Below are 72,089 nucleotides of genomic sequence, written 5' to 3'. Positions count from 1 at the left end.
TATTGCTACATATGAAGCAAGCTATTTATGAGAAGGAAATGTTGGCAATACTACATGCACTTAAAAAATGGCGACCTTACCGAATGGGAAGACTCTTCAAGGATGAGGATGTGGAAGCATTGTTTTGTGTTATTTCTATTATCCAACCAGATTGGATAAACGAAGCAAGGGATGAATGGAAGAAGGATGAAGAAGTATGGCCACTTATTCAAAAGTTGCAAAAGATCCCAATTCAAACAATATTGCCAGAAATTTAAGAGGAAGGAAAAATCATATTGGAACCTGGAGCAGTCACAGAAACAAGAACCTGATAGCTACGAAATCAATTTCAGAGTATCTCATCAAGTGGAAGAACTTACCCGCTGAAGATTCCACATGGGAGGACAAGAATTTTATACAGAAGCATCAAGAAATACTCAAGCATTGAGGACAATGCTTTTTGAAGGAGAGGGGCATGTTAGGCCCCTATACTACTAGTGTAAACCCTTATTGTTATTAGTACAACCCACTTATTATATTGATGTACCCATTAGTGCCCATATTGTTACTATTGTGCCCCATAGAAGCCCACTATTGTTATTATTGTGCCCTTACATTGTTATTGTTATGTTGGCTCTGATTATGTTATGACCCCTTGGACTCCTATATATAGAAAGGAGGTCTTTTCATTTGTATCATCCAAGAATTGTTCATTTATGTAATGTAAAGAAGGTTTCCCCCTCGAAGAGGCTGAATTTTAAGGCGTTGATCTATCTTTTCTATCTTTTTCTTGAGCTGGTTTCATAACATGGTAGCAAGGGTGTGACAGCTGCAACAAGCCAAGGAAGGTGCATGAGAGGTTCAAAAACATGGGGTTGAGATGAGTACGCCCCTTTGAAACCTATGATATCATGAAGTTAAGAAGGGAACACATAGGAAAAGATGCATCACAAAATGGAAGGCTAGTTAGCTAGAAATCCAAAGTGATGGTTAAACCAAAAACATGTTTTAGAAAGATTCATACATACGTACACAAAAAAGTCCATACATGCATGCGTAAGAAAAAAATACATATATCATTTAGAGTAAAGTAGATAGCACAGAATACAATACAACATATGCATGGAACCTGTTGGCTCTGTTATATTAAGAATTGTAAGTTCCAGTTATACAATACATCCGTGTCCAACCACTAGTTCTGATAATGGAACATTCCAGCCACAACCACCTGCTCCTCCAAACAGATATAGTAGCTTTGCACAGTGGAGAAGCCAAGGCTCGTTACAATTATCCAAGCTCTCTCTAAGATAGTCATATCGAGAGCTTAGTTCCAAAAGCCTTTACACTGAGTTATGAGGTTCTATTTATAGCAAAGGGTGGGTTAACCCTTGAGATTCCCCTTTGTGACAGTTCATCTACCCTCATGACTCTTCATCTACTCTATGATTGTTACATCCAACTATCAACACTTGAACTTCAACTTGACAAGACATTGCATTTCAATGCACATGTGCCCATGTGAGACAAAATGGCTTGACCAAGCCATGCAAGACATCACTGAAACCTGGACCATTGTGCTAAGACCGACTCTTTGACATGCTTGTGATGGTGAAGGTGGTGAACTGATGCCAAGCTTGGTCATCTATGATGGTGTGCATGCACTCCATGGTGACATCTTGCTGAAGCGAACTCTTGACTTCGTTGCATCTGAGTGAATTGGTATGGCTCCTCCATCCAACTCTTCTGCTAGCATGTGCATGGTCATCTTGTGTGCAGCCAAAATGACAACACACTGATGGATAGTGTTTGTGATGATCTTCTAGTGTGTGTTGGTGGTCATGCATATCAACTGTCAACTACATGTTCAACTCTAGTTGGACTTCTTGTCATTTCCTCGATGAGTGTGAAAAATGGGTTAGATCGCATGCGCATGCACAATGACATGCATGTTGTTGAATTCCCTTACATGTGATCAACAACGCCACTCACCATGTCTGATCCATGGCAGCTGCTAGGATGAATCAATCACTTGTACGAGTGCAATTTAAATTGTTTGTGCATGTCGTGCCCCCTATTGTACATGTTCTTGCTGCAACTCATTCTCTCATCTGTGAAGCTCTTGTTCTTCCTTGAGTCGTTGCTTGAGCACATGCAACTCCTTCTTTGTTATATTCTTTCTCTTTGCATGATCTTCATGTTGTGTCGTCACCTTGTAGCCAAAGTCTCGAAAGTTGCGTTCACCACAAGTAGATCTTCTTGAGCTTGCAACTTTGTTCCACCTCTGAGTTGTCAACAACCTTCCTCTTGTGTTCCTTGCATCTAGTATGTTGCCTTCAGCTATTGTTCATGGTGCTGCTTGCTATGATGTTGTTGCCATGATATTTTTATTTCCTTGTATAGGAACAACTTGATGTCTTCATTGGTGGGCAAGTTCATAAACACTTGATCAACTGCATCCCCAAGTGTGCTCTGAACGATGTCTTCGACTCTACTCTCATGGAAACCATTGTACCTGTGTTGCTAAGACGTAGATGAACATGTGTGATACCTAGAGATATGGCAACACTCATGGCAAGAAATTTGTTAGTCGAAAACCAAAATGAACTTGAGAACTGACTTGCAACATACCTATGTGATTGATCATGAAGGTTATGCAATTTCCACCAGGAGGTCGAGACACGGACTACCAAGACTACCCAAGGCATAGTCTCGGATGTCAGGAGGCTGATTGGCTACTGGAACTATGCAATGCATAATCCAGCATAGTCCAACCCAGTTACTGACTGCTGGAATTGCACAATGCACAATCTTAACTAGCAATGGTTGTAGACCCAGTGACTGCATTGGGCAATTTTCTGGGCCAATGGTCATGGTCCCTCACAATTGCGCAATTTACTGGGCTAGCAGTAATTGTCCCTAAAAAATTTTCAATGAAAGATAGGAGGACATTCACTGGGTAGAAATGCTTATTTACTGAGAGGAAGATAGAGCCTTCCCTTTCAGGATTGCGCAATGTTGTCTTGGTGAGGCAGAGTCTAGGCCAAGGCTGCCCAGACTCGCTGACGGGCAACTGAAAGTGAATGTGAATGTGAATGCATGGAAATACTGAGTGTAAACATAAGTGAATGATTGTGCATGAAAATGGTGAAGGACAGATTTAGAAAACAAAACACCGTGCATGTGGGTTTGGTGAGTCACTGAATCGACGACTGTTCGTGAAAAATAGTTTCATGCATGTGACAACAGTGAGATGTTAACGAAAACTAAAATGGTGCTAGTATAAGATAGTATGTATCAAAATGACAGCAAGTGCTCACTTATATCACGCAGACATCATTCATCTGAAGCGAAACACAGAAAGTGCCAAAAATGCAACACAAGACATGGAAGGGGGGATTACACCAAAACAGCTAAGTTGAATGAGCCGCTGACTTCTAGATGTGATGTGCGATGTTAGGGATGCAAGTTAAATGTGAGGAATGAGCTTTGTAATGTTCGGTTCATGATTTTTGATAAAATCAAAGATGTGATGCACATGCCACAAGTGTAGGAAGAGCAACATTTGGTGGGAGGTTTCCAAAATGATCTTTGCATGCAACTTCCAACTGCTAAAATTAGATCCCTGAATCAAGGGGTTCCTTTTCATGCTACCTTGGGAGAAGTAGCTCATGCATTCAAATCAGTTTTGCTCAGTCCCAGAGGGAACTAGTCAACTCAACTGCACATGGAGGAGGCTTCTCAATTGCTAGGAGAAAATGCACATTTCTAGAAGAGAGTTGGGTTTCCTACGCAGGAGATTTGCACAATTTCTTGGTAAAGTAGCTGACTGAAGCCCAGGATTGTGAAATTCCTAGGTTGAGTAGCCCTGCTAGGAGGAATTGCACAATTTTCTAGATGAAGCCTAACTGGCAAATTTTTGCAATTCTGGAGCCCAGTAGGCTTTCAGACAGAATTGTGCAATTTCTGTAGGGAAGGATGGTTTCCCTCCATAATTTCAGAATTTCTTGAGGGAGATGCTCAGCCTATATCTAGACCAAGTTTGAAGGAACAACCTGTGAGGGGGATGCATCAAGATTTGATAGACAGGCTATCTTTCTGCAAGAAAATCATTGAAGCTTATGTACATGACAAGGAAAGTCATGTTGTTGTGAAAGGTTGGTAGGGAGGCTACAAAATGAAGCTAAGGTAAAATTTTGGAGGGTGGTTTTAGCTACTACAATACTTGGTGACACACTGGTAGAACTCTAGCTCTTTGAATGAACCTTGTTCATGAAAAGAAAGTCTAACACCTCTAGAAGTATTGTTCAGTTCTCAGTTCATCTTGGCTTCCACCCTACTTGATTTTAAGATGTAGCATCTGCCAAACCCTTGGTAGGTTGACACACATTCCAAGCCAAGCCACCACAGTTGATTTGATTGGGGTTGAGGAGTATATGATGCACTAGCTGTATAGTCTTCAAAGCTTTATTTTCATATCTAGTGTCTCTCCACTGCAAGCAGGCCTGGGCAGTACCCTAACAGAGTCACATAGAAACACAAGCATGGCTCTGCTACCTTCGAGCCTGGTCAGTACCCCGGTGGAGTTACTTGTATCACCTCTCTGCGCAAGAAGCCTTTCTCTTTTTTCGCCTTATTCATTTTTCATTTTTTGAACTTTTTCATTTTTCATTTTTTCATTTTTTCATAGCTGTGCATAACACATTCATTTTGGAGGTGGAAGAGGGATCCCGACTTATTGAGAGAAGAAGAGTTTGTTCCTACATATAAGTAGTTTATTATACCTCTGACATGCCTATTAAGGTATTCCCCCTCACCTTACTCTACTTCACTGAGCTGACAAGGGTTAACACAAAAACAACTTACTAGAGTAGGTGACACTAGTTAGCGTGCAAGTGTTGTGTTTTCACCAAGGTTCACTTCAAACAATATGTATTTTCCATCAACGTATCATGGAATAAAAGTAACATGTTCTTCATAGAGAGGTAGGATGGAGGATAACGAAGTAGTGATAGTTGCACAAGGCCTCTTATACTTTACCCAACTTGTTTCAAGAGTCATGCATGGTTTCATGCGAAACTAACCTATGAACAAAAGCAAGAAAACAAACAAAAACGCAAAGAAGAAGCAGAAGTAAATGCAAAAGCAAAGTGAGTAAGCAAAAAAGCAAGAATAAAAACAAACATGCAAAGAAATAAAGAAAAGAAGCATGCAAGCAAGGAGACTGAAAGAAAATTCTAGTCCTACTCCTAATGGTGCATGGGCTTGATCATGTGAAGTGATACTTCCAATGCAGCCACTGATGCATTGTTTGACCCATGTTTGTGAAGGCATGGTCCGCGAGCAACATGGTCATGCAAACCAGTAGTTGTGAAAGATACAATAATGAAGACAAACACACTCTATGTTTACAAGCATCCACAAAACAAAAATGAGTGAATGTGCATGACATGTAGTCTGTGGACATACCATGATGTTGTGTGACACTATGTATAGAGGTTAAGCATATGCACACGCTTGACTGTGATAGGAAAGCATACGTTAGAAAGGTATACCACCTACGTTATGCAAGTGTGCTTGCTGAGTAAGATTCCTCCAATGCATGAGCAATGGGATCATGTAGTTCAAGTGGAGGAAGTGAAATCTGAGTGTTATATTGATCTTCAATGGATAAAAATGAGTGATGAGGAGCCTAGCATGTTTTAAAAATTTCATGATCAGAAGTGAAACTAACCTTAGGATAGTGAGGGCCTGACATAACCATCAACTCAGGCTAAAGTGCCTCAACAATCTGGGGGGTTTCGTGTTTGTTGACATATGGATCATCATAGACCAGTGTATTACATGGATTAACAATGAGTGAATCAACATCATGATCAGATGATGGGGTGAAGAGGTCACAACAACTAAGATAAAAAAATGCAGGATGTTTGTCGGCATCCTCATGATTCGATGAATCGCACAAAAGGGTAGATGAGAAGCAAGAATTTTCATCCTCCACATTTCCAGAAAAGATAGATGAAAAATCAAGTGGATGTTCAAAGAATGATCAGTCCTCTCCTTTGTCAAATGATGGACTAACATCCGGTGTGTCCGGCGAATAATCAACAATGGGTGCTTACGTGGATAGAGATACACATGAAAAATCAGGGATGGCAAGATCACCAAGGAGGTCAAGAAAAAATGGAGGAGGTACGGATAGACAGCGATGGTCCTCTACTATCGGTGGATGTTCAAGCACCTAGTCATGCTCTTCATCAATGTCAGCGCATTTTGGTTGTGCAACACAAACTCCGTCAATATATTGATCCTCATTCAAAGCATGTGTATTGTCTGGAATGAATGAACACAAGACAGTGTCATCGAGAGGATTATCCCAGTTTGAAGATGAAGGTTGAGGTACAAAACACATGTGACAAGGTATGGGACTCATATCTAAGTCTCCACAAAAATTATAAGGAGAAATGTCGGGAAGAAGTGATGGTTGAACAGATCTGTGTGCATGCTCTCCCACATCACTCTGTGAGGGTGGAGCTATTTGATGATGGGACGGCAGATAGTCACTTGTGATAGTGACCATGTCCATCTATGATTGCATAGCTCCATCCCTGAAGTATGTTGAATGGGATTTAAGCTTGAACTTCTTCTTGGGATTGAAAGATTGGACAAGTATTTGAATCTGCCCATGAGATACTTAAATTTCATCTGACTTTTCGGGGCTTCAAACATGAATAGATGAAAGCACTTCGAAAACTCCATAGGTGATTCATGACGGGCCTTCCACTGTTTTAACAATTTTTTATCAAACACTTCAGGATCAAAATGGTGGCAAACAGATCTAATTTAATCACTGAACTGCCTGAATAAGTGCACAAAGTTATAAGGTAGTGTGTCACATCACTGTGATGGGTGGTCGCAAAGTTTGTGTGCGATCAGCAAACAAACCTCTATTTAATTAAAGTATTCCAATCCATGCATGAGCGCATGGAAGTCATCTAAGTGCTCAGGCCAGGCCACTTCACCTTCACCACCACACGTGAGTTGTGACAAGTGAACTCCCTCTCTACATGAAAGATATGTCCGTTGGACAGACATTTCAAAGGGTGAACTATAACAAACTCCATTATAGATGTGAAAAGATTCAAAACATATGATGAGGGCTCAACTTTTCATCTGGCCCTCCTTCTAGTTCCAAAATGTTGATAATACTCGACCTGCCAACATGTAAGTGGATCTCCTCAGTAAGAAGTCCCAATTAGACCTCAGATCGTTTGGTGTAGGAGTCCCAGCAGTGGGTCGTACAGTAATTCCTTGACCACGATTTTTCATAGAGGCAAGTAAGATGTCTCTGTTGGTAGGAAGGGTGTGGCAGGTGCAATAAGCCAAGGAAGGTGCATGAGAGGTTCAATCACACGAGGGTTGAGATGAGTGCACCCCTTAGAAACCTATGATAGCACAGAGTTAAGAAGGGAATAGACGAGCAAAGATCCATCACAAAATGGAAGGAAAGTTATCTAGCAGTCCAAAGTGATGGTTAAACCAACAACATGTTTCAGAAAGATTCATACATACATACACAAAAAAGTCCATACATGCATGCATAAGAAAACAAATACATATATCGTTTAGAGTAAATTGGATAGCATAGAATACAAGACAACATATGCATGGAACGTGCTAGCTCCGTTATATTAAGAAGTGTAAGTTCCAGTCATACAATGCATCCTCAAACCATTAGTTCTGACAATGGAACATTACAACCACAACTGCTTGCTCCTCCAAAGAGATATACTAGCTTTGCACAGTGGAGAAGCCAAGGCCTGTTACAATACTATCTAATATCTCTCTAAGATAGTCCTATCGAAAGCTTCGCTGACCAAAAGCCTTTACAATGTGATATGAGGTTATATTTATAGAAAAGGGTGGGGTGACCCTTAACATTCCCCTTTGTGACATTTCATCTACCCTCATGAATGTTCATCTACTATGTCACTGTTACATCCAACTATCGATACTTGAACTTCCACATGACAATACGTTACATTACAATGCACATGTGCCCATGTGAGACAAAATGGCTTGAGCAAGCCATGCAAGATATAACTGGCACTTGGTTTGTTGTGGTGAGACTCACTCTTTGACATGCTTGTGATGGTGAAGGTGGGGAACTGATGTGAAGCTTGCTCATCTATGATGTTGTGCATGTGCTCCATGGTAACATCTTACTGAAGAAAACTCTTTCCTACGTTACGTCGAGGTGCATTGGCATGGCCCCTCCATCCAATCATCTACTAGCATGCACATGGTCTTCTTGGATGTGGCCAAGACAACAACACACTAATGCATAGTGTCCGTGCTGATATTCTAGTGTGTGTTGGTGGTCATGTCCATCAACTTCCAACTACATGTTCAGCTCCAGTTGGACTTGTTTCCTGTCCTTGCCTCGGTGAGTGTGCCAAATGGGTTAGATAGCATACGTGTGCACATTGACATGAATGCTGCTGAAGTCCCTTGAATGAAATCAACAATAACACTCATCATATCTGCTCCGTGCCCGCTGATGGGATGAATCTATGACTTGTACGAGTGCAATTTCATCCATATGTGCATGTCGCGCCCCCTATTGTACCTGTTCATGCTGCAACTCATTCTCTTATCTGTGCGGCTCTTGTTCTTCCTTGAGTTGTTGCTTGACCACATTCAAATCCTTATCTGTTCCATTCTCTACCTTCACATGAACTTCATGTCGCATCGTCACCTCGTATCCCAAGTCCCCAAATTTTGTTTCACCACAAGTATATCAACTTGAGCTTGCAACTTTGTTCTACCTTTGTGTTGTCAACAACCTTCCTATTGCATTCATTGCATCCGGTACGCTACCTTCAGCTATTGTTCATGGTGCTTCTTATTTTGATGTTGCTTCTGTCATATATTGATTTCCTTGTCTAGGAAAAACTTGATGTATTCATGGGTAGCCAAGTTCATAGAGACTCGATCGACTGCATCCCCAAGTGTTCTTTGAATGGTGTCTTCGACTCTACTCTCATGGAAATTATTGTACCTATGCTGCTGAGTGGTAGATGAACACCTGTGATACCTGGAGACATGGCAACAGTAATGGAAAGCAATCTGTTAGTTCAAAACAAAAATGAACTTGAGAAATGACTTGCAACATACCTGTCTGATTGATCATGAAGGTTGCGCAATTTCTACTGTGCAGTCAGAAAAGTGACTGCCAAGACTACTCAAGGAATAGTCTGGGCTATCAGGAGGTTTACTAGCTATTCGAACTATGAAATGCAAGGTCCAGCCCAGCTGCTCACTACTAGAATTATGCAATGCACAATCTTAGCTAGCAATGGTTGCAGGCCCAATGACTGCATTGTGCAATTTTCTGGGCCAACGGTCACTGTCCCTCATAATTTCACAATGCAAGACTTGAGGAGAGTCACTAGGCAGAAATGCACATTTCCTGAGAGGAAGACAGAGCCTTCCCTTTTAGGATCTCGCAATGTTGTCTTGGTGAGGCAGAGTCTGGGCCAAGGCTACCCAGATCCACCGACGGGAAACTGAAAGTGAATGTAAATGTGGATGCATGGTGATACTTAGTGTAAGCATAAGTGAATGATGATGCATGCAAATGGTGAATGACAGATTCAGAAAATGGAACAACTTGCATGTGGGTGAGGTGAGTCGCCAAATCGGTGATCGTTTGTGAAAAACAATTTCATGCATGTGACAGTAGTGAGATGTTAATGAAAACTGAAATGGTGCTAGTAAAAGATACTATCTATCAAAACGATAGCAAGTGCTCACTAAAATCAAGCGGACAAGATTCATACGAAGCAAAACACAAAAAGCACCATAAATGCAACACAAGACATGGAAGGTGGGCTTACCCCAAAACAGCTCAGCTAAATGTGCCGACTACTCCTAGATGTGATGTGGGATGTCAGAGTTGCAAGGTCGATGTGACGAATGATCTCTGCAACATCCGGTTCATGAGTTTTGATAAAATCAAAGATGTGATGCGCATGCCACAAATCTATTAAGAGCAACACTTGGTGGGACATTTCAGAAATGATCTTTGCATGCAAACTCCAGTTGCTAAAAGTAGATCCCTGAATCAAGGGATTCCTTTGCATGCTGCCTTGGGAGAAGCAGCCAATGCATGAAAAACAGTCTTTCTTAGTCCCAAAGGGAATAAGTCAACTCAAATGCACATGCAAGAGGCTTCTCAACTGCTGGGAGAAAATGCACATTTATGGAAGAGAGCAGGGTTTGATTCCCAGGGGATTTGCGCAATTTCTGGGCAAAGCAGCTGACTATTACCCAGGATTGTGCAACTCCTGGGCTGAGAAGCCTTGTTGGGAGGAATTTCACAATTTTATGGATGAAGCCTGACTAGTAGATTTGTGCAATTCTGGAGCCCAGCAGGCTGCTGAATAGAATTGCATAATTTCTAGAGGGAAGGCTAGTTTCCCTCCATAATTGTGCAATTTCTTGAGGGAGATGCTTAGCCTACAGCTGGACCAAGTCCAGAGGAGCATCCTGTGAGGTGGATGCATCAAGCTTTGATAGACAGGATGTCTCTCTACAATAAAAGCACTGAGGTTTGTGTACTTGACAAAGAAAGTCATGTTGCTATGAAAGGTTGGTAGGGAGGCTCCAAAATGAAGCTAAGGCAAAATTTTGGAGGGTGGTTGTAGTCGCTAGAATAACTTGCTACCTTGAATTGAGAATTATTTTGCTTAGTATTTTGACCCGATGATCTGGATGTGAGTTTGGGTATTTATATTTCCATGATTTCGTAACTGTTAGGAGTTTAAGAGCATCTAAATTCATTTCTGCAATGGCCTCATAATTTTGAAATAAATTAGAATATTTCTTTGAGGGTTCCCGAGGATCCAAATTCAGGGGATGTGAAGAGGTAAGAGGATGAAACTCAGTGGATTATTTGGGGTTATGGTATCATGCATGTCTATCTCTCCGGGGGAGGGGTTTGAAGGAGGATTTAATGATTCAATATTTGCAAGTAGTTCAAATTTGTTGTTGGTAATAGGGATTTTTCTAGAGTTTGTCTATGGGAGTGGAGGCTTTGGTGTATGGAAGTGATTAATCAGTCCAGAGAACCAATTTATCTGTAGCTTCACATTGATCTTGAGTGGACTTAGGAACTATATTTATGAATTTCTTTAAAGATTGTCATATTCATAATATACACCAACCGAACAGAAAGTGTTCATAATCTAAGGCTTTCCTCAATCGTTCATCTTTCTAGTAGATAACAATCAACCCAAGAAGGAACTCTATTATATTCATATATATGCATATGTGAGCATAATATATTCATCTTCATTATTTAGTGGCTCATGATAATCTAACAAAATGACCCAAAACAATTCCAATTCCTGCTAATATTGTTCATGCTAAAATTCTCTAGGTGAGGACTACATGTGGATGCAAAATGGGGCAGCCATAAAATCCTCTTTTTTCTAAAAAAATCTCTCTATTTGAAAGCTAAGATAATGATACTCTTTCAGGGTTGAAGAATTATAGACCATTTCTCAAAAATTCCATGCAATTTCCACATTGGTAAAGATAATGGTGAAAAATTCTTTTTTCCTAGCTCTAATTTGATCGATCCCATTGGTTTCCACTTCTGTTAGATCTAGTAGGTGAGTGATTTTTCCAATGACCAAATTCCAAAGAGATTTCAAATTAAAACATGACCTCTCATGTTAAAATGAGCCTAAAACTTTGGATTTGTTGTTTCTTTTGGAAGGAATCATCTTGGAGGTATCTAGCTTATTAAATCTTACCTTGAGGATACTTGCTACTGATTTTATCTCTAATTTTCTGCAACCACATCATGATGAGGATGAGTTGACTGATTGGGGAAATGGTCCCTTGTGGTAACTTTTCTATAGGAGGCATCTTTTTTCCCTCATACAACACCGACTCTAGTAGCAAGAGAAACAAAGACAATGTGAGTGGTAGCGAGTCGTTGGCAAGGTAGGATAGATTTCTTTTCAAAGACCCATAACTTGTCCACTTGGTTATCTCAAATGATTCATCGATGATTTAACATTAATAATATATTTTATGATTATTAATGTTTGTAAATAAATAATATTAAGATTAATAGCTTTATGTTAATATTAATGTTACTAACATTATTATTATTATTATTATTATTTGCATCATAATTAAATATTAATATTTTTTATGAATAATTTCCTAATGGGGGTGAATCACGTAATTTTTAAGAATTTAATATTTTTCCTATATAGAGTATTGTAGCTAATTATTTTGGTTTGAAAATTCGTACTTATAGAATGAAGACGAATATTCAATAAAAAACATGTATTTTACTATTAAAATTGGTGACTTTTTGGAAAATATCATCCATTTGATCATATATATGTAAAAAAAGGCAATTTTTTAACTAAATTGGTGAATATGGTTTTCAAACAATGTAAAAAAAATAGCCCATTTGCGAAATTTCTCCCCTAAAATTTTCCCAATTGTGAATGAACATTGAGAAGAGGGTCTTGGGTAGGGTGGTCGCTATCCCACCGACTCCCTCAGTGGTTAAGGTCAAGTGGCATGGCACACTTATGACAAACATATCCTTATGTGATGTAAATTAACTTACATTCCAAAGATGGTTATGTTTCCTAGTTGGATGATGGAGGAGATAGAGAGGAAGGTGGGTTTGAATCACACATGGTGGAAGGGACTAAGGCTCTACGTCGCTACAAATGAAACAACCTTCTATTAATTTGTGTGTCTAGCTCAATGGAGTGGGGAGTGAATCTAGTGGACATGGTGCGTCTTGGGAGTCCATGTTTGGGTGTTCACAGGCCATGTTTAGGAGTTTAAAGAGTTTGAGATGAAGTTAACACCTTTCCATTGTACAACATTTGGGATCCTGACATAAAGGTTCCTTTGCATTCATGACTACAATTAGACATCAGAATTATAGAGTTGGTAGTGTTCTCTTATATAATTAATTGCCAATAGAGTTGGCTTCTCGATTCATAGGAAATGAACAAGGTATCATGAAGCTTTTACCCAACTTGAATTCATTACTCAGTTGTTATTGTCTCTAGTCAATGTAATTGGTATTCCTAGCCATTTTTTGTAAAATATCAGAGTTTCATTGTTCTAGGCCTATTCTTAGAAGTCAAGGTCTTTGAGCTCTTTTTTTGGTGTTCAAGGAGTGTTCTCAGAGAGAAGAAACAGACCACTACTTCCCTAGTTCATCCTCCCCACTCTGGTTATAGTCTGGCAGATTCTTTTTCATTCTTCGTGTGGGTACGACATCCATATAGTTATAACTATTGCACGAAATCTAGTTTGAATTGAACTCAGTCAAATTAATTGGGAATTTTGGCTCTCTGTTGGAAATTATGGACGTTTCATTGCTCTGCGCTTACTCTTTGATTTTAGGATCTTTCTATTCTAGTTATGGCTTTGGGTTTATTTCCTAAGTAGGAACTGACATGCCACCTTTTTGTTGGGTCACCATCTATAACCATGCTACTTTTTGGAAAATTTTCATGCTTTATTACTGGTGGGTTATGCTTACCTAGTTACTTATATCTTGTGACCTAGCCCTGTGTCATATTTGTGCTTATTTAGGTGGCCTGTTATTTAGGAGTAGTTCGGTATTTTGGATAGCCTGGTAAGTTTGACCCCTTTGGCACACCTACAACCTGTCTGTCTCTAGGCCTTATTATTCATTAGTGAAAATTGTAATTCCATGCTAATGTGGTAGGGTTAGGAGGGGGTCTATGAGCATGGGTATTATGGGAGACACTGATCACAAGTTTCAGGCAAGGTGAGGTTGTAGATCCCAACCTAGCCTATTAACTTGGCATGCATGATTCTACTGTCGACCAAGAAAATAATGGGAATCACCTCATACACATCACTCGACTTTTGGACTAGCTTAGTAGAGATGGGCATGATGACATCAAGATGATAATATCCTTCATGAATAATATCCAGAGAAAATAGTGGCATATGTAAGATAAATTGTCCATCTTACAAAGCGGGAAGTGACGTATAAAAGAGAAATTGGATTTGTTTGAAGGAAGATTAGTCGACATGAAGAAACATGGACATTTATTTAATAACTTCTTCAGACTTGTAATGGCTTTTGGTTGTATATTGATTCTAAAAGCCTTCTAGCTTTATGTGCCCTTTCTTTTCTAGCTTCTTTTGCTAGTTTGTAATATTTTTTGCCAATTACCTTCTAGCAAATAAATATCGTAGCAAGGGAAGCGAGATTGATTTTGAGAAGCTGTAAGTACCAATGTAATCCTTTTACAGAAATCAAAAAACTTGATTCAAAAAAACTGTTGTTTATGAATAATGTGTATTCCTAGTATAATTCAATATATGACTTAATATTAATAATAATTGCTACTACTAACATTAATATAATAATTATAATAATTTATTGTTAGTAATAGTAATAATGATAACAATAATTTAAGTTGAAATTCATTACCCGTTTAAATACCAAATTTACTTATAATTTTTATCCTAGAATGAATTTTGAAATTATTTCCAATTAACCTATGTTTAATTAAAACAAAGCATTGTGATGGTCCTTGCGGATGCTGGCGCAATGTGATTTCTGCCCAGTGCTCTGAATGTCAAAGTGAAGAAATTCAAACAAGCGCAGGTAAACGGTGAGAGTAACTATGACTCTCTTAAGGTAGCCAAATGCCTCGTCATCTAATTAGTGATGCGCATGAATGGATTAACGAGATTCCCACTATCCTTATCTACTATCTAGTGAAACCAAAGCCAAGGAAATAGGCTTGGCAAGATCAGTGGGGAAAGAAGACCCTATTGAGCTTGACTCTAGTCCGACTTTGTGAAATGACTTGAGAAGTGTAAAATAAGTGGGAGCCGTTTTCGGTACAAGTAAAATACCAAAAGTGAAATACTTTAAATAAATGAAAAAAATATATTTTTATTTATAATAAAATATAAATTATTAATTTTTTTACTTATGAAATTATCATTTTAAATCATATTCTTTATTTATTTTATTTTTTTGGCTTATATTTGTTTCAAAAAAAATATAAATAAAAAGGAAAATTTTGAAAAAAATAATAATAAATAAGAAAGAAAAAGAACAAAACATAAAAAAGAGTAAATGTAAATGATAAAGAAAGAAACAATATTAGCATTTAATTCCAATGACACGATATTTTCATATTGATGTTAAACCGCTTCCCAATAGTGGTGGCGAATCAGTTTAAAAGAATGACAAATCTAAGTGGCAGTGGGGAACGGGAAGAGGCTACCGTAATATCCCATTCGAAGCATGTAGGTTGGGATAATGGATATCTTTCAAAACCCATTAAACCAACTCCAAGTCCAAAATGAGAATACGTACATATTGATTCATCTTCACCAATTAAAACACGCAACATACGAATATAGTGGAAAACAAATGTTTCCTCAACAACCATTTGCACATAATAGAACTTGTGTTTAGATTTTGTTAATTTGTGTAAGGAAATGTCTCAATTGTATCAATTTCAGTTTAAAAAATGTACAAATAAACAATAAATGGGAAAGGAAACTCGAATATGTCCTAAAAGATCAAGGATGAATTAGGTACGATATAGATTAGGCGTTAATTTATTAGATTAGGGATAAAACCACCATTAATGTAATACACTAATATGAGTCCTGCATACGAGCATGATTTCCTCACGGTCGGACTTAGACATTCTATAGAACTTCTAAGGACTTTCCCAAACTTTCTCTTGAAGCAAAAATGTTCTCACAACGATAAGTCTAGAGGGACAAATGCCTTATTCGACACTATCATTCAAGACATTATGCATAGACATAACACATCCATGAACCTTCCACATTTCTACTATCACGGACAAAAATGAGCTAATCATGGTTATACTCCTCAATAACTTTCAATATAGTGGCATCATATTAACCACATAATGGATCTCACACATACTCCATTACATCCATTAGTAAAATATTTATTATAGTATAAGAAATCCATAGTCATACTAAATAGTTATCTTATGGCCATGCCAAACAAAGAAATCCACACATTGTAACATTTAACTATGTGAATCAAGCATTCATTCAAATCATGTAAACAACTTTGTAACTCAGTGAAATATCAAAAAGGACAGAGGCTTCCTGTCCCCTCATAATCATGAAAACATATAAATAAAATCTCTTCAGAGTCTACCAATAATATTACATTCCTCCATAAACAATGTTCGACTCATTGGAGGAGTTAAGGAGGTGGACCAACTCCTTGAAACTCTTTCTTGCCTGTCTACTCTGAGTTCCTGCAGTCAAATGAAATCAAAATTGCTCCAATTCCTGCATTTAACACACATTAGGACACATGATATGGTAGCACATATTTACTCCTAACACTAAGCATAATATAACAAATTTTGTAGATAAATGGGAGAAAATGATAATTTAATAAGTTGGAGGATGGCATTGTGACCCATATAATATTCCTATTAATGAGCCTCATCATCACCCCCCTACTGAAATTTTTTCTAATACTCTGAGCAACCCAGTCATCTATGTACATGTTCTTCATGGCCCTAGTGGCCTCTCTGACATCCCAAGCTTATGTAGATGGTGTGTCTTCCTAAGTATAGAAGTCTGCATTTTTCTCTATGTCTTCCCACTGCTTCCTTTCCTGGATTGAGATTAAGTCCAATCGAGTTGAACTTCAATCTTTGCATGGCCTTTTTGTACATAGGTGTTCTATCCAATTCACTTCTCCATCTCTTGGGACAGTGATAATCCTTGATTTGGACACACTGTGGCAACATATTCCATCTTCTTTGACATGCTTGTTGGCTCTTTGTCCCTAACAGCCTAAGAGTGTCCTTAAACTGGGAGATGGCCTGCTCTTGGGTGGCAAGGTATCTAGGTGAAAGCTTAGCATCATCGGAAATGATGTTGTGATTATTGATTATAGCCATGGAGCTTATCTGCTTTTCCCTAATGTAGAGAGGTTCTTTTTCTTCTCTTACCAACACTCCACCTCGTCAACCCTAGCCTCCTCATTACACATCCAAGATGAAAGGGACATCATCTACAAGTCTCCCAACTTTGCATTGGGATCGCAAACATTCATGTCAGTTAAGGTGAGGTTGTGCAAGTAAAATTCGGCTAATTCGGCTTTGCCTTCAATGCTACTCTTGTCACACAACTCAAGGAACTGCCTGTAGTCATGAAATGCCATGGATCCATGATGTGCTAATGTCTTAATTTGGAACTGCATCTATTGGTCTTTGAGGAAAAGTGCATAGGATTTGGATGGCAGTCTACATTGAAGTGCCTCCATGGAGAGGCTTGCCATTGTGGCGAATTGGGCCTCCTTCTCTTGTGATTTCTTCCTCACTCATGTGTTTTATGCCTACAACTATGTTCTCATCATGTACTCTCTATCCCTTAACTCACTCAACTCCTTGCCCATTTCTAGGAACTTTTCTTCCATAAGGCCCACATCTTCCACTTTCTTAGATTTGCCAATTTGCATCCATTTATGTTTTCTTCCTCTCTTTTCTTCAAGTTTAAAGAAGAGAGGGACTGCAAATTTCTCAGGGATCATGCTACCTCCTTCAGGGAAATTGTAATAGGAGCCTAAATTGGGTTGTGGACTAGGCTCCTGCAACTCTAGAAAATCTCTCTCAAATGTTCTTAGAGAAGTTGCCCCCTCCTGTAACTGTTGTGTTGCCTCCTTGCCTTCATTCTTCCCCTTCTGATATTCCTGTAGCATTTTTTTCTCTTCCCATATCATTGCCTATGTCTCTTGTAGCAGGCTCTGTGTTTCCTGTAGGATCCATTTTCCTTTTTGTTGGAGTGTGATAGGTGCCTTGGGCTACTTGGATGATGTTGACCTGGTAACAATATTTCTTACATAGGTTATGGCGGTCTTTGAGATGGTTCCAGGAGATGTGAAATTCTCAACCTTCCTTTCAATGGGTCCAAGCTCCTCTCTTTTACTTGGTGATTCATCAATTAAGATAGGGGTCCCTGTGGGAGTTCGATGCTTCCCCTCTTTAATCCTACCTTGTTTTGAATTAGACGGTATTTTTCCTCTGCCTTTTCTTCTTAGGTTTGATTGGTCTACCCAAGGTAGCTAGGACAATAGCTGCCTCCTTTTCGTGTGTTCAAAAGACAAACTTTTTTTCTCTGGGGATACCTCCTCTTCTCTAGGTGCATTGGTTTCCTTAGGGCTTGGTTATTCCTGCTATTCCTCCTCCTCTTCTTCTTTTTGTTCTTCCTCTATCACTTCCTCTTTCTACAGTTCTTCCTCTGTTTTCTCTGCCTTTGCCTCTTCTTCCTTCTCTTCTTCTACCTCTTCCTCTCCTTCCTCTTATGCCTCTCCTTCTTCTCCTTCAGCACTAAAGGTTGGGGTCTCACCAAGTGCAAGGACTTCAGTGTCAAGGAATGATTCTGTTGGGTCCTTATAATACTCGTGATTACCCCATTACTATTGTAGTTATACCCCTTATTTATATTGTTGTGCCCCTATTACCCCCATATTGTTATTTCTGTGCCCCATAGAATCCCTCTATTGTTATTTTTGTGGCTTTATATTATTATTGTTCGGTCGGCTAGATTATATTGTGACTCCTTAGACTCCTATATATAGAAAGGAGGTTTTGTCATTTGTATCATCCAAGAATTGTTCATTTATGTAATGTAAATGAGGTTGCCCCCTCGAAGAGGCTGAATTCTAAGGCGTTGATCTATCTTTTCTATCTTTTCTTGAGCTAGCTTTGGATTCTAGGGTTTCGCTGCTCCAAACAGGTCATCGTGGGATTTTCGCTATAACTTTTTTTTCTGTGACGTTGCAGAAGTGGCAAAAAAAACCCATTTGAGACGAAATCGCGTTGAACCTTGGGTCCGAATTTCAGATCTTTTCGCTCAATATTTGGGGAGATATGCTCTGAGGAAGTTGGTCTTTTGCAGACTCCTGAATTACATTCAAAACAGGTGACCTAGGGAAAATCGTCATAACTTTCTCTCTGGGGATCGAATTGAAATTTCGTCAGAAGGTACAGAAGGAGGACAGACTGTAGTTTCTTGTATATCGTTTTCAGAACCAAAGGTCAAAAATTGTACACGTGGCATTTCATACAAATTCACTCTTCTGGAAAGGTCTATAATCAGGTCATCTTGGGAGATTGTGCATAACTCTTTCTTGGAGAATCCGATTTGGATCAAACTGGTGGCATTGGAAAGAGGACATAGAGAGCTACTACAGGTCACATTTTCAGAACTAGATCATTGGAAAGTACAGAGATATGTCAGAGGCAATATCAAGCTCCTACAAAGTGAAAAAAGGTGTGTAGATTTTTTTAAATTTTTGCTTAAGCTTGGTTTGAAAATTTATTTTGAAGGAATTCAAAGGGCATAGTAGAGCATTATTATTGGTAACTGATGGCCCGAGGAAAGAAAATGCAAACACCTAGTAAGTAACCTGAAAGCTCTAGCATAACTCATGAAGAAGAGGAAGAAATGCAACATGATATATCAAAATTACAAGACCAAGTGCAACAACTGTCCCTTGCACAAAAAGGAACAGAATCTAAGATGGATGGTTTAAAGAAAGATGTAGAAGCTAAGATGGATGGTTTAAAGAAAGTTGTAGAAGCTAAGATGGACTGTTTAAAGAAAGGCGTAGAAGCTAAGATGGATGGCATGGAAGCTAAGGTGAATGGCATGGACGCTAAAATTGATGGCATGGATGATAAGATGGAAGAATTGAAGATAAATATGAATAAGTTGCTACAAGAAATGGTCACTAAGGGTGAAAGAGTACTAAAGGAAACTCATGATGAGAACAAAAGAAATGTTAATCATGATTCCATAGACTCTAATGTTGGATCGAAGACTCACCATGTTCCAAAAATCGATATGAGGAAGTTTGATGGCAAGGATCCCGCCACATGGATATTACAGATGGAGCAATTCTTCGATCTCAATAATGTGCAAAACACACAAAAGGTACGTATGGAAACTTTATATTTGGAACCAAATCAGTTTGTATGGTATCAATGGCTTTGTTCTCGTAAACAATTTATCACTTGGGCAATTTTTACGGAAGAATTGATAGCACATTATGAGGATACAAAAAGCAACACTTTTTTTAGCCAATTGATAAGTCTCAAACAAAAGGGTTCAATAATGGAGCACATTGAGGAGTTCCAAAAATTGAACATAAGGGTAAAAGATATTCCAGAGGAGCATAGGATTGATGTGTTCATAGGGTCTTTAAAGGATAATATCCAACATGATGTGTGCCTTTGGGAACCTGATTCATTAGAGAAGGCATTCAGGTTAGCAAGAAAAATGGAAAGAAAAATTATGGCAACTAGGAAGCATACCATTCACAACTATAAAGACAGAAGTGTTGTTGCCCATAGTCTTCCACAACCTACAAGGTTGACACCACAACAATTGGAAGAAAAAAGAGCAAAAGGGCTTTGTTACAATTGTGATAGCAAATACACAAAAGGTCATAAGTGTGCTGAGAAGAAATTATTCTACATAGATTGTGAAGAGGAAGAAGAAAAGGAGCAAGAAAGGTCAAAAGAAGAGGATATACTCCAGGAACAAAGCCTAGATGAAGAACAAATAAATCCGACCATATCTTGTAATGCATTGGCAGGAATTACCACTCCTCAAACCATCAAGATAGAAGGACAAATCAAGAAGAAAAAGGTAATAGTGTTGATTGATTCAGGAAGCACCCACAATTTTATTCATTGTAGGGTAGCAAAAGAATTGAATTGCTTCCTATATCCAGCACCAGAGTGTCAAGTGATGATTGCAAATGGAGGAACAATAAATTGTTCTGGAAAGTGCCATAATATCAAGCTATCCATGGGAGAATATGTATTGACTAGCCCAATGCTTTCCATTCCAATGGGAGGTGCTGATGTTGTACTAGGAGTACAATAGCTTTTAATTTTCAAGAACTTTTCATGAAATTTTCTGTGGAAGGAAAGGAAGTTGAATTAAGGGGTATTGCAGGGAAACCAGGAAAGATAATCAGCTCTAATGGCATGACAAAGCTTCTAAAAAAGGAGCAAAGAGGTGTAATTGCACAATTATGTTCGCTAGATGTTTCCACATTGGAATCATCTATTTCTCCAGATCTCCAAAAAGTCCTGGACAATCATTCCAAGGTATTTGAGACTCCCAAAGGTCTCCCACCTATGCGTGATCATGATCATGCTATTCATCTGATTCCAGGAAGTGTTCCTCCAAACATCAGGCCGTACAGATATCCATATGTCCAAAAAAGTGAAATTGAACGTATGGTTGCAGAAATGCTAGAGGCTGGTATAATTCAACCGAGTCAAAGTTCTTTCTCAGCTCCAGTAGTATTGGTGCACAAGAAGGATGGATCATGGCGCATGTGTCCAGATTATAGGGAGCTCAACAAGCTCACTATTAAAGATAAGTTCCCCATTCCTGTCATTGATGAATTACTGGATGAATTGCATGGATCAATTTACTTCACCAAGTTGGATCTTCGTTCGGGATATCATCAAATCAGAATGAAGATTGAAGACATTTCGAAAATGGCATTTAGAACTCATGAGGGTCATTATGAATTTTTGGTCATGCCTTTTGGCCTTACCAATGCACCTTCAACATTTCAAGGTTTGATGAATTCAATTTTCAAACCATTCCTTAGAAAATTTGTGTTAGTATTTTTTGATGATATACTAATCTACAGCAAGTCTTGGAAGGATCATGTTGAACATGTTGACAAGGTGCTACAACTATTGGAGGAGAAACAATTATATGCAAAAAGATCCAAATGTTTCTTTGGAGTCCAGGAGGTGGAATATTTGGGTCATATTGTATCTCATGAAGGAGTTAAGGTAGACCCTAGCAAAATTAAAGCCATTAAGGAATGGAAAATCCCCACATCCATAAAGCATCTGCGAGGATTTCTTGGGTTGACAGGGTATTATCGCAAGTTTGTTAAGAATTATGGGAGAATAGCAGCACCTCTAACAACATTATTGAAGAAAGATTCATTTTCATGGACTCCGGAAGCAACAAAGGCCTTTAAACATCTTAAAGAGGCAATGTGCCAAGCACCGGTCTTAGCTACACCGGACTTCACAAAAACCTTTATTGTGGAATGTGATGCTTCAGGAAATGGAATTGGTGCTGTTCTAATGCAAGATGAAAGACCCATTGCTTTTGAAAGTCGTCCAATCAAGGGAAAGTTTTTAAGCAAAGCTATTTATGAGAAGGAAATGTTGGCAATACTCCATGCACTTAAGAAATGGCGACCCTACCTAATGGGAAGACACTTCAAGGTAAAAACGAATCATGATAGCCTTAAATACTTTTTAGAACAAAGATTATCCTCTGAAGAGCAACAAAAGTGGGTCACAAAGATGTTGGGTTATGACTTTGAAATCATCTACAAAAAAGGGAAGCAAAATGTGGTGGCAGATGCACTCTCAAGAAAGGATGAGGATGTGGAAGCATTGTTGTGTGCCATTTCTATTATCCAACCAGATTGGATAAACGAAGCAAAGGAGGAATGGAAGAATGACGAAGAAGTGTGGGCACTTATTCAAAAGCTACAACAAGATTCCAGTACTTCTGATACATTTAGCTGGCAAAATGATTCGTTATGGTACAAAGATCGCTTATACCTCTGTAAGAATTCCCAGCTAAAACAAAAAATTCTTATGGAATTGCACACTTCTCCCTTAGGAGGGCACTCAGGATTTTTAAAAACTTACCACAGGGTTAAGAAGGAATTTTTTTGGGATGGCCTTAAATCAGATATTCAAAAGTTTGTGGCGGAATGTTTGGTTTGCCAACAAAATAAAGTTGAAACAATTAAGACACCGGGTCTATTACAACCTTTATCCATTCCAAGCCAACGTTGGGAGGAGGTTTCAATGGATTTTATCACAGGTTTACCCAAGTCTGAGGGAAAGAGTGTCATCATGGTGGTAGTTGACAGACTTACCAAGTATGCACACTTTTGTGCATTATCACATCCATTTAAAGCCAGTACAGTTTCTACTGCATTTATGGAAACAGTTCAAAAGCTACATGGAAACCCAAAGATTATTGTAAGTGACAGAGATCCCATTTTCACTGGAAATTTTTGGACAAAATTATTTTCTTGTCTTGGTACTCAGTTAGCTCATAGCTCATCTTATCATCCTCAATCTGATGGGCAAACTGAGATAGTAAACAAATGTTTGGAAGGATATCTTCGTTGCTTTGTATCTGATAAACAGACACAATGGGTCAAATGGTTGCCTCTGGCTGAATGGTGGTATAACACTTCCTTCCATACAGCAACAAAAATGACCCCATTTATGGCACTTTATGGGTATCAACCACCATCAATCACATCATATTTAAGAGAAAATTCTAAGGTTCAGGCAGTGGAACATCACATCGAACATCAACAACAAGTCCTCCAACTCTTAAAGGATAACCTCGTGTTGGCACAAAATAGAATGAAACAACAGGCAGATCAACATCGCAGTGAAAGAAGTTTTGATGTAGGTGATTGGGTATTCCTACGGCTACAACCATATAAGCAAATGTCCCTAAAGCAAGCTAAGAAGGATAATAAATTATCACCAAAGTATTATGGTCCGTACAAGGTGTTGGAAAAGATTGGTACTATGGCATACAAATTGGAGCTTCCTGCAGCTTCTCGATTGCACCCAGTTTTCCATGTTTCATGTTTAAAGAAGGTTATAGGTGACAAGCTCCCAGTTCAAACAATATTGCCAGAACTTGACGAGGAAGGAAAAATTATATTGGAACCGGAAGCAGTCATAGAAACAAGAACTCGACAGCTACGAAATCGATCAATTTCAGAGTATCTTATCAAGTGGAAGAACTTATCCGCTGAAGATTCCACATGGGAGGATGAGAATTTTATGCAGAAGTATCCAGAACTGCTCAAGTGTTGAGGACAACACTTTTTGAAGGAGAGGGGCATGTTGGGTCCCTATAATACTAGTGATTACCCCATTACTATTGTAGTTATACCCCTTATTTATATTCTTGTGCCCCTATTACCCCCATATTGTTATTTCTGTGCCCCATAGAATCCCTCTATTTTTATTTTTGTGGCGTTATATTATTATTGTTAGGTCGGCTGGATTATATTGTGACTCCTTATACTCCTATATATAGAAAGGAGGTTTTGTCATTTGTATCATCCAAGAATTGTTCATTTATGTAATGTAAAGGAGGTTGCCCCCTCGAAGAGGCTGAATTCTAAGGCGTTGATCTATCTTTTATATCTTTTCTTGAGCTGGTTTCATAACAGATTCTCTGTCCATATCTCTGAATGTGGACTAGAGGACATGAAATCTTAATTTATTTAAATATTCTTCCACTATTACTTTGATGAGGCCATGGTGTCCTAATTGTTCTTTCTTTCCCTCTTTCACCTTTTGTTTCATGTCCATGATGGAATGTAGGAGGAAATAAGGCACACTAAGTCATGGGGCCATGGGCAATCTTACTCGAAATCTTAGTTCATGGAGCAGTCTGAACTCGTAGCCATAACCTACACTCAATCTTCCTTCAAAAGATATGAACTTAAGGATATGGCAAGCCACCTCATCTCAGGGATAGGGAGGGATCTCCCTTCTGACTCCATTTTTATCTTCAATTGGTTTCTCATCATCAATGAAAAAATTATTATTAGCAAGGGCCCTACTGGACTTGTCTTCTTTTCTCCACTGGACCCCTAAGGGAAGTGTTATCACCTTGCTAATCAACTCAAGATTGATGGCAATGAATAATCCCCTCACCACAGTTGTAGCACTAGCTCTTTCTTGAGGGTTTAGGGCCATGGAAAACTCATAAGTGATATCATCACCATATCCTTTTAATAGCTCAAAGAAACCTAACCACTGATGCCTCATGAAAATGTCTACCACAGGCGAATGAAGGTGAATTCTCTTAGTATCTGTAGGCTCTCTCATATTGAATCCCCCTCCCATCTTCTTCTCTATTTTCAACTAGGTGTTGGAGGGTTTCTTCCTGTGATAGCTCCAATATGAATTCAAAGGGAACATAGGGGTGGAACCTCTAGTTGAGGAAAATGATGTATATCCCTTGTATTTTATAGCCAAAAAAACTCTTTTAATCCACAAGATGATTGTAAATACTAAGAGATTTCAAGGTGCACCGACATGTAAATCATGGGAAGAAGAATGAGAGGAGCCACTTATGTTTCACCATGAGGCCTAGCATAACAATAATTGAGGACCAAATCGACCCTAGGCAACATTCTTGCACCCTTGGAGACTTCCTGTAGCAATTTTTGGTCTTCATGTAGCTTCATGTAGCTTCCTACACTTCTTGTAACTGCCTCGTATAGGAATGAAGGAGTAGGCTTCCACTCTCTATATAAATTCCCAATCACATTCCTTCCTTAACTAATTTTGAAATGAGTGAAGATGCAAGAAAGTTAGGGCTCAGAGCACTATGATGACTGGAAGTAGTACACATTTTCCTCGTTTGGACCATTGGCCCACCTAGAGTGATCATTCTCTCATCCCTCGTAATCAACACCCACTCCATCTTAACTAATTTCTATTTATGTGACACTCCTATGTTGCATGATGAGTGATAGATAACTTTTCATTCACTAGCTGAGGGTGGCCAAGTTAACTAGCCACCTCTAGCTTATAAAAATACCTTACGTTGACATTAATACATTTTTCATTATTTTACACCTAGGAAGGAGCTTAGAGGTTACCATACTTGTGCCTACCTTGTGCTCGATCAATGCATGCTGGAGTGTTGGACCACTATGCTACTTCTCAGGGAGTTACCTTGCTGTATTTTTTACTATGTATACTTTCTTTGCTCCTGTGTATTTGATTTTTGGTGTTGTTGATGTGTGCAGGTTCTTTATTGATATGCCAGGTGTTTTTTTTTTTGCTATTGTGGAGTCTTGCTCTGAATGGAAAGGTTCTTCTGGATGATGGTACCATCCCCTCAACTTGATGGGAAGAAAAACTATGTTTCAGGCTTAGTCCAATAGTGGCATAGGCTGCTATGGGAGATCCTGTAGTAACCACTTTTTTCTTTTTTTTCAAGGGCTTTCACGTCAGAGGAGTGATGAGAAATAGTGTAGAGGTTCGAGGATGATCTTAGAGCCTTGATGGAGTAGTGAAGGGTTGTAGAAATGGAGGAAATGTTCTCTGTGTTTTTTTTTTTTAATGAAACAGAGCTTAGGGTTAGTTTTGAGGGATAGTGATTTTTCTAAATCACATATGCATGGAGGATGGGTGAGTGGTTGGATAAAGGTGTGAGGACTCTAATTAGCCTTGGACAAAGTGTGGACAACAACTTGTTTAAAGTGTGGACAACAACTTGTAGTTCCTTCTCAGTTACAGTGTAATTTAATTCATCCTTAAACATATTTTTGTTAATGAAGTAAATGGCATAAGGCAACATGTCATCTATCTAGCCTAGAGTTGCTCCTACAACTTTATCAGATCCATCAACATGGATGTGGAAAGGAAGAGCCCAATTTGGAACTCTAAGTATGGGTGCAATAGTTAATTTGTCTTTCAAGATCTCTAGGGCCTCTTAGCAACTATTTGACCAAAAAAATTCAGTGTCCTTGGCTAGTAATCCAAATAATGGTGAGGCTACTTTTATGATGTCTTTGATAAACCTCCTATAATATCCATCTAAGCCCAAGAAGCTCCTAACATCCCTCTACTTTTGAGGAGTAGGGACCCTTTTTATGATGGAAACTTTGTTTGGGTCCACTTGTATTCCCTCCTGAGATATTGAATGGCCAAGGAAAATCCCTGCATTCATCAAGAATTCACACTTCTTAGGACTAGTCGAGAGGTTCATTTCAATGCACATATTTAGGAGTTTCCCCAAGTTCGAGAAGCCTCTAGGATGTCACACCCATAGGGAGTGAAATCATCCATGTAGAACTCTACAAAGTCATGGACTAGCTCAGAAAAGATGCTTAAAACTTCCCTTCGAAAAGTGGTAGGGGCATTGCATAATTAGAAAGGAAGAACCCTATAAGAAAAGGTACGACAAGGACAAGTGAATCTAGTTTTATCTTGGTCCTATCGGCTGATCTAGATATTATTGTAACCACTCGATCCATCCCACAAAGAGAATAAATTCTTCCCTGCAAGACCATCCAAGCCTTGATCAATGAAAGGTAAAGGGAAATGGTATTTTTTAGTGGCTTTATTCAGCTCTCAATAATCCACATGGATCCTCCACTTTCCATTCTTCTTTGGGACTATAACTAGAGGGGACACCCACTCGTTATCTGAGATGGGGTAGATGAACCTTGCATCCAACAATTTTTTCACTCTTCCTTCAATATGTCTTTAAGGGTTGGGTTCATTCTCCTTTGAGGTTAGCGCACAGCTTTTTGTCCTTCCTTGATGTAGATGTCATGAGTGCACACCGAAGGATGCACCCCATTCATTTCTTTATAGCTCCAAGTAAAGGCATCTAAGTGTTCTGTCAGCATGTTGCACAAATTCTCTCCCTGGTTGTTTGAGAGAGACGGGTTGATCTTCAAGGTTTTATATGGACTAAATTCTGCCATTTTTACATGTGTAGGACTTGGGTCCACCAAGCATAAATCAATCCAAGGATTCCCCTTAGATTCCTTCACAAGATCATCAAGAGGCATGGTGCTGGGGGGATGGTTCTGTAAGATTTGGTCATTGAGGTCATCTTCATCAGGTCTCCCCTACTATAGTAGCATATAGGGTACATATTGGATGGTATGTGGTATGATACACTTCATCTTCCTCCTTCTCTTCCAACCATAGGGTTAAGTCAAGCTCCATGTATAGTTGAGCAAGAGGGCATAATATCAACTCTTTAGACAAATGCCCATTTTTAATGGTCATGTTCCCAACTCTGTAACTTATGTAAGCATTAGTAGTGGCTAGCCATGGTCTTCCAAGGATGAGAGGATAGCCATTGAATTTGGTCTCGAGCTGGGGAACTAAGAAGTGAGAAGGATACTCCCAAGAATCAATAGAGACCATTACATCCTGAACAAATCCCTCAGGAGCCAATGTGGAGCTATCTGCAAGTTGCAACATTGTTGTGGTGTTTCTAAAATATCCTTGTAGGTTTAGGTTGAGGATGGTTTCCTTGGTCATCACATTGATGGCATCCCCAAGGTCAATTATGGTGTGCATGCCAATGATTCCATCAATGTGCACATCTACCATGGGACTTCCAAGGTCTAGATACTTTGGTTAAATGAATCTCCTCAGAATTAGATCAGACAATTAAAAAATGACATTGAGGGTAGGGGTGTCTTTCTTTCTCCTCCTAGGATGTTTGAAGCATTTATATTTTATAAGATTATGGTAGATGGGAACATCCTTGATAACTTGGAGGAGTGGAATTTTAACACATAAGTTTTTAAATTCTCCCAGACGTTGAGTCTCTTCCAGGGTGTCTTGGTTAGGATAGATAAATATTTTAGGAAAAGGAGGTGGATTGGCTTTAGGATACATCTCTTCCTTTTCACCTTTGATCTCCTTATGTGAAAATGGAGGTTGGTTATCTGGGAGCACTCCTCTAGACCTGAGGTTAATTTATTGAATCTTTAGAGCATAGGCAGGGTAAGATGTCTCTCCACTATAGACCTGTTGTGCCTTCTTGTTGTCTGGAATTGAATATGGTTGCACAGGCATCTAAGGTTTCTTAGGTGGTGTAGGATGAACGAGTTATGGTTGAGATGAAGGTGGAGGCAGTAACATAGAAGGTTTGTTGAATTGGGGCCTCCAACCTTTTGATGGGGCATTCCACCGAGGACGTGTAGAAGCATATAGCTGAAATGGTTCATTGGAAGGTTGGGGAGGGTACTCAAGTGCATAATACTAAGGAGAAGGTGTGGAACATGAAGTATGAGTAGGATAATAGAAAGAGGGTAGGGGTGCATTTTGATTTGGATGGTAATAGGAATAGGATGCACCTTCAATGCCCTACTAGTATGGCTAAGGTCCTTGAGGCCTACTTTGATTCATGTAACAGAGTTGTTCAGGCCCACCTTCTACCCCTTGGTATATAGCTTTCAATCTAGGCAAAGAAGGACACTTATCTATAGAATTAATTTCCTCACACGCTGAGAAGACCTCTATAACATTTAATGGACATTCATTTCTAGGGCGCTTTCTAGTGCATTTAGGGAAAAAGATAGCTAAGACTCTCTTGGCATCCTCTTATTTCCTCTTGATCTGCATGGTGTCCATTTGTAGAGAAAAGGTGTGCAACATTTCACTTTTAAAGTCCTCCAACATGTTTCCAATTTCATTATTGATAGATGTGGTGGAGGAAGAGGAACTGGCCAAAGCTTGACTAGACCTACCCTTCTTCCTAGCAACCTTAGAATGGTTTTTGAATATTGTTTTGATGTTTTCATAGGATAGCTGATAAGTGTCCCCTCCAAAAAACATTTTTAGGGTTTCCAGTATGTCCTCCATGATTCCTTTAAGAAGGACAAACTTGATTGATTCAGGATCAAGGGTACATTTGGCCCTTTTGCAACTGAGCTAAAACCTTTCCTCATAGTCTTCTAGGGATTCATTTAGTCCAAGAGTCATTCTAAACATTTCCTCTTTGGTTTCTTGGGACCAAAAATAGTCTTTGTACTTATTGTTAAAGGATTGTTGCATTTGTGCCGAGGTAGTGATGCTATCCTCGGGTAGACCCATGAACCAATGCAAGGCTTCATCCTTAAGGGTGGATGGGAACAACTTAAACTTTTGGTCATCAGAGGTATAATAATAAGCTCTACAAACAATAGCATACTCAAACAAAAAAGTATCAGGGTCCTCTGAGGTTAATCCATGGAAGTGAGGAAGGGAAAAAGGGTTTATATTTTTAATCCTAAAATCTCCATTAATCTCTCTGATGGGAAAAGCGCCCTCATTTCTATTTTCATCCATGGTGTAGGTATGTGGAATGGTTTCTTCTTCTTCTTTCCAAATATATTCTGAAAAGATATCAGGTTGATCACCTAAGAGGTCCTCTAACTCCCCTGCAATCAAAGAGGGAAGTTGTCAGTCATCGAAGAAGAGTGAAGCTTGATTGTTTGATGGTGTGGGGGTATTTCACAAGAATTTCCTTTAAGTGTCTCTACTCCTATGAGGCATGAAAATTTTCTTTTCTTTTTGTGTTATTTTTCAAAATAAACTATAAAACAGAAAGGAAATCAAGAATAACATATATCTACTAAATGTAAAGTAGAAAGAAAAATAGAAATTACATCCACCTAGACACCTTCCCCGCAATGATATCAAAAAGGTGGTGAGCCTTGGTATTTCACCAAGAGTGCTGCAACTTCCAGAGGTTCTTCAACTTTAATTTATCAACCCAAGGTTTTGTACAAACTTTGAGGTGAGAGTGATGCATACACTGTAGATGCATCATTCTATTCATGCCCCCCTAAACTAGGTCACTTGATCATTAGGGTTAGAGACAATTCCTCTACTTAATTGAAAGGACTCTAACTAATGGAAGTACAATTTGAAGGACAGTCCTAGTCCAGATAAATTAAACGATTTTTAACTCAGGAAATGAAAGCTGGAAACTTGTAAATGCTATGAAATGACACAAATCTTATGCTAATTTGCAGAAAGGAAACTATGCTAACTTGCACTGAATAATCTATCTATCAGGGTTGCTTGAAAATAGAAGATTTTTCTACCATTTCATAATTCAATAATGCATGCATTGACTATCTAATTCACACTTGTAGAGAAAATAAAATTCTAATTGCTAAATTCAGAAATGAAAGAACTAATGTTATTTGATCTTGCAGGAAGTAAAGAGGAGTGAAAAGACTGGTCTAGGTGGCACTTTTGGTCATGAAGTCCAATATGAGGGATTAAAATACTCCTAAAATAGGATAGGATATCATTTCAGGTCAAAACAGGTTGCTATAGGTGAGCTACAAGATTCTTGTACTACTACAGGATGTCCTGAAATGCTATAGGAAGTTGGCTTAGAGGGTTTTGGGGGTAAGAATGGTGATATAAAGTGTTCAAAGGGTGTATCAAATTTGTGTAAAGTGTGGGGAAGGTGACCATCACCCTTAGCCAAGCCCAATACTTTAAGAAGGCCAGATTTGGGCTAAGATGGCTTGCTCATGATGATCGAAAAATAGGGGTTTAGAACACGGGTTAGCATGCATCAATAAAAAGTGGAGAAGCCCTACATGGAGTAGGTGAAAGGGGTCCTTTCCTTTATATCAACAACTCTACAATAATATGTGCACCTGTTTCTCTTTTCGTTTGCAAATTATTACATGTCAATGTGGAAAAGATCAAGCGAAGGGAAAAGATCATGATTTATTTCATTTGTGTTATTTCTATTATTGGAATAAATGTTAAATCACCGTTTAATAATTATTTCAATTTCACACAATTCCTAATCCGCGTGAAATAATTAATAAATCATTTTATTTGCTAATTATTTCTAAATAAAGATAGTTGACCATTTTGAATATTCTTTCCCTCTCCCAAAAATCACCATTTAACAATTATTTCAATTTCACACAATTCCTAATCCGCGTGAAATAATTATTAAATCATTTTATTTGCCAATTATTTCTAAATAAAGATAGTTGACCATTTTGAATATACTTTCCCTCTCCAAAAAAAATAATAAAGTATTCCTAACGGTTAGATCTTGATTTGGTTAATATTATCTTATCATTCTCCATTTTCGAGATTAACTCAATACTTTGTTATAAATATGAGGGTTTTTCATTCATTCTTCACAATGATCATTATTATCGTCACCATTATCGTCTCTTCTCACTTGAGCTCCCTTTTTATTTCTCCACATTTTTTTGGGTTTTCCTCACATTGAGAGAGAGAATCGATTACTGAAGCATCAAGGATATCAAAGGAGCCATCCCACGGAGGGGGGTTTGCAAACCCTTTTTTTAGATCTCCTTCATTAGGTGTTATCAATAAAATATTTATTAATTTTAAAAAGTCTTTCCATTTGGGCTATTACATTGGATCTATACATTGATGTTTGCTATTTTGGATCATATATGTTGTTTTGTTGCAGATTTTTCTAGTTTTGTTGCAAATATGAAGCATAAGCAGCCACAAATTATTGGTAGGATCATGTGTCACCTAGTGACTTAAGTGAAGTGTTTTGGTACACCTTCGAAGAAATTTCACACTAACAGAGAATGCCATTGGCTTTACTCTGTATGAGCTTATGTGCTGGAAACAAGTTATTCTCCCTATTGAGTTCGATATCAAGACATTGAAGATAATATTACAAGTGGAGATGGATCTTTTAGAGGAAAAGCAATACTAACTAGACCAACTCAACTAACTTGATCAAATTTTCCAAGTTTTTTAACATCAGATGAGTATTATGCAAAAATAGTGTGCAAGGTTCCCTCACAAGTTTGTAAAGGAGAAAAAGTTCAAAGAAGGGGATTGGGATATCTTATTCAACTCTAGATATAAGGCCTTCAAGGGTAAATTTTACACATGGAGGTTGGGACCATACAAGATCGAGATTGTATTTACTAATGGGTTAGTCAGGCTATGAACTGTTAATGCCTACTAGACACCAATTGAAGTTATGTCAAAAACCCCAATCTAACGAAGAATTCATTAAGGGGTTGGGAAAGTAGTCTAGAATCCAAACCATATAGCACATGGATATTTAACTCCCTTATATAATTCTTTAGTTTTTCATTCCATTTTTATCGAAAATAAGAAAAAGAAAAAGATGAAAATATTTGGCAGTGAAAAACTGGTTTTCGGGTGCTATCAACAATAGTGATATTAGAAAACTAGGTACTGGATGAAAAAACAAAGAATAAGAATCTTCCAATTGTGAAAACCATTCGAGGCACAATTGGATGGGTCTGTTATGGAAAACTACGATTCTTAGTAGTAGTGTTTGAAAGAAACAAAAAACAAAAAATGAGAGAGAAAAATATTTGTTTGCTTCTAACATGATTTTTGTAATGCCACATGATATCAATATGTTGTTTGGATATGATTTCATAGGAGCGATTGTGATTATAACCTCTTTGAGGCTACCCTTCAGGACCATACCATATGATGAGACAAAAGAATGGCACCACAATCTATTTCATGCTATTTACCATGGGTTAGGTACACTTTGACCATCCCTTTAGTTTCTTTTATAAGAAGTTTATAGAAGTTAGTAGCATATTAAAATTACCATGAGATTTCCTAATTATATTTTACTGGTTTTATATGTTTAACCTTTTAACTTATTAAACCATTACATTCCACCTATTCTATGTCACCCTCTTACTCTTCCCATATTATTACCTTTCATTTTATAATTTTTAATATCCATTATAACTTGACTCCCAAGTCACTTTAATTAACCTGACTCCTAACTCACTTTAATTAACCATATTCTTATACATAATTGTATTGTTAGGCATGGACCTTATATTATTTTATCATTATTCAAGACCTTTTTCTAAACTTATAAGAGCCTGAGCCTTTTGGTTCATAACCACTTCACCTTGATTTCATAGTGAAACAGTCATTTCGTAGTCTATGTTGTATTTTGCATCATGAGGCACGATTTTGTAGCACCCCACTTCACATGATCGATAGTAATTGAAGTTCAAGATTGTTCTAGAATGAACATAGTAGATGTAATTTTACACCCAGGGGAACCGAAAATTATCGTCGACACTAATGATATATTTATTAGGATTGTTGATTTCAAAACTGTCAGGAGAAGGCAAACACGGTTCATTTTATCGGCAACATAGACTCAAGAGAATGGTATTATATATGCACTATATAGGAGGAAGTTTTATAGAGGAAGAGTAAGCAAACAAAAGGAAAGTATAAGAGGAACCATGGTGCATATTGAGTTTGTAGATGTAGAAGAAATTCAAGATAACCAGGTTGTATGGGATATTTTCATCCTAGATAAGTAGATCATGTTTTTTGAGAGATTCCAAGGTCATGATATCTAGATCACCTTCAGATTTTCTAGTACATTTAATGGATCCAAAGCCCTAGTTTTAAAGCTTACCATTATAGTTATGAAGAAACTCTTTAAGTGGGTACTATACTTCCTCGAACCAGTGAAAAATGGTATAGGAATCTCAAAATTCCTAAAGAAAGATGGTGTCCCTTCTTAGAGGACCCCTCACCACTACCTGAATTAAAGCATGGGATAAGAAGGGAATCATTGTATCACTTAGTGCATGACGTTGTCTATTTTTTTCAAAAGTTTATCACTTGTAAGGGGCACTATAGAAATTTGTGCCACTATCACATCTGCATTCTAATGCACTTGGCCAAAATCAATTTGATGAACATGCCCTTCCTTCTGTGAGCAATCTAGACTAGGACGGTTGTGGTCGTCTCAAAGAAAAAATTCTGGAGTTTGTGCACTTTCATGAGGGGCTTATTAAAACCATTATTAAGGTTGAGCTAAACTTCATCATAATTTTGTGGGGCCCTTTTCACAAGGATGAAAGATCAAGAGAAGGGTGTTGATCTTGCCCATTATTAAAAAGATGGTAGCCAGAAGTTAGAAGGGGTAAACTACATAGGCTAAGCCTTAGTGATGATACCCTACTAGGGCTATGAAATGATGAAATGACAAAAAAATTGCTAAGGACAATGTCAGCAAAAAGAATAACGACATGTTAGAGCTGATGGAGATTGATATGACTGACACTTTTGAGGCTAACTCGTCATTCCAGAGTGAAGGTGATTATCCACTAAAGGAGAAGGTTATGCAATTTCTTGTTGAAACAACTGGTCGTAAATTGAAGAATTAAAGATAAGAGGTAAGGCGATGATGCCGCAACCTTTTTGATTTTGTATCCTACATACTAGACTTTATTAAAATAGCACAATCAATTTTTGCTACAAAATCATAAGCTTAGGGCTTGATTGAAGAAAGCTAAATTGAAACTTCATAACATAGACACTCTTTTGGTAGCTATTGATTAAGCTCAAGGACTCAAGGTTAGCGCCAAGAACTGTTCTCAAGAATTAACTACAAAGGATCAACATCTTATCAATAACATCCTACATGACATTATTACCAACAAATGTGTGTGTTTTTTTTTTTTTTTTTTTTTTTTTTTTTTAATCTTAAACATGATCTTCCTCAGTGGAAAACTAAAGATGGTCTCCTTGACATGAGAATTATAAATAAATAAACACATAGATAGATCATCAAAAAAATGAGGAAAAGGTGGCTCACTATGTATTTGGCTTAGGAGGCTAAGTGGGGAGCATAAATTAAAAAGTGGAAAGAAAAGGCTTTACTGGAGGAGAAACTCGAAAAGAGGGTAGTTGACATGGGGTTGCGGGCCCTTACATATCATATTCCTTCGCACGTCTTCCCTGTATATCTACATGTACATTAGGTGGCCCTACAACTTAAGAAAAATCTAACCGCGAAGTCCCATGTAATTTCACAAACTCAAGAGTTTATAGATATGTACTTCAACATCGTGAATGATGATCAAAATATCCTATGTGTTTTATGTCTTTTTAACTAGATTTCAGTAGAGAATTCTAGGTGGAATCCCAATCCATTTGTAGGAGATATTCAACTCAGGGATTTAATGTCCTATATAAATAAACTTCTCCAGGGGAAGAAGTCTCATATATTTTATGGAGCGTTGGAGACGACAACAAAATTAGTTGTGAGGGAAGAGTATACCTCTACAAGACCAGTTCGTGACAAATTAAATAGACTAAGGATGGATTCAACATACACACTTGCCATCCAACATAACCAAAGGTTCAACATTATAGAATATTGGGAGTTGGATGGAGTTGAGTCTTGCAGAGCTATTCTTATCGCTTAAGATCCTTGGCATGGTCTTCCAAATTATCTTCAAAATATGCACTCATTAAGATATCCATACTTTTGTTTAGCCCTAGATCGAGCCACCTTCTACACTAATTATGTACTGAAGTTTGGTGCCTAGTAGATCAGGTTGAGGTTCTATTTTCCGATCATCTAGTGTCCCACCATATTTTATCAACCAACTACTCAGTGGGATGAATAGGAGGAATAGATAAGGTGGCATGAGTTAGAATGTTGTTTAGTGTATTATTATATCAGATAATTTAGCCATTATGCCACCACTTGTATTCATGGACCAATGTACATTCAGGTCATCCCAAATGGGAATATGAAGACGCATGAGGACATGCATTAGAATTAGTAGGGGGAGATTATGAGATACAAAATTATACCTATGTCAACGAAATCATCTACCCCATTTTTGGCGAATTACTCTTATTCTCCCACAAATTTCCTTTAAAATCCTAAATATATACTACGGGTAGTTAAGGTATGAAATATGTTCATTGGTTTTATTTTTTCGTTCTCAGGTTCGAAATAATGAATGATTAAAGAATAATTCGTATTTTACATACTTATATGTTTTGAATAAATAAGAGATGATAACCTAAATTTTTCAAAGGCACGTAGAAAAATCGATATGAGTGTAGGAACATGGCAATCCACGAAGGAACAGGTGGCATTCATAAGGACTAACCGAATGCTATAAAGAAGGAACAGTTGGTTTGAGCATCTTGGAGGTTTTACATAATTGGGTATCTTCGTTCACATGTTATTCCATAGTCATTTTATAAAATACCAATTTCGCATCAATCTATTTTGTGAATTTTCTCCAAGTTATATTAGGTGACTCACATCTCACAAGTTCATGCACTAAAAATTGAAGGATTGCCCGAGATGTCTCAGCAACTAACATCCATTACGTCACCAAGGCCAAGCATATTATTTCTCATAAAGTTTACTTAGCAGGCTTTTATTTAGAAGGTTGATGTATCATGAGGTAACTATTTTGGTTAATGTAATCTCTAAATTTAGATAGCTTGCCGAGACATAGATGATTCCCACATGTCTTATAAATATGTACTCTTTAACACAACACAAACATTTAACTATGTTGTAATTTTGTTGCTTGATATAGTTCTTCACGTCGATGCATTGCTCTATTTGCTAAAGTTGCATTTGTGAACTTGTGAGCTACGAGGTGTAGGAGGAGCCTTGAGTTGGGCCCACTCAAGGTAAGGTTTTACGCTACATTTACATTCGAAAATTGTGGGTTTCCTTGTCTCACAAGTGTTGTAATTTTTAATTAATTCTTTATTAGTATAGAATCGACTCAATTGATGTATGCAAGTCGTGTTTACTTATTTTATTGCCCTGTGATTCATTTTATTTCTATTCCTGTACTTCTTTGGGGACATATTTAATTTTGAGTGTGTATAAGAGGTGACGACACAACAACTGAAAATCACACGTAGCTGCTATGAAATCATTAGAAGTGCTAAAAAAAGGAAAGAGCTAACCAGCCATATATTGGGTATTTAATGCCCTCAGAGCAGCACGCGATTTAACGCGATAACACGGGAGCGGGCAAATTCGGCATTAAATAATATTTGCCCGCTCCCGTGTTATCGGGCTAAGTTGCGAGCTGCTCTGAGGTCATTAAATACCCAATATATGGCTGGTTAGCTCCAGCCCTAAAAAAATGTTGTTGGTATGAAACCACAACCTGAAAGATTTTCTACTTGTAATTGGAATAGTGACTTGGAACTAAGTATTGAATGGGGACTTCAGTATTGAGGGAACCTTGTGGCTAAATCAAGATAGTTATTTGGGTCTGATTGGCTTAGATTTCATATGACCTGAAGTTTTTTGCATTTGCATATAGAATTGGTGGGAATTTCGATGCTTGTGCATGCAACACTAAGAGCCTCATAAGTAAAATAGTCTTTGGATTGATAACTAAATGATTAAATGAATGTTTAATAATTTTTTTAATATGGAAAAAAACATTCACACTTTGAAAATGTCATATTGATTCTCTCATAGACTCTTTGAATAAAATATTTCTAGATCTTCGTCTTTTTAATTTGACAAAATTGTTCAGTCCTTGCTTTTTTTCATAAGAACATCTAATTTGTGAGAAAATTCAGAGTGCTGGGATTTTAAAACTTTTTTTTATTTACAACATACCATGTCAAAGGATGGTAGGTTTGTACCTTCATGTGATTTCAAAGCATGTAAAAGAGAGTTTCACTATTTTTTTATTTATTAAATTTGTCTTTTAAGATTTTCTCGATGAAATAAGCATGAAAGGTGTTTCGTAACACAAAACAATGACACAAAACTTACCTCGAATTATGAAATTATGGCAAGCAATACTCATCATTGCTACAAGTAAAGTGGATTGTGCAAGAGGATTTTCTAAAGAAACATAATCAAGGACACCAGAAAATCATGGTTAGGATTGGATACACTAGATGCATTAATGAAAATATATTTAAATGCTCTTGAATTATATAATATTGATTGGAACGAAATATATGGGATATGGAGATGTAGAAAGTCAAGAAGGTATCTGGAGCTTTGAAAGTTAAGAAAGTTAATATTCCTAATCTTTTGATGTGACTTGTGTTTCTCTTGCAATGTAATATAACTTTGTATGGAATCTTCTCATACATGTTCACTGGAGGATTGAAGCCAAAATACCTTTTGGTATGCTGAATTTTGACTTCTAAAGAAGTTAAAGTTTATATTTTCAAATCAAACTATATATTTATTTTGGGGACCTATGGATCAAGATGTACCTATTGATAAGGTTTTTGTAATATCCTTAAAATTGTATGATTTCCAATGAAATATAATTGCAACCTAAAGTTGAAAATTCTCTTTATAATTTGTTTGAACAAAACCACACAGCATTATTTAATTCATCAATATTTTCATTATGTATTCTCACTATAATATTTATAATATTTAATGTTTGAATGTTCAAAGTTTGAACTATCATATAAATTAAATACAAATAATGTGTATACTCCCATATTTAATAAATTGTAATCAACAATGCACTCATATTTCATCTATTTTTTCTAATATTTGTTTTTTTCTTTTGTACAGGAAGGTATATTTTAATTCTTTTTCTTACAAGAAGGTGAATTTATAAAAATATTGGCCTTTATGTGGAAACATTTGTCATTAGTCATGTAAGTTGGAACATTGGTAATCTTTTTCACGGGGAAATCAATAAGTATATTTTTTATTTCTTAAATTGAAAATATTTTGATGATTTAAAAATGATTTTCTGAAAGGAGTGTTTGTCTATAACCTATTTTATTTTCCCTCTTTTAACGATTTAGACAAACAAATCTAATAGTTGTTTAATGTTATTGACACAATTCCGCATTTCAAAGTGCTATAGGGAAAAAATATTGTTGTTCCGTATTGTTTAAGGGTATTGACACATGTTGAGATGTCACAATTTCGAATTTGTCATAAAAATGTACATGCAAAATATGATATTTATTTTTATGAAATCTTAATAACTCTTTAAAATTATATCTATCATATTTTACTACTATTTCAAAATACATTACTTTCATAATAATAGAAACAACAATATTTACTACTACGAATTGCCTATAATATTTTATTTATATTTATTTTCCTTTTAGTTATTTTCTAAAAATTAATATGTAAATAACTTTAAGAAAATAAAATAATAATAAATAATTAAAATTTATATATACATAAAAATAATTTGACAATCGTAAATGTACTACCTAAAAACAAGGAAAAAAAACAAATACCCATCCTCGCATTTTCATATGACAGGCTAAAAACTATTTGAAATTCCAGGTTTGCTTGGCCTAGAATGGGTGGTGGAAAATCATTTCCATTTCCCATTCTCTTTTCAACATTGGCATCGATGATATGTTACAAAGCAGTTCAGCCAGTAGGAATTTTGTGTTGGCCAATCATCAACCTCAAGGAAAAACCCAATCTTTACTTTTGTGTAAACTTTGATTAAAAACAGAGGTTGGATGGGGCTCTTCCCCGCATCCCAACCAGATCTATTTATACTTCCCTGCATGTCTGCTTAATTAGATGAACCACACGACTTTCAGAAAACTTGTAGCTATTTCAAATTTTAAAACAATGTATTTCTGGTTTATGGATATTCACTTTGCACCGTTAATGGCGCAGCTGCCAAAATGCATAGTAGAACCAGTCAGAAGCCCTGGTTAGTTATGTTTTATCTCAAAAAATGACGAGCTGAAAGTTGAGATTATTGGAACGAAATGCATTCCAAAAATATCTTAATGCCATTTAACATTATGTTATCGCATTCGACACTAACCAAAGGCTTGCCCAATTAGAAAACAAGGAAACTGGCAGTACAATCTCCAAAAAATAATGAGACAACAAGGGATATTTGAGGAAGGTGGAGAACTCGGTATGTGGAGTATCTAACAGACACCGAAAAGAATTACAGAAAATAATATAGAGAAAAAATCATATTCTCTAATGTCACTCAAATAATAACAGTTAACTCTGCAGCAGGTGTGCCTCTGAACGAAACATTGAATACTATCATCGTAGAGTCTAGACTGTTGAGATTTTCTGTTGTATTAAATTTGGGAAAAATCTCATGTATGTGACAACAATAGGATTAGTTGCTATATTAGCTCCAGTATTTTTTGAGAAGGAGTTAATGCATCCTATATTTGTTGTGAGGGAATTTATGATTCAGTTTTATGGTCCAGCTATATAGAAGTGTAATCCCATAGAGGATTGTGAGTGTGTGTAGAGAAAGTAGAGAAAATAAGAAGTGCTGAGAGTATGTGTAAAGAATTAGATTTGTTATAATCTCCTTTGAATAATAAGATTTCCGATGCCTCTGTTCTCGTGGACGTAGCCCAGATTGGTTGGGTGAACCACGTTAAATCTGTGTGTTATGGTTTTGTGTTTTTTAATGTGTTGTGTATGTCTTGTTTAATTTAATTTCCGCGGCGCATTGTTAAGTCTAACAAGTGGTTTCAGAACGGCGCAGCGGAAGCATGGAGGGCCCATAACCTACAGGACTCTGGTTTGTGGAGCTAGTGCGTGTGACAGAGCTGCTGAAGGTGGAGTTCCGGCGGTTGGCGCGGTTTCGGCAGAGACAGTCGCGCCAATTTCTGACAGCAAACGGGTTGGCACGTTTTATTTTGGAACAGACGCACCAATTGGCACGGATCTGAGTTTAATACTCGCGTCAGAGCTCATTATCCCGATTGGTGCGGAATCGACTGGTTTAAGCGCCAATATTTTGTCACTTACACAGATTTTGTTCTGGCGCGGATGATCTGCTGTCAAAAGAGCGCCAGGCAGTGGATTGTGTTTCAGGCGTGGGTTTTTCCCTGTCAAGGAGCGCCCGATAGTTTTTCCCTCTGGTAAACTTGCAATTTTTGTTTTTTCTTTTCAAATTGTGGTTACACGGTACGACAGAGGCATTTTTTAATTTGGAATTGGAGATTTTGTTTGATACAACATGGCAAAAACTCAAATTGCTCGTTTTGAGATCGAGAAGTTCAATGGCAAAAATAACTTCGAAATCTGGAAAGTGAAGATGCATGATCTGCTTGTGCAACAAGGTGTGGCGAAGGCGCTGTTGGGAAGATCCAAATAGCCTTACCCCATGATAGATGATGAATGTAATGAATTGGATGGAAGAGCTCTGAGCGATATTCGACTGTGTTTGGCGGATGATGTTTTGTTTAACATCGTGTCATAGAAAACTGCTGCTGGTTTGTGGATAAAGCTTGAGAAGCTGTATATGACAAAATCCTTGACCAATAGGATTCTTCTGAAACGACAATTGTACAGTCTGCATATGAAGGAAGGTACAACTATTACTGATCATTTGAATGTCTTTAATAATCTCATGGTGCAATTAGAAAGTATAGAAGTAAAATTTGAATCAGAAGATAAAGCTATAACTTTATTGTGCTCGTTGCCCGAGTCATGGGATCATTTTGTTACTTCTATAAGTCTAAGTATATCAGAAACCCTAGAATTTGATGATGTTGTTGGAGCTTTGTTGTCCGAAGAGACAAGGAAGAGGTCTAATTCTGAAACCTCTACATCAGAAGCAATGATGGCTAGAGGTCGTTCTAGAGAAAGACGCTCCAGTAAGCACAGCGACTCGCGTTCAAAATCGAAAGGGAAGAAGAGTAAGGTAAAGTGTTGGTTTTGTGGCAAATCGGGACATTTGAAGAAGGAATGTTGGAAGAGACAGCAAGCATCCAAAGAAGACTCTTCAACAGCGAAGCAAGAAGCAAACACAACAAATACAGGTTCGGCATCCAAGACAGGTATGAGTGATGAAGTGTTATCGGTTGATTTGTCTAGTCATGATCAACATTGGTTGTTAGATTCTGGTGCATCAAATCACATGTGTATTCATAGGGAATAGTTTAAAACTTATAAACCAATCAATGATGGAGTAGTTTACATGGGAAATGATGTCACATGTAACATTGTGGGAATTGGAACTGTTCAGCTTAAAATGTTTGATGGGACAAATAAAATTTTAACTAATGTATGACATGTACCTGAACTAAGGAAAAACCTCATTTCATTAGAAGTACTGGACACAAATGGATATAAAACCTTTATTCAAGGTGGAGTAATGAAAATTTATAAAGGAATTTTACTAGTAATGAAAGAAAAGAAGGTTGGAAATCTTTTTCAGTTAGAAGGAAGAACAAAGTCAGATTATGTTTCTATAGTGTCTGACAATGACAGTAATTCTATTCATTTATGGCATCAAAGGTTGGGCCATATGAGCGAAAGAGGATTAAAGATTTTATCTGATTAAAAGTTACTTCCTAGTCTAAAGTTTGTTAAGTTAGATTTTTGCAAACATTGTCTATTTAGGAAACAAAGCAAGCAGAAGTTTCAAACTGGAAAACATACTAGTAAGGGAATCCTTGATTATATCCATTCTGATGTTTGGGGCCTATCTCCTACAACCTCATATGGAGGTTCGTCATATTTTGTATCTTTTATTGATGATTTCTCTAGGAAAGTGTGGGTCTACATGTTAAAGAAGAAGTCTGATGTGTTTACAGTTTTCAAACAGTTTAGAGCATTAGTTGAAAACATCACTGGAAGAACTATTAAATGTTTAAGAACTGACAATGGTGGTGAGTTTATTACAAAGGAATTTGATAATTATTGCAAGGAAGCTGGGATCGAAATACATAAAACCACTGTGTATACTCCTCAGCCAAATGGAGTTGTTGAACGCATGAACATGACTCTTTTAGAGAGAGCAAGAAGTATGTTGAGTAATGCCAATTTGCAGAAGGAATTGTGGACAGAAGTGGTTGCTATAGCTTGCTATTTGATAAATCGATCACCATCAACTACAATAGGATGCAAAATTCCTCAAGAGGTATGGAAAGGTCATCTTTGTGATTATTCTAAACTGAAAGTTTTTCGTCGTGATGCATATGCTCTAGTTCCAAAACATCAGCGTTCTAAATTATATCCTAAATCAAAACGATATATCTTTGTTGGATATGGTGATGGGACTAAGGGATACAGATTGTGGGATCCTACTACTCACAAGATCATCATTAACAGAGATGTTAAATTTAATGAATCCTCACTTGAAAGTTCAGATGTAGATGATAAAGTGAAACAGGATAATGTATCTAAGCTTCAACACATTCAATTTGAAACTAGTCCAAATATTGATGATGATCAAGATGAACATGGTTCATATGTAAGTCATGAACAAGCTTCAGATGTAGGTCATGAACAAGTTTCAGATGTAGATCATGAACATGATTCAGATGCTGATCATGAAGAAGTTCCTACAGATAATAATCAGCAAATTTTGGAAGTACCAGAAACATCTTTAAGGAGGTCCACAAGAATTAAACATCCTCCTAGAAGGTATGATGATTATGTTACTTCAGTTTCTTTAACCGCTAACGATGATGAACCTTTGTGTTATCAGGAAGCTGTAGAAGGTTCTAAAAGTGAGAAGAGGAAAGAAGCTATGAAGGACGAGATGATGACATTACACAAGAATGACACATGGGATCTGGTAGAACTTCCTAAAGACAGAAAAACTGTGGGATGTAAATGGGTGTACAAATTGAAAAGCGGTGTTGATGGTTCAAAGGACAGGTACAAAGCAAGGCTGGTCGCGAAAGGTTTTTCTCAGAAAGCAGGCATTGATTTTCATGAGATATTTTCACCAGTTGTAAAAATTGTTTCAATTCGAATTGTATTAGCATTAGTTTCGTTACTTGTTTTAGAATTACAACAACTAGATGTTAAGACTACATTTTTATATGGAGATTTAGATGAGGAAATTTACATGGAACAACCGGAAGGGTTTGTTCAAGATCGCAACAATAAATTTGTCTGCAGGCTCAAAAAATCATTGTATGGTCTGAAGCAGTCGCCTCGACAATGGTACAAGAAATTTGATTCTTTCATGTTGAGTCAAAATTATATAAGAAGTGAATATGATCATTGTGTTTACTTTAAGAAATTAATTAATGGCGTGTTCATTATCTTAGTGTTGTATGTTGACGATATGCTTTTAGCAAGCAAAATCATAACAGAGATCAACAGGTTAAAGGCTCAGATGGCTAGGACATTTGATATGAAAGATCTAGGAGCAGCAAGGCAAATTTTGGGCATGGAGATTTTCAGAGACAGGAGAAATGGTACGCTGTGGCTATCACAACAGAAGTATATTGAGAAAATACTCTTGAGGTTTGGTATGAACAATGTGAAGCCTATTTCAGTCCCTTTGGCTTCCCATTTTAAGCTTTCTTCAAGTTTATGTCCTAGTACAAATGAAGAAAAGGAATATATGTCTCGAATTCCATATGCCAATGTAGTAGGTTGTTTAATATATGCGATGGTTTGTACTCGACTAGATATTTCACATGCGGTTGGGGTTGTCAGCAGGTATATGGCAAATCCAGGAAAAGAACATTGGTCAACAGTGAAAGGTGTGCTTTGGTATTTGAGAGGCACAAGTGATTATTGTATCACTTATAACAGAAGTAGTGAATTTGTTTGTGGATATGTTGATTCCGATTTTACAGGTGATTTGGATAAGAGAAGGTCAACTTCAGGGTATGTCTTTACTCTTGCAGGTGGAGCTATTAGCTGGATATCAAAGCTACAGAATATTGTTGCTTTATCCACTACTAAAGCAGAATACATAGTTGCTTCACATGCTTGCAAAGAAGTGGTTTGGTTGAAAGGTTTGATTGGTGAGTTTGGTAGGTTACAGGACAACATCAAGTTATTTTGTGATAGTCAAAGTGCAATTCATTTGGCTAAGAATCCAGCTTATCATAGTAAATCAAAGCATATACCTATAAAGTACCATTTTGTAAGAAAGGTTATCACTGAAAGGGGTGTTTCTCTTGAAAAGGTGCATACGAAGGAAAATTGTACAGACATGTTCACGAAACCAGTTTTGTTAGAGAAGCTACGTTGGTGTCTAGCTTCTCTTGGCTTGCAGAAAAGATAAAAATAATAAATGAACAGGGCATCAGGCTAATTGTTTTCAAGGTGGAGATTGTTGAGATTTTCTGTTGTATTAAATTTGGGAAAAATCTCATGTATGTGACAACAATAGGATTAGTTTCTATATTAGCTCCAGTATTTTTTGAGGAGGAGTTAATGCATCCTATATTTGTTGTGAGGGAATTTATGATTCAGTTTTATGCTCCAACTATATAGAAATGTAATCTCGTAGAGGATTGAGAGTGTGTGTAGAGAAAGTAGAGAAAATAGGGAGAGCTGAGAGTATGTGTGAAGAATTAGATTTGTTGTAATCTCCTTTGAATAATAAGATTTCCGATGCCTCTGTTCTGGTCGACGTAGCCCAGATTGGTTGGGTGAACCACGTTAAATCTGTGTGTTATGGTTTTGTGTTTTTTAATGTGCTGTGTATGTTTTGTTTAATTTAATTTCCACTGCGCATTGTTAAGTCTAACACAGACTTCATTTTCTGGAGCACGCACACTGAGAAAACATTGAACAAACGTCGCAACGAGGACGGAAATCAGAATGGATGTTGGTAGCCTTACGAAGGTGGTGCTTCTTTTTGTTCTTTTCTTTTTCTCGATGTATAGATTACTGTTTGTTTTGGTCTATATTTTTCTAAAAAGTGGGCTTGAAAACAAGCATTATCTATATCTATTTTACTACATGGCTGTAAAGACCTTTCTTGAAGAATACATCTGGGCTCTTGGGATAGATACCAACATGATGGCCATTTTCCTGAATTCAATGTTATACTCCTATACACGTTGTGTCTCTACACCAAGGGTAGTGTCATGGGATCTATCGGTCCTCTACATATTGAAGAGTTGGGACTTTATTAGGGCTTTAAAGGCATTCAACCTACTGTGGGGATCAAACTTGAATATAAGTGTCTCCATATGGATTTCCCAACATATTAGCGCATCACCATGTAACTTCAATCTAGAAAATAATATTTTCTTCTCTTCATCTAATGCTAAAATATAGTACTAATTGTACAATGAGTTATTGAATTTTAAGGCGTCAATCTCACCTTGGTATTTTTTTATTTCAACCTTTTCTTTGATCATTTAATGCTTTGTTAAGTCTTTGAGCTTGTTTCGTGGACTATAAGTGTCAAAGTCACTTGATCACATTGATCACATATGCTCAGTCTATAATGAATTCATAAGTTCACACAAGCTTGAATAGGCCGAGCATAATCCACCAGGAGAGTGCATGTGCAATGTCCAATTCATGTCGAGAGTCAGTGTGCATTGCCATTGATGGTATCTCCTTTTGGCTGCAAGTGTACTTGCATTTCGATGAGTTTTTCAAACTGATGCTTTTGCGCACCTCTTCTTTCACAAGTGTTGTTTTCATGGTTCTCACTGTCACTTTTTCTTGGTTTCAATTTAACTAGCACTTTTTTTTTATCTTATCTTTACTTTGGCATGTGTTGCTTTTATCCACATTTGCATATCGCAAGTGCTATTCTCACTTCTCTTTTAATATAGAAAATGTTGTATTTTGGCATGCAAAATTGTCCCTTATTGTGTAAAGTGGACTTTTGGTTTGTTTCAGGAGGTAATATTTGTGTTAATTAGTTTTTCTTATCATGTAGGCATGCATTGCACTCAGTTCCAAAGTTTCGAGCACTATCGCACAAGCGTCATCACTGTCATCACAAAGTGTATCTTTAATGTCACACTTGGAGTGAGCCATCACAATGTCACCGCATTGAGGAAAGTATGTTTTTCATATGTTCAGGGTGTCATATGTTGTGTTTTCAAGTAATATAAGGGTGTGATAATTATCAAGTCTTGTTCCTGTTCAACTTCATCTCACTAATCCCACACTTAGTCAAAACTGGGAAAACACCCCGATCGGGCCACTTAGCCTCATCCAAACCACCTAAATTGCACAGTGCACGGTCTCAATCCTGAAGTAGCAACCTTTCCTCTTGAAATTGTGCAATGCATAGTTTCAACCTCCCAAAACTATGCACTACGAAATATCAGTACTTAAGCCAAGCCTCTAAGATCCAAAACTATGTAATATTTATCTCTAACCGAGCTTGAACTGCGTATTACGTAGTCTCAGTCCTCAAGCCTCAGCCTTCAGCTCCTGAACTGTGCAATTTTTCAATCACCTGGCCTCCTTCCCTTTCACAATTGCATAGTGTGCAAACCCAGTGTGCAAACCCAGTCCTCAAGCCTCAAGCTTGAGCCCTTGAACCCCTCAACTGCGTAATATTACTCTCTCAACTTGTTCTCCTTATAGAGCTATGCATTTGGAAACTCCAAGCATCAAGCCTCAACCTTGAGCCCTTGAGCCCATTAACTATGTTGTCACCCTGTATGTCCTCTCAGAACTGCACATTGGGGAACCTCAAACCTCAAACCCTAACCTTCAGCTCTTAAACCCCTCAATTGTGAATCCTTTGATCCTTTCCATCATGAACTGTGCATTGCATAGTCTCAAGCCTTAGTCATAGACCTTGGCTTCTAGAACTGCACAATCCGTGAGTCAAGCACTCATTCCGTCACCCGGTTCCATTCCTAGCAAGTGATTTCATGAAGCATGTCAAATTAGGAGTTTTCAGATAGATGTCAGCTTGTCATGAGTGGTTTAACTGTAAGTACTCTATTTTATCATGAAAGAATGATGAGGGACGAAAAGGAGAAGGAAATCATGCTAAAAGACACCTATGGAGCTAGAGAGATAATATGATCATCAAGCGATAAGATGAAGGAACACCAGAGTACAATAGAAGATCAAAGGTTAGGACCGCATGAAGAATCCATAATGATTCACAACCCTTTGGAGCGTCGATATGAATAACAAGGTATATCTTTCATGAATACGAAGTGTTGAATACATCTTTATTGAATACAAAGAAGCAATAAGTACAACCTGGCACAACCAGATCATCGTGCAATCCATGTCATTAGTATCATGTCATGTCCTATTATGAGTCATCATGTGCAACATCATTTCATGGATTATGTAAATTCTATATTGGAAAAATGTAATGTAAAGTGGAAGTCTAAGAGACATCTATGTAATGTGAAAAGTATTTTAGAAAGTCGAAATGTTAGAAGAAGTCAAACAATCACGAGGGTAGTCAAAGAGTCACAAGGAAGGTGATCGATCACCCTTTGTTTTATATACACCCTCATTTCTCATGTAAAGTAATTTTCACCTTGGCTCCTCTTACCAAGAATTGGTGTTGGGTCCCTATAATACTAGCGATTACCCCATTACTATTTTAGTTATACCCCTTATTTATATTGTTGTGCCCCTATTACCCCCATATTGTTATTTCTGTGCCCCATAGAATCCCTCTATTGTTATTTTTGTGGCTTTATATTATTATTGTTAGGTCGGCTGGATTATATTGTGACTCCTTAGACTCCTATATATAGAAAGGAGGTTTTGTCATTTGAATCATCCAAGAATTGTTCATTTATGTAATGTAAAGGAGGTTTCCCCCTCGAAGAGGCTGAATTCTAAGGCGTTGATCTATCTTTTCTTGAGCTGGTTTCATAACATTTGGTATCAGAGCTTTGGATTCTAGGGATTCGCTGCTCCAAACAGGTCATCGTGGCATTTTCACTATAACTTTTTTTCTGTGACGTTTCAGAAGTTGCAAAGAAAACCCATTTGAGAAAAGATCTCGCTGAACCTTGGGTTCGAATTTCAGAGCTTTTTGCGTGATATTTGCGGAGATATGATCTGAGGAAGTTGGTCTTTTTGTAGACTCCTGAATTACATTCAAAACAGGTGACCTGGGAAAAATCGTCATAACTTTCTTTCTGAGCATTGGATTGAAATTTCGTAAGAAGGTACAGAAAGACAACGGACTGTAGTTCTTTTGTATATATTTTTTAGAGTCAAAGGTCGAAACAGTGACACGTGGCACTTCGTACAAGTTCGCTCTTCTGGAAAGGTCTATAATCAGGTCATCTTGGGAGATTGTGCATAACTCTTTCTTAGAGAATCCAATTTTGATCAGACTGGTGGCATTGGAAATAGGACATAGAGGGCTACTACAGGTTTCATTTTCAGAACTAGATGATCGAAAAGTACAGAGATACATCAGAGGCAATATTGAGCTCCTACAAAGTGAAAAAAGGTGTGTAGATTTTCTTAAATTTTTGCTTAAGCTTGGTTTGAAAATTTATTTTGAAGGAATTCAAAGGGCATAATAGAGCATTATTATCGGTAACTGATGCCCCGAGGAAAGAAAATGCAAACACCTAGTAAGGAACCTAAAAGCTCTAGCATGACTCATGAAGAAGAAGAAGAAATGCTATATGATATATCAAAATTACAAGAACAAGTGCAACGAGTGTCACTTACACAAAAAGCAACAGAATCTGAAATGGATGGTTTAAGGAAAGATGTAGAAGCTAAGATGGATGGTTTAAAGAAAGGTGTAGAAGCTAATATGGATGGCATGGAAGCTAAGGTGAATGGCATGGACGCTAAAATTGATGGCATGGATGATAGGATGGAAGAATTGAAGATAAATATGAATAAGTTGCTACAAGAAATGGTCACTAAGGGTGAAAGGGTACTAAAGGAAACTCATGATGAGAACAAAAGAAATGTTAATCATGATTCCATAGACTCTAATGTTGGATCAAAGACTCACCATGTTCCAAAAATCGATATGCGGAAGTTTGATGGCAAGGATCCCGCCACATGGATATTACAGATGGAGCAATTCTTCGATCTCAATAATGTGCAAAATGCACAAAAGGTACGTATGGAAACTATATATTTGGAACCAAATCAGTTTGTATGGTATCAATGGCTTTGTTCTCGTAAACAATTTATCACTTGGGAAATTTTTACGGAAGAATTGATAGCACATTATGAGGATACAAAAAGCAACACTTTTTTTAGCCAATTGATAAGTCTCAAACAAAAGGGTTCAATAATGGAGCACATTGAGGAGTTCCAAAAATTGAACATAAGGGTAAAAGATATTCCAGAGGAGCATAGGATTGATGTGTTCATAGGGTCTTTAAAGGATAATATCCAACATGATGTTCACCTTTGGGAACCTGATTCATTAGAGAAGGCATTCAGGTTAGCAAGAAAAATGGAAAGCAAAATTATGGCAACTAGGAAGCATACCACTCACAACTATAAAGACGGAAGTGTTGTTGCTCCTAGTCTTCCACAACCTACAAGGTTGACACCACAACAATTGGAAGAAAAAAGAGCAAAAGGGCTTTGTTACAGCTTTGATAGCAAATACACAAAAGGTCATAAGTGTGCTGAGAAGAAATTATTCTACATAGATTGTGAAGAGGAAGAAGAAAAGGAGCAAGAAAGGTCAAAAGAAGAGGATATACTCCAGGAACAAAGCCTAGATGAAGAACAAATAAATCCGACCATATCTTGTAATGCATTGGCGGGAATTACCACTCCTCAAACCATCAAGATAGAAGGACAAATCAAGAAGAAAAAGGTAATAGTGTTGATTGATTCAGGAAGCACCCACAATTTTATTCATTGTAGGGTAGCAAAAGAATTGAATTGCTTCCTATATCCAGCACCAGAGTGTCAAGTGATGATTGCAAATGGAGGAACAATAAATTGCTCTGGAAAGTGCCATAATATCAAGCTATCCATGGGAGAATATGTATTGACTAGCCCAATGCTTTCCATTCCAATGGGAGGTGTTGATGTTGTACTAGGAGTCCAATGGCTACAATCCTTGGGTACAATAGCTTTTAATTTTCAAGAAATTTTCATCAAATTTCTTACAGAAGGAAATGAAGTTGAATTAAGGGGTATTGCAGGGAAACCAGGAAAGATAATCAGCTCTAATGGCATGACAAAGCTTCTAAAAAAGGAGAAAAGAGGTGTAATTGCACAATTATGTTCGCTAGATGTTTCCACATTGGAATCATCTATTTCTCCAGATCTCCAAAAAGTCCTGGACAATCATTCCAAGGTATTTGAGACTCCCAAAGGTCTCCCACCTATGCGTGATCATGATCATGCTATTCATCTGATTCCAGGAAGTGTTCCTCCAAACATCAGGCCGTACAGATATCCCTATGCCCAAAAAAGTGAAATTGAACGTATGGTTGCAGAAATGCTAGAGGCTGGTATAATTCAACCGAGTCAAAGTTCTTTCTCAGCTCCAGTAGTATTGGTGCACAAGAAGGATGGATCATGGTGCATGTGTCCGGATTATAGGGAGCTCAACAAGCTCACTATTAAAGATAAGTTCCCCATTCCTGTCATTGATGAATTACTGGATGAATTGCATGGATCAATTTACTTCACCAAGTTGGATCTTCGTTCGGGATATCATCAAATCAGAATGAAGATTGAAGACATTCCGAAAATGGCATTTAGAACTCATGAGGGTCATTATGAATTTTTGGTCATGCCTTTTGGCCTTACCAATGCACCTTCAACATTTCAAGGTTTGATGAATTCAATTTTCAAACCATTCCTTAGAAAATTTGTGTTAGTATTTTTTGATGATATACTAATCTACAACAAGTCTTGGAAGGATCATGTTGAACATGTTGACAGGGTGCTACAACTATTGGAGGAGAAACAATTATATGCAAAAAGATCCAAATGTTTCTTTGGAGTCCAGGAGGTGGAATATTTGGGTCATATTGTATCTCATGAAGGAGTTAAGGTAGACCCTAGAAAAATTAAAGCCATTAAGGAATGGAAAATCCCCACATCCATAAAGCATCTGCGAGGATTTCTTGGGTTGACAGGGTATTATCACAAGTTTGTTAAGAATTATGGGAGAATAGCAGCACCTCTAACAACATTATTGAAGAAAGATTCATTTTCATGGACTCCGGAAGCAACAAAGGCCTTTGAACATCTTAAAGAGGCAATGTGCCAAGCATCGGTCTTAGCTACACCGGACTTCACAAAAACCTTTATTGTGGAATGTGATGCTTCAGGAAATGGAATTGGTGCTATTCTAATGCAAGATGAAAGACCCATTGCTTTTGAAAGTCGTCCAATCAAGGGAAAGTTTTTAAGAAAAGCTATTTATGAGAAGGAAATGTTGGCAATACTCCATGCACTTAAGAAATGGCGACCCTACCTAATGGGAAGACACTTCAAGGTAAAAATGGATCATGATAGCCTTAAATACTTTTTAGAACAAAGATTATCCTCTGAAGAGCAACAAAAGTGGGTCACAAAGATGTTGGGTTATGACTTTGAAATCATCTACAAAAAAGGGAAGAAAAATGTGGTGGCAGATGCACTCTCAAGAAAGGATGAGGATGTGGAAGCATTGTTGTGTGCCATTTTCATTATCCAACCAGATTGGATAAACGAAGCAAGGTAGGAATGGAAGAATGAAGAAGAAGTGTGGGCACTTATTTCAAAGCTACAACAAGATTCCAGTACTTCTGATACATTTAGCTGGAAAAATGATTCGTTATGGTACAAAGATCGCTTATACCTCTGTAAGAATTCCCAGCTAAAACAAAAGATTCTTATGGAATTGCACACTTCTCCCTTAGGAGGGCACTCAGGATTTTTAAAAACTTACCACAGGGTTAAGAAGGATTTTTTTTGGGATGGCCTTAAATCAGATATTCAAAAGTTTGTGGCGGAATGTTTGGTTTGCCAACAAAATAAAGTTGAAACAATTAAGACACCGGGTCTATTACAACCTTTATCCATTCCAAGCCAACATTGGGAGGAGGTTTCAATGGATTTTATCACAGGTTTACCCAAGTCTGAGGGAAAGAGTGTCATCATGGTGGTAGTTGACAGACTTACCAAGTATGCACACTTTTGTGCATTATCACATCCATTTAAAGCCAGTACAGTTTCTACTGCATTTATGGAAACAGTTCAAAAGCTACATGGAAACCCAAAGATTATTGTAAGTGACAGAGATCCCATTTTCACTGGAAATTTTTGGACAGAATTATTTTCTTGTTTTGGTACTCAGTTAGCTCATAGCTCATCTTATCATCCTCAATCTGATGGGCAAACTGAGATAGTAAACAAATGTTTGGAAGGATATCTTCGTTGCTTTGTATCTGATAAACAAACACAATGGGTCAAATGGTTGCCTCTGGCTGAATGGTGGTATAACACTTCCTTCCATACAACAACAAAAATGACCCCATTTATGGCACTTTATGGGTATCAACCACCATCCATCACATCATATTTAAGAGAAAATTCTAAGGTTCAGGCAGTGGAACATCACATCGAACATCAACAAGTCCTCCAACTCTTAAAGGATAACCTCGTGTTGGCACAAAATAGAATGAAACAACAGGCAGATCAACATCGCAGTGAAAGAAGTTTTGATGTAGGTGATTGGGTATTCCTACAGCTACAACCATATAAGCAAATGTCCCTAAAGCAAGCTAAGAAGGATAATAAATTATCACCAAAGTATTATGGTCCGTACAAGGTGTTGCAAAAGATTGGTACTATGGCATACAAATTGGAGCTTCCTGCAGCTTCTCGATTGCACCCAGTTTTCCATGTTTCATGTTTAAAGAAGGTTATAGGCGACAAGCTCCCAATTCAAACAATATTGCCAGAACTTGACGAGGAAGGAAAAATTATATTGGAACCGGAAGCAGTCACAGAAACAAGAACTCGACAGCTACGAAATCGATCAATTTCAGAGTATCTTATCAAGTGGAAGAACTTATCCGCTGAAGATTCCACATGGGAGGATGAGAATTTTATGCAGAAGTATCTAGAACTACTCAAGCTTTGAGGACAACACTTTTTTGAAGGAGAGGGACATGTTGGGTCCCTATAATACTAGTGATTACCCCATTACTATTGTAGTTATACCCCTTATTTATATTGTTGTGCCCCTATTACCCCCATATTGTTATTTCTGTGCCCCATAGAATCCCTCTATTGTTATTTTTGTGGCTTTATATTATTATTGTTAGGTCGGCTGGATTATATTGTGACTCCTTAGACTCCTATATATAGAAAGGAGGTTTTTTCATTTGAATCATCCAAGAATTGTTCATTTATGTAATGTAAAGGAGGTTGCCCCCTCGAAGAGGCTGAATTCTAAGGCGTTGATCAATATTTTCTATCTTTTATTGAGCTGGTTTCATAATAATTGGAGAGGAAGATAGTTGTTTTAGAAGAGCGAGCAACTACTATAATTCTACACTATTGGGGCTAGTAGTGTTCACTATATTGATGTATCTTGGAACTTTTACTTAATTCTGGAGATCATTGAGCCAACACGCTTTCATGTGTATGTCATGAATATTATAAGACTTTTCTTTGAATGTTTGTGATGTATAATTTGTTCATTTGTACTAAGGAAATTTAACTATTTCGGTGGCTTTAGTACTTATCTTGTTGAAGGTGTATTGTATTTTCTTTAATAATTATTTCTTCCTTGTGAACGATTTTGCTGGTTGATCAACAATTCATTCATATGTATATGCTCGTGTGCCTTTTATAGATTAGTAATATTACTTGTCTTTAAAGGGCCCACTTTTCTCTTCCCTTTCAATAGGACCTTTATACTTTCTGTAGCTGAACATCTCGCAAGGAATACTCACTTGTTGATCCGAAAATACCTATGTATTACTCTCTTGTGTTGAAATTTATAGCGAAGGAAAATATACAAGGATAAATGGCAGTCAAGTTAATACTCTGAATGGGGCTCCCACTCCCAAAACCGTGAGGTCTAATTGGGACTTCACATCGGGGAGACCCCCTTTATTGATGGATTTCTAGCACCATCAATAGGTAATGATACTCAAACTCAACTTCTATTTCTTAGGTTCTTTCCTTGACTTCTCTTGGTCTTCACAATCCCTCAATTTCCCTTCTGATCTAACCTCTTAATGAGAACCTTCATTTTCTCCAATTGCAGGCTACAACCATAACAAGTTTCATATTTTAGCTAATGTCCTTAACATGTGTTTACAACCTTAAGAATATCTCCTCTTGGATCAAATTTATTATGAATAGACTTTTTTCCATGGTTAGGATTTTATGACTTTCTTCTTAAGCTATTTCTTGGATCGCATACAACTTCCCATGATATTCTCCAAAGAATTTTTCTTTATTTCTAATATGATCTATGAACTATCATGGATATTCCATTAAATAGTTTGTCAAAATGAAAAAAATGTGAAACCTCTACTACCAAGCTTAAATTTATTTATATTCTATATTTTAATTATCGATTTTACTATTTATTCATGAAATAGATAAAATGTGGAAAATAAATATCAACAAAATAGAATCACACATGAAGCACAATGAATACACATATTTTCTTTGAGAAATATTTATGGGCTAAAACTAAATTGGTAGATGACGTTGTTGTGGTCTCCTTTGACTAGTATGGAAATAATGGAAGTACAATTGAGAAAACATTCTCTATGGAGGTACCTAAGACTTGTGGCTTCTTAGCATGTTATAGAACACTAAACACCTATGTCATGCTCTATAACACCCACTCCCAGTTTCTCCACTCTACTATGAAACAACATATAAATGCATATGATCAAACCACTTTTCTTCCTAGGGACCTGATTATAACATACCTTGATAGTTGACCAGGGTTGAAATTTGGCTTCTTCCACTTTCTACTATATTTATAACTTTGAACTTTTTAAAGTATTATTTCAATTTTATTGTCCTCATGTGGCTACCCCAATTGCCATGAGTGAGGGATGCTAACCTAGCATCCACCTTTTCCATGGTGGTAAAACATAATAGTCCAATTTATAAGAGGCATAACTTTTACATACAAACTTTGATTCACATGATATTATTCAGAAAGTTCCCTAAGTCACTGGGAATGTCATCGAGTATTATATTGACGAAGGAAAGTTTTAAGTCCAAATAATATCATTTAAGATCTCAACATGGTCTTAAAATGGTTTAGGCCATAATTCTCCAAACTAGGTCCTACCTACAAAAATGTGCTTGCAAGCTAATTATTTCAATTTTTCGATTCTAAAAATACTAACATAGATCAGAAATTGTATAATGATCCAATCTAGGTGAAAATGTCCTGCATATATTAGGATTAGATCTCATTTTCAAATATTTGTCACCCAACCAACCTTCCAAACCTGTTAACTCAATAAAACTACAATGTTCTTGGATTGAGTTTAAAAAAAATTCAAGCATAGAAATGAAATTCAAGCTAATCCTATACCTTCTTAAAGTACAATAGCTCAATTTATTCTAAATGAACATTAATAATCATCATCTAGAAAAATACTCACTTGAATATTTTACACTGGAATAACCCAATATCCTAAATCGTACCCAATTTTATTTACTATACACAACACCTTCTACTCCCATTTTCAATAAATCTCGTTGTCAATCCTTTAATATTCATACAAAAATTATAATCATTAATATCATGCACTTAATCCAAAAATGTATTAACTTGGTGTTATTTTCTACTTTAAATTTTGTAAGTCAAACTAAACCTTTCCTCATAATCAACTCCTCGGTAATTTTGTGCAGATAGAGATATATTTGATTCCTCCACTTATTATTATTATTATTATTATTATTAAGAGGAGGAATCTAACTAATAGACCAAATATCTATTTTGACAAGAATCCTACAATACAATTTCGAGCAAGATTGTGATTTGTTCTTATCTAAATTATAATTTTGAATGCAAAAATGGATTTAGCACCCCAAAAAACTCCTAAGGAACTATAAATTTACATACTAAACAGCTTATTTTTATGATTCTTACATATATATACCATATTTTGTACAAAATTGGCTAGAACACTACTCATATAAGTCCTATTTTCTTTCTTAGCTAGACTATGAGTTTTTGTGGTTGTTGTTGTTGTTATTATTATTATTATTATTATTAGGTCATCTTAACTATTAACATTCTTTTTCTAATAATAAAATATCATGATCTTTATTTTCTTTAATAGATTGGTATCATGAATTTTATTCATTTATTTATTAATTTCCAATAATTATTAATATTTTTTTTTTTTTTTTTTTAAGCTTTTGATATTATATTATATTGAAAAATATGTACAATTCATAATAGATGTAGGCATCCTAATCAAATTTTGCATACCAAAATTGAAACCAGGTGGAGAAGTCTCATTAGGGATGAAGCTAGAATGTATCAAAAAATCCATAAAAGAGTTGGGTATGATCATGATCCTTGAGTACAGTGTTTCAAAATGATGCTATGAGAGCCATATTGTTTGAGATAAAACAATTAACATGCAAGAAAAGTTAAAAGGGCCTCTCGATTAGAAAGAGGATGATGTGGTCTATTCGAGAGTAGATCCTCTTCCAATCGTTGTGTACTCCTCTCCATAATATGTCGAAAATATGTAGCTCCTCCATCTTGAGAAGGAATTTGTCTTTTCTTTCACTTTGATCAAACAAAACCTTCCCGAGCAAATTCCTGATGTGCCAATATAGATCGATCATGTGTAAGTATCAATTTTCTTCTTTCTCTAGGAGTTACCAGATTAGGAAATCAATTTCCAATGCCTGCGATAACTTCAAAGTTAGATAGATCTTGCCACTTGTTAATCAATTCATGTTCCTTGTTTGATAAGTCTACCTGTGTTATGAAAGGAACATGTTATTAGAATCTTTCTACCAATGGTTGAGCCCAGTTCTAAGTGCAATAGTGAGTTACCTATCCATATCCCCCCACTTCTCCTCAATTGATCTTGTTCGCTTGAAATCATTGAGGACTGAAGAAAATAATTGCAAAGATAGGAGTGACTACCTTGGAAGAAGCCAAAGCCAATGAGAATGGATGCCTACCCTAGAGATCGATAAAACAATAGAGAGAGTTATGGAAAGGGAAAGAAAGAACTCAAATATAAAGGCCAACTGAAAGGACCAGAGTAGCAACATAGATAACTAGAGACTTATAGAAATGAGAGACAAAATAAAACTATGGAAATAAAAATGAGAATTTTTCAGTAAAAAATACAAATAGAAAAATCATGCTACCAAGTTCCCCTCAGGTGAGGCCTATTGATGATCTGAGTATGAGGAACTTGACTAGAGGAGGCAAGCAGATTCCTTAGGGACCAACGGACTAGGTTAGAAGGGCTTGGTGCTTCAACTCGATGTGTGTGTAGACTATCTTTCATAGTTTCTCCTCCTTCTAGAATGCAAATCTAATGAAGAGAGAAGTGGCAAAAGTGCTCATGAATAACCACATTATTAAATAGATAGTGAATATTCCCAATCCCGTGACATAAATATTTCCATAGTGAATGGTCGTATTCAAACTTGATTGTGGATAGTAAATGCCTTGGAGTGATTGATGGCTCAAGGGTAGAGAGAGTGTGTGGAAATTTATTACTGGATCCATATGTTCCAACACCATTCATTAGCATGCATAAACATTAAACACACCTAATTTAATCCCTATTGGAATTTTGGCTAGAATACCCTGTCTGTTTGGGTTTTCAATGACTTGGAGATCCACACTATTTCAGTTTGACTTAGCCATTATCACTCAAATTTGGGAGTTGTAATCCCATTGTAGAAGGTTTTTAAATCCAAGCAACTATTGTTTCTCTTTCGGGGGGGGTCATTAGCTATCTATAATCGAACCTTATCAAGGTAGTGACTATTTGTGAGTAGGTTATCAATTTTCATAGTTAATATTAGAACATGAGAGTGGAGGATAACTGTAGTGTAGGAGATGGAGAGTTTGATGTGAATCATAAAGTTCTCTAGCATTTAGGTGACCATGTTTTTTGAGCATTCCCACCATCGAGAATTGTTTCAATTTGTTTGTGACAAGTTGGGAGTCTCCTTCTATTACCAATTTTGAGTAGGAGAGTATAATTTGGGAGTATAATTTAGCAGCATTGGTGGTGGTGTGGCCCATGGATCCATAATAGTCAAAGAGAGCATGTCCATGATGGTCGAAAAAGATGCCTCGAAAACTTGCTAAACATGGATTCCTTTAGGAGAACCATCAAAGTTAATTTTACAAAATAATGTGGGGAGGGGACCAATTAGGGGGGAGGTACTAGTGGGCATGAGAGGAGAGGGAGGAGATGATGGTGGGGAAAATCTTTTGCAAGATTATCAATTTAGAGGAATGGGAGGACCACACATCATAAGACCATGGGAAACATAGGATACTTACCCTAAGGTTGTTTAGGAAAATAGACCAAACAGTTGAATGAGAGAGGTGTTGATATTTGAAAATTCATTAGTTCTCTTCTTCCACATATTCCAAAATACGAGGCCTAGGGATATGTTTCAATATCTCTCTATAATTGAATTTTTTAATTATGACATGTGCCAATTGAAAATTGTATTATTAATATTATTTTTATCCTAATTCATGTGTTCTAAGAGGGTAGAGATCTTGTTCCACATATTTGTGTAGAAGCTACATAGTTGAATTATATGGTTTGGAATCCTTTCAGCTATTGTAACATGACTAGGAAATAGAAGGGCATGTTACCCACAACTTGTGGGTAGTATGTATAGGAGAAATTGTTTCTCCTAGATGGTCATCATTCGGCAGCCAACAACCCCTTGCAACCCCTTAATAGTTCAATGTGACATTTTCTCTGCCACCTGAGCTAGCCATGTGGTCCCTCGCCCATATGCTATGAATGTATGTTTGAAGGTGGGCCTCCCGACCACAAAGGTATGGCTTTTCGTTGGTGTAGTTGAGTAATTTTCCTTACTTTTCATGGGAACTTTTGGGCATGAATTGGTGAATCAATTTGGGGGAAAGAGTGGGTTAGGTCAATATTCTCTTGCCCACTGCATAATTTCATGATTACCCTTGTATCCTAGTCTTGTGGGATCTCCTTTACAAAACATTAGATTTAGGGATGGAACTACATGGGAAATATCAATTTTGCTTTCATGGTCCTATTTCTTGATACCACCTACATCACTCCCATTGCGCTCATTTTATCCGTATTAATCTCTTTTCCCATCTGTGTCCACTTGTATCTACTAGGTCCACATAGGGTTAGCCTTCCCTTCCCCTTACCCATACCTTGGGTCGGGCTTGGAATGATTCCTCAGAGGTTGATGTAGCTAAAAAGAAAATAAAAATCATAATTTCTCCACTCTCAATAGGAAAAGTACCATAAAATGAAAAACATGGTCTCCACAAACAAATTTATCACATAGGAAAAATCCAAATGTGAGCTCTACCCCTTATCCATGACCATCACCCTAGTCCCTATGGGCCCTAGATGAGCCCCCTCCATCATTGAGGAACTCATGATCATTCCAACCCCTAGTTGGTGATGAACTTCCCCCACCTTAAGGGTGTATCACCTACTATATATTACACATCATTCTCTCCATCCCCTGGAGCCCCAAGAAATTATGAAGAAAAATCAATCAAAGGAAAATGGAATATGAATAATGGTTGAAAAAAAAACATCGAGCTAACTCATGTACCATGATTTTCTCCCTCCTACACTCATATACCTAGATGTGGGCTTCCCTTATTATAGCTACCCTTGAAAGTTGACATGTGGTTTGGATGATTCCCCTGCTCCCCACTCCATTCCATTATTATATCATTTCCACCTACCATTTGAGAGATCTACCATGGAAATGTCACCCCCTTTAGAGGTTAAAACCACCTAATAGGGTCCTTGGCTAACCAACTTATTGAGCTTGGAGACACATTTGTTGGCATTGTAGTGTTGAAATTTATGTCAATATGTTGGATATGTTGTTGGTCATATGAATGTGTGATGAGTTTTGGTAATGGATGATTGGTGATGGTCTTGTTAGTTGTAATTAAAGTCAACATATCTATGACTAGGCCTAATGGCGATGATGTTGTGGCTGCTGAGGAGATGGATTCCAATCATGTTGAGTTGGTTGGAGATGCTTCTACTATAGGTGGTTGGAGAGGTGCTCTAGATGTTGCATATGTCTCTACATTTCTTGGAGACATTACATATATTGCTACATGTGTGAGACGTGGTTGCTTGTGTTGGAGGTGGTTGTACCAGTGATGGAGGCAGTTGTATACCTTGATGATGTTGTTGTGGGAGTTGATTATGCTTCTACAGGTGTTGGAGATGCTCCTATAGGTGTTGGAGATGTTGTGGTTGTTTCTTGAGGAGTTGGAGGAGTTGGTTTTGTTTCTAAGGTTGGAAGAATGGGCCTTGCATGTCATTGACTTGTTCATTTCCTATTCATTAGTTGCAAACATATTACAAAGGCTTGAATGAGCGTTTAGGAGCTGAGGATGATAGTCCAACATGTTGCAAAGGTTTTGGACTAAAGGATGGATGATTTCACTGAGCTAAAGCCCCAGTTGCATGCTTGTTGAGTCAAGGGAGCCATTGGAGAGCTCCAGTTGCATGGAGGTAGGCCCAGGTGAGCACTAATATCTCTAGTCAGTTGGAGGACAGTGATAAGGGAGGAACTAGGGTGTTTTCACTAAAATTTCTTTGCATTCCTTGTGTTGTTGAGCTACGTTTTGTGTTTTGGCGACTTCCTTGATTGGAAATTTCTCGGTTTATGGTCAGAAAAGTTTGTGGGACCTACAAAAGCTTATCAAAGTTGAAAATATCAAACAGAAAGTCAATTTAGTTCCTTGATAGTTTCGCAGAGCTGAATCTGGATCAAATCAAGCATATGAACAATATTTTTGAGCTCAATAGTCATGTGTGATTATTGAGTTAAGCACTTGACTTCATCCATTTATTGGAGAAAGCTCATTGTTTGTATGGTTGCTTGTTGGGTGTGTGTTGACTGAGAGTGAGCTTGGTGAAGATATCACAAATTATGTGAGCCTTAGTATTCAAATTTTCTATACCAATTTGTAGTGATATCAGTACTGAGTTGAATCTTGTTTCAACCTTATGATTATGGATTGTGTGGGATGTTGAGGTTTTTATTGGAGTAGTGTTCGAAGAGATGGTATTCCTACATGTATAGTATTTGGAGTTGGATATTAATATTTTTATTATTCTTTGATGATATGTTGTTGCATAGCTCATGTTGTGCAATTCATGGTTCCACTCTGAAACATTTTGAAATGATAACCACGTAGAGGAGAAGAGTTGGAGGACTTGGGAAAAATCAATATAAGGGAAAATATTTCTCAATTCCAATGGTGGTTGGATAGTTCAACAAAAATTGGACGAGGCTCATTGGTCGTGGTAGCTTCGAGCGGATCAGTTTATGTAGAGTCATTGATAGTTTAGGAGTAACTAGGAGAGGATCATTGATCATGGTGGCATTCAATTGATGGTAGTCCGTAGATCTCCTTGAGAAACAATATCCATTAAGAGTGGCCATATGAATCTCTATGTAAATAATTTTCTTGACATAATATAATTTCAACAATGCAGCAAAAGCGAGTGGATTTTTCCCCTAGAGGGTGTCTTACACTACACACCTTTGTGTCCATTGTGTGATTGTTTTTTATGGTTGTATATTTATTTGGTGCTCTTATTTATGGTTTTTTGTTTCAGTTTGTGCTTGGTGTAAAATATTAAGTAATTAAAGAGAAAGCTTAAAAGTGTCACACTACTGATTCACACCCCCCCTCAATAGAGATCTAGTTTCCAACAATTGTTATTATAGCACGTTTCCAACAATTGGTATCATAGCAAGCCTCTTGAGTGCAACTCAATCACTAGAGAGTGGATCTTGGAGATTTTGATAGAAATTTGCTTATATTTTTTCAGAATGAATTCTCTAAAGAATTTGGTCCTTGCTGCTACAAATTTAAAAACATGGAAATAAAATGTGAAAAATAAATTATTTCTTTGTGGTTCTAGCATTTGGAGTTTGTTTTTTGAAGAAAATGATGGAGATTTCCATGTATCTAAAATATGGAAGCAAAATGCTCAAGCAAGGAATTTTTTTTTTTCGAAAATATCCTTAGTGTAGATTTAGAGAAAACTGGAGATTTAAAATATGCGAAGGAAATTTGGGATAGATTTCATATCTTATATGGAGCCACCAGAATAAATAGTGATGGATAAATTGAGAAGAGCCGCAAAAAGAAGAAGGAAGCTCCACATGAACCAGTTATGAATAAGAACAACAAATATAAAGATATAAGTAATAATGATATTCTTTTGAGTTTTATTTCGGATAGCATTAATGGCAATGACTCAGATTTGTTTAGTGATAATGATGAAGATCACAATTTTATGCATCTTAAGGCTCAATATGAATCTTCCATGGTTGTTATTGAATAATTTTCTAGTGATATTTGGTAGACTAAAAAATTTATGTGGGCAGCAAAAGAAGAAATTGCAGGATTGTCATCAATTTGACAAAAATATTAAGGAAGAAATTAATACCTTCAGAACACAATTGGTAGAATCCAAAATATTAGAAGAAGTTAATTGCAACAAGAAAAAGTATAGAAAATATTATGTTGAAGTGATTGAAGGTGTGATTGACAAATTGAGAAAGGAGCGGGAATGAAAATAACCAACAATTGGAGAAAGTGAAGAGCACCATACCGGTGAGAAAAATTTGCATCGATATTCAAAAGAGAGAAAAGTTTGCATGCAGGAAAGATTGATAAAGGAGAAACAAAGAAACCTGCACCAAAGAATGTGTTCCACAAGAAACAAAAAAATAGAAAACCAAAAGGAGCTTTCACATCAAGAAGATTATTTTCTCCTGTAGTTGGAGGTAGCGGTTTTCCAAGGTGAAGTCAAAAATCTTTTCCCCCCTTGATGGACGAGATTGAGTGCTTCAACTATCACAATTTTTTTCTTGTGGAAGCTAATTGTAAGAGGAGAATGAACTCATCCATGCAACAGTTTGATTGGCCAAAAGGATGACCTACATTTAGGTATAAAAATTCTTTCAATGGTAATTTTTTGCTTGTAACATTTTTGGGCATAAATCCATTCATTGCAGATCTAGCATGAAAGGATAGAGGTCTAATATGAGTAGAAAAATATTAGATCCTTTGGATACATATCTTGGTCACATAGAGTGCTATGTATGTCATCATTTTGGGCACATGGCCAAGGATTGTAAAATTCCTAAACCATTGAGGCCATTTGTTCAAAATAAGGAGCTAAGAAGATGTAGCATTCCACTTTGTTCTCATCATGAGGATGAAATGTGGTATATAGATAGCGAATGCTCACACCATATGTTAGGAGATAGGGGAAAATTTCATCTTCTCAATAAACCAAGGATGGTTGGGTTGTGTTTGAAGGTAGTAAAACCACTAGAGTGTTGGGAAGAGGTAAATCTAATCTTGGTGAGAAGAGGACAAGGTGGAATATTTTTGGCTCATTTAAGGTCTAAATCATAATATCTTGAGTGTGAGCTAAATAGTTGATGGAGGAAAAGAAGTGATCTTTAATTCCAGAGGTTGCATCATCCTGAAGGAAGGATCAAAGAGAGTGATTTTTAGAGGAATTAAGACCCCATGTAATGTGTGTGTGTTAAAGGGAAGAGAGAAGAGTAACAAGAGACCAAGAGAGTACTCTTCCTCATCATATTCAAATTAGATGAGATTAGTTTGTATTGAAGTCCATTCTCATATGTTAGATCTACTTGACTATAGTAACATGCATGAGACTTGCATGGTATCAGGGGGAGTGTTGACTACTTAATCAAGTTCCTTTATGCACTTTCATATCAACCATATTACTTCATATGAGGTATATCATGCTCAGGGGGACCTAGTTCTCAAGGCTTGATTCTTTATGTTTTATTTATTTTCACTCATTATTTTTTATAGCTAATGTGTTTATTGTATATGAGTGGAAAAGATATGTATATCAGCCTTGTTGCAACATTCATTGTTTATATTTCATCTATATTTTTACTTATGGTTTTTCCAGAAACTGCACGTTGAGTTTCTTGTGATAGTATTCGAGATATGGCAGCCATACAGTCGTCTCATGCATATGATCAAGGTGTGATGGAGAGTCGCACATTCAGGTGGAGAATATGTACTTCCTAATGGTTTTTCAAATTGTTGACATTATTTATGTAGGATGATCTTTATAGATGTTGTCACATTTTTCTAGATGGATCATCTAGAATTTGTGTACTTCAATGATTATGTTTATACTTCTAGATGAATCATGTATGATGACAATATATTTAAATGGATGAATTACATGTTGAAATTGCATGGAAGGAGACAACATGATATTTATTATGATATGTGAATATCCATGTGGTTGAATCATGTTGATTCATATGCCTACTTATTTATGCAGATATTGTTTTTTCTCATGATGAGGATATATACTTGTTTCTACTACTATTGTTATATTGTTGTTATCAGTTCATATGGTATTGTTGATGCACGTGGCGAGTATAGTGTCGGTTGCTAGTGGATGTTATGATCTTGTTGCAAGATCTTCATTGTTGGGATGTTGATAACGAAGATGTTTGACTAGCCATGCACTAGCACATGTTCTGGTTAGTGCTCCTATTTGTTGTTGCTACACATCGTGAGCTTATGTCATAGCTCATGGTGTTCTTGTACTTCTTAGGATGCCATGTATTCTACTCCATTGTTGCTGCCATATGGAGCATATGTTGATGCTATTTGTTGCCATGTACTCATGTTATTTTATATTTTTTGCATGTATTGATGAGAGCACATTTATGTGCATATGTAAAAGCCATGTTCTATGATTGAGTCATATTTTGGGTGCATTTCTCATGGAGAGACCCATGGTGTCTAATACATCTTGTCGTTTACTATCTATGGGTCAATGGAGTCCAAGTCATGTTTCTTGATTTATATCTTTGATGTAGCACCAAATCATTGGTGACATGGTGTAAACTTGGGTCCATAGAGTCATCGTTGGTGATAAGTGTAGAGAAATCATATGTTAGTCCCATGTACTTGTCACAACTATGTACTTGCTCCATGAAGCATTATGTTGTAATGTACTTAACTGTATATCATTGCTCAAAGTCAGTTGGAGTCTTGGTCATTAGTAGTCTCTTGCACTTGGAAATGGGGCTTATTGTAGCAGGAAGATGCATTTCTACAACAATAGAGAGAGTACGGTCGCAGATCCATTCCATGCTTAGAAAGAGCATGTTCAGTTTAGAGTTTGCATGCCATTGGCTTGAGATATGCTGGCAACTGAGGTTTCTATTTTGGTCTACATTAGTATTGTATCAGCATGGTATTGATTATTACAGGGGGAGTCCTTCTCTCATCTACAACATATTGGAACCATACTTTAGTGTTCGTATGGCCCTTTTCCATTGATGTAAAAGGGGAATATATTTTGGATTTTATGATCCCACCTCAATTCTTGGATTGAGGTTGACATTAATGCCAAAAGGGGATTTTTTTGGCATTGATTTCAATAGGTTGGAGATGTTGCTAGCCATATGCAAGTGTGAAGAGTGTTGGTGCAGGATGATTGATGATGGTATTGTTAGTAGGCATTGATGTCAACATACCTATGACTAGATCTAGTGGAGAGGATGTTGTGGCTACTAAGGAGATGGATTCTAGTCATGTTGAGTTGGTTGGATATGGTGTTGGTGTAGGTGGTTGGAGTGCTGCTATAGATGTTGCATATGTCTCTAATGCCTTGGAGAAATTGCATTTGTTTCTACATGTGTGAGATGTGGTTTCTTTTGTTGGAGTTTCTTCTGCCAAAGATGGAGGTAGTTGTATGCATTAATGTTGTTTCTACAAGAGTTAGTGATGTTGCTACATGTGTTGGAGATAATCCTACACATGTTGGAGATGTTGTGGTTGCTTCTTGAGGAGTTGTGGGTGTTGTTCTTGGTTCTAAGGTTGGAATAATAGGTCGTGTATGTCATTGACTTGTTCCTTTCCTATTCATCAGCTGCAGGCCTATTGTAGAAGCTTAGAGGAGTGTTTAGGAGCTCAAGATGATAGGCCAATAGGTTGCATAGGCTATGGATTGAAGGATGTATGATTTCACAGAGGCTAAGCCCCACTCGCATGCTTGTTGATTTAAGGCAGTAGTTGGAGAGCTCGAATCGCATGGAGGTAGGCCCAAATGAGTAGTTATAGCTATAGTTGACTGAAGGGAAGTGTTAAGGGAGAGACTAGGGTGTTTGCACTAAAATTGTTATGGATTCCTAGAATTGTTGAGCTAATTTTTGTGTTTTGGGAAGTTCCTTGATCAGAACTTTTCAGTTTATGGTCAGAAAAGTTTGTTGGACCTATAAAAGTTGATCAAATTTGAAAATATCAAAACTCAAGTGGATTTATTGGTTTTATAGAGTCGATGAACTGAATCCAAATCAAATCAAGCATATGAATAAGATTGTTGAGCTTAGTAGTTATGTGTAATTGTTTAGTTGATCACCTGACTTCATCCATATATTGGAGAAAGATCATTATAATTATCGTTGTTTCTTGAGTGTTTGTTGAGGGAGTTATCACCTAGATTGACCTCAGGCTGAAGGGAGGCAACTCCAGGGTAACTACAAACCAAGCTCGCCCTAGTAGCTAGCCCTACTAGGTTATGAGAGGGCTCTCTCCACAAGGATCTCAGTCAAGGTGACTGGATCAAGTAAAGTATTTTAGGCTAGGTATAGTATCTAAAAAGGTTTTTATTGAATTTGTTGGTGTTTTGCTAGATCAAATGAAGTTGGGCAGTTTAGGTCTAGGAAATTAGGTCAGAAATGTAGGGTGTTCTATGGGGCAAGGTACACACAGGATTTAGCACTTTAGGCTTGATGATGTGAGGTGTTTAATACTGATGAGGAGCTGAGAAGGGCATGATACAATCATGGATCCTTCTTAAATAGTAGAAAACATGACATGTTGACTGATTTCCCAAGGCAGAGCACTGATATAATGGGTTCTACCTATCAAACTTGAAAACATTCAACTAGAAGCAATGGGATGAATGATGGAACACATAAAACATGTAAAAAAATGATTACAAAAGACTAAAATGTGCTAAAAGTCCATACCACAGAGATCCCATAAAAATAGCTGCAAATCTTATTAATATCCTTGCCAAACTGCTTACAATGATGTACAATCAAGCTCTGAGCATCCAAGTGAGTCCAACCCACATAATGATTGAAAATACATAATATAGGCTTCAAAACAACAAATCCTAGCCTTAGGGTTCAAATCCTTGAGAGGAGGAATCAGTTGCACAAAAATTTGAGCTGACAACTGAAGACTAGGATGCTGAAACTGAAACATTCCTAGTATGAAGCAAACTGATTCATTCAGCTCATTTAAGCTTTTCATCTAATGTATCTACCCTAGGTAACATAAATACACTTTACTTACATCATGATTTTACATTACATTAGTGAAAAGATCAAAATCCCATAGGTGAAAAGCAATTTCTGAAAGAAACAGTGAAACAATAGGTAGCTTGTCAAGTGCGCAATGCTACTGTCAAACGCATAGCACCTGAAGAAAGTGCACAGTGCCAACTCCAAGATGATTCTTGATTGCCTTCCTGATCTCCAAATTGGCTCATGATATCTCATTGGAAATCTTATCCTGTCTAGTTTCCAATTGGAGCTTGATTTTCCCTCCCAAAACTGCAACCTCCCAAGACTGCTCAAACACGCAATGCCAGGCTCGAAAAACAAGCAGAAACATGATATTTAGGTGGTTTTTTGGCATTTTCACATAGTAATTTGACTTTCACACCTGGAAATATGGTTTTTCTGAATGTACATGGCCTTCTGAATCCAATGCTGGTGGCCATTTCTCCAAAAAGTGCCCTAAAAAAGTACGCAGCGCCCTAGGCACTACGTGTTTGACCAGTGGACTGATACAATAAATGCCTGAAAATGAGAGGAACAACTAGAAAACAAAAACTGAGTAAAGGCTCCTCAAAAATGGTTGTGATGGCTGATGTTCAAGGTGACTAATCCTATAGTGAAGCCTCCACCAATAGGTCAAGCTTGTCCTTCTCTTCTCGATGAGCCAAGGTTTCAATTCTTGCTTGAGCCCTATTCATAAAACTCAAAACACCCTAACCATTTGAAGGATGTCACTATCATAGGAGAGGCTAGAAGCTCTTTGAGATCTGTGGGCTCAAATCTATGAATATTACCTCCTTTATGTGGTCTTCTCTGCTCTATGTTTCCCTCTCTATCTGATCCCTCTTCTTCATTGTGTAGTTTGTATTCCTTATCAGCCATGGTGTTTTTGAAATGAAACCCTAGGTAGATGGTATGGGAATGCAAGGGTGTAGGGAGGAAAAAGGAAGGGAAGGGTAGATGAGAGTAAATGAGGGTCTGATGGGGTAAGGATAGAAACTTCTAAGGGATAATATAGGGTGTAGATTAGGTGCTTTTGGGGAAATGGGAAATTTTCTTGTAAAACTAGGGTTTAGGAGAAAGACTTAGGGTTTGGAGTGAGAGACTAACACCATGTGATTTTCATTCTTCAAGCATGAAGGAAATAACCTTAATGAGAGGGAAATGGAAATACTTACTTGTTTTAGGGCCTAGAAGATATTGTGAAAGCTTGAGGAGTGAGGTTATGCAAAACTGGCCAAGTGCACAACGCATGAAGGGAGTGCGCAGTGCCTGAAGGGAATGCGCAATTCCTGAAGGGAATGCACAATGCCGACTTCAAATCAGCTTTTGGGTGCCTTCTCAATGCCCAAATTGAGTGCTAGATATCTCGTTGGAAATCTTTTCGAGTCTACTTTCCATAACATCTTGAATGTTTCAATTTGGAGCTCATTTTCCCTGTCAAAATCTCAATCTCCTGAGACTGGTCAAAATGTGCATAATGAGGCTGCCAAAATGCATAGTGTTGTTCTAGTCAACTTTTGGAGGTCTTTCTCAACTCCAAATTGAGCTCATGCTATCTCATTGGAAATCTCTCTGTGTCTAGTTATCATTTTACTCATCAAGTGTATCAACTCTCCTGAGGCAACTGTATTTTTTACATTTCTCTAAAATCATGACACCTATGTAAGAAGTGAAGGAGGTTTTTCTTCCTTGGCCTATTGTGGACAAAAACCTCTCTCACATTTTCCAAATTCTTCCGTGTTTGTCCTAAAACATATTTTGAAGAAAAATTGGCCCTATGTGTGGCAAATGATTTGTCCCTTGGAATGACTTATTGAAAAATGATGAAGACATGATCTGTATGAGTTGGAATGGCCTCATACTTGCTGAAATGACCTCCATTATGCCTCATATACTTATATGTCTTTGATTCCATAGCCAACCCTAGCTTAATGGATGAGAAAATTAGGGTTTAGTCCTTGTGGAAAATGATGATTTGGACACCCTTGGGAAAGAACAACTCCCTTTGGCATGCACTTAAAACTTTGAAACTTTACCCTGGCGCTTGACTATTTCCTTTGAAAAATTGATCTTTTGATGGTCTGGCACCTTTGGAACATTGAGTTAACAACTTGGGATGGTGAAATTATTACATTTGAAAGACATAAAATTACATAATGAAATAAGCATTTCTCTTTACAAATCATCTTCTCATGGTGAAGGGATGTTATTTGATCACCTTTTAGTTACTGTTCTTATGCAATGGAATGGAACCTTGGCAACCCTAATGACCTAATGAAACCTTGAAAAATCCTAAGGACCTTATGAGACTTTGAAGGACTAAATTTCAAGATGACATAATGACCTCATGACTGATACAAATGGCATGATAAAAATAACTTTATGGATGATGTACATTCAACAAGATATGAAACTACACCAGAAAGTAATCACATTTAGGGAAGAGTGATGTTTTGGACTAGGACTACCATCAGTGACTAATTTTTTGCATGACCTAGTAGAATGATAAAAAAAAATTGAATCTAACACTTAAAATGATATGAAAAGAGGATTTTTTATCGTTGATGACAGGATGCAAATACTGATGCTAACATTGCCTCCATTGGGGATGGTAGCTCCTTGGAGGTGCCAATAACACCGTAGACCAAGTAGCTCTATCCATTGGGCATGGATTAAAAAAAAACTCAATCTGAGATACATGACTGAATACTGATGACTCAAAGATGCAACCTAACTTTTACTCAGCTAAAAACTGACTCAATACTTTTACTAAATTGGAAAAGATGCTCGAAATGGAGCTTATTCAATAAAACCTACTCTAACTTCTACATTCATCACCTGATCAAGTGAAATGAAACAACCAATGCAACCAAGTAAGCATTCTGGCTACTGTTTGAATTCTCCACAAGTGCTTGTTTATGAGCAAGAAGAGAGAACTACTGAAATGCAACTCCCATGAAAGCTTGTAAATAGATCCAAAGTTTCCTAGGTTGAATAATATGGATTCTTTATCTGACTCTAGAAATACTACATGAGGATCCTGAAATTCATGTGCACTGGGACTTAGCTCATCCAATGGATTGCTTTGCATCTCCTCATACCATGAATGCAAACTTTCATCTAAGCTTCGTGACGAGACCCTCGCTGAAAATGACAAAGAAACCAGCTGTCAGATCAAGTTTGTATCAATACTTTTTTAAAGCTCACAGTTAGCTAATGGAGAAGGACTTTGACTACAGACATCATCTAACACATCAGCTATTGGATCATGAAAAACTTGAAAATACTGTTGCAACTCATTTTCTATTGATTCCAATGAGATTGCATGATTTTCTACAGGCTACTCATCCTTTATTGAAGATATACTATGAAAAATT

The sequence above is a fragment of the Pinus tabuliformis genome, chromosome 6 (genome assembly GCF_031772625.1).
Source record: "Pinus tabuliformis cultivar Carrire ecotype Pingquan chromosome 6, CPIR1, whole genome shotgun sequence".
NCBI classification, from domain to species: Eukaryota; Viridiplantae; Streptophyta; class Pinopsida; order Pinales; family Pinaceae; genus Pinus; species Pinus tabuliformis.
This window is presented reverse-complemented; position numbering follows the sequence as displayed.